Source organism: Dasypus novemcinctus, chromosome 5 (assembly GCF_030445035.2).
Source record: "Dasypus novemcinctus isolate mDasNov1 chromosome 5, mDasNov1.1.hap2, whole genome shotgun sequence".
In the NCBI taxonomy this organism is placed as follows: Eukaryota; Metazoa; Chordata; class Mammalia; order Cingulata; family Dasypodidae; genus Dasypus; species Dasypus novemcinctus.
Window position 1 is genome coordinate 101,128,218 of NC_080677.1, and position 60,948 is coordinate 101,189,165.

Here is a 60,948-nt window from a genome sequence, read left to right on the forward strand (position 1 = left end):
TTGCACTGTCTCTATATTGGCACAGCCCAGCATTCATGGATTGGAAGATTAGGTACTGGCATTTAAACACAAGTGTCTGGAAGCAGCACAGAGCAGAACCTTCATCAGGAAGGAAAACATTGCAGATGGTACTAAGTGTAGCATAACAAGAGCAATTACAGCAAGAGTGATGACAGCCTCAAGGACCAGTGTTTCCATTACTCTGCCACAGTGATTTGGAGCCATTGACACGTGGTGCTTTGGGAGAAAACATAATGTTGGCCCCAGAGAAAGGTGCTCAATAGCCATGAAACATTCTGTCCTCCTCCTAGCAACATCTGTCACCTTTGCTTATGCCCCAAAGTGTTGTTACTGTTGCTTTTTTTTTTTTAGAATGTATTTTAGACTTTCATTTTAGGCAAGACACTATACACACATAGCTCAGGGTTCTGTTGCAGCATTTGCTGAGACATATGGGGAGAGGAGTGAGGAGCAGGATATCATCAGAAAAAGTAAAAAAAAGAGCAGAGCCCAGATTGGGTCTCATCAGTTAAACCACAGTTCACCCAGAACGGAATCCTAGGATCAAGAATGTTGACAAAGATAAGGAATGTTACTTGCTCCTCTAACATAAGACTTTTGAATTGAACTCTGTTCACCTCCTTCCCAGAGCTGTGTTTGAAGATAATATAAAATACAAAATAAAGCACTCATTTCACATGCATTAGCAGTGTCATTCCCAACACCATGCATGATTTGGTTGCCTTTGACAATCAGTAAACTTTCCATGAGTTAATAATTTCTACTCAAAATCCACTGGGCATATCAAATGAATGAATGAATGAATGAATGAATGAATGAATGAATGAATGAATGAATAAATAAATAAAATACCTGGAAAAAAGAAAACTTCGTTCAATTTAACTTGTCATATTCCTGTGTTTGCTTGATTCAGCAAAGCAACTGCAAGATAGTGCCAAAATCCTCTGTGATCATGTGCCAACCATTTAGTCTCCCTTTTGAAATCTGAAAATAATTATTTTGTCAAAAAGTAATTTGTCTTCAGATCTGTCATCTCTACCTCACCAGTGCCACTGATAACAAGAACAGGAGCCTCTGAAGATAAATTGCATTGCAGAGTTGTGGGTGAATAGTGGGGTTTTGTTCCCTAAAAAAAAAATCCTATTTTTTTTCTCTCAGAACTTTACTTGACATGACTAACTTTTGGATCAAGGTCAATGCCTTTCTTTTTGAATGTCCTTTAGCAAAGCTGATCAGCCAGATCTTGCTCTAATAACAATATGGCCTTAATTTTAATATAGTTTCAAATTTTTATCAGCTACTTACGGAATTTATTTCTTTTAATTCCTCCTTTTGGAGGCCTATGACTCAGTTCAAATTAGTTCAAAATTAAGAAAGTTACTTTTATTCTATATAATGAAGCAGGCTAGAAATAAAAAAAAACTTCACTATTTTAAAACTACTGCTTAAAAAAATGCTAGGAAAAATCACAAATACCTTTTTAATGCATAATCTGGCCAGTGAGAAAGCAAAGGCAATTGAAAGTCCCCCAAACCACAACAAAGCACAAATGTAGAGTGTTGAGTACACTTTGAAGCTGCCAGTTTCTCTGAGAACATGTCAGTTCCTCCCTGTCTCTACCATGGCTCTGAGTTGGGAAAACAAAGCAATAATATTCTCCTCTTGGAATGTCTAATCATAGACCTGCTATATGTGAGCCTGAGGTTCAAATGTATGCAATCTGCAATATCATGAAAGGTCTATGCCTCTAGAAGTTTGAATCAAAAAGGCCAACTATTTGACAGAAAAATGAGCAAAAAATGTGAGCAAACAGTTCACAAAAACATACAAATAGTCCTTAAACATAAAATATATTTAACCTTGCTTGTAAAAGAAAGATGTAATTTAAGACCACGTATATATCATTTATCACCTACTAGCAGGCAAAAATCCAGAAGTTTTAACAATCTAATGATAGGCCTGATAGGAAACAGACATTTTAATATATTGCTGCTGAGAGTGCAAAATTGTTCAGAATTTGCCAATATTTAACAAAATTACATTTGTGTAATTGACCCAGCAATCCTACTTTTAAGAATGTATCTCCCAGGATATTTTGACAAAAATATATAATGGCATATAACCAAGGCTACTTATCACAGCATTATTTATAGGAGCAAAAGACTGGAAACAACCTAAAGGGTCATCAGTTAAATAAATTATGGCCCAACCATATGACAGAGTACTATGCTGCAAAAAAAAAAAACAAGGAAGATTTTTATATACTACTATGAAGTGATTTACACAATAATATTAAGTGTTAAAATTAAGGTATAGATGGGTTTGCCTCATGTGCATCTTTGTGTAAAAAAGAGGGAGTAAATATAAACATATAGTTATAGCTATAGATAAGTATACAGCATTGGAAGATTAAACCAAACTAATAAAAATGATTACCTATGTGAGCAGGAAGGGAACAGAGTGAAGGGGTTCAGGGCTGAAAAATTAGAATTATGACTGTATCTTGCTTTATAGTTTTGACTTTGTAATCAACTATGAAAATTAAATCAAAATGGAAAAAAATGAAAATTAAATCAAAATGGAAAAAATTCCTAAAATTGGAAAGAAAAACTCAAATAAATAAAGCTAATTATATTTGTTTTTTTTTTCCTCTCCCCTTACCCCCCACCCCCCAGTTGTCTGCTCTCTGTGTCCATTCGCTCTGTAGTCTTCTGAGACAGCTTCTATCATTATCAGTGGCATCGGGAATCTGTGTTTCTTTTTGTTGCATGATCTTGTTGTGTCAGCTCTCCGTGTGTGTCGCACCATTCCTGGGCAGGCAGCACTTTCTTTTGCGCTGGGCGGCTCTCCTTACGGGGTGCACTCCTTGTGCATGGGACTCCCCTACATGGGGGACACCCCTGCGTGGCACAGCACTCCTTGCGCGCATAAGCACTGCACATGGGCCAGCTCCACAGGGGTCAAGGAGGCCCAGGGTTTGAACCACGGACCTCCCATGTGGTAGGCAGACGCCCTATCCATTGGACCAAGTCCACTTCCCCTAATTATATTTGCTATACCACACAGTCCATGACTATATTTCAAGTGATTTTAAAATGCATTTTTGGAAGATATATCCCTAGGGATATAATATAACCTAAGGACAAAAAAAAGCCCTCAAAGAAATCTAAAACTGTTTTCATTGGTCTTGTTATTAGCGATAATGCTGGTACTGTTATTTTGAACCTAATTAATATATAGTAGAATAAGACAAGTAATTAATCATGTTAATACCTTTAGATTTTTTACTTATAATAGGAATATAAGGTATAAAATCCAAGAAGCAAGACTCTATAATCTTCCATATGAAATACCAGTGAGAACTCAAGACTTTCTCTCTTTCTAAAAATTATGTTTTTCTTAGAACTGCCCACAGAAAAGGCCTAGGAAGTAATGAAATGCATTAGCAACGAACATCCCCACCACCTGGATGTGTTCTCTCAATGCCATTCACACACACAGTTCATAGAGAAACAAGGTTTCTTCAGGGTAATTGCTGGTTCCAAGTCAGGGACAGGAAATGTAAAAGATGATCAAGGGATAGCTTGGCATGTTTGAAATCAAAGACTACTAGGGTCAGGTCAAAAAGATACAGAGGCTGACCAGAAGAGGAGCCCACCTGCCAATAAAGGGAACAGCTGAAGATGAATAATGACGGTAATGATCTAAAGCACATCAGGTATACAAAAACCCATGCATTTATAGTGATATTTTTAAAATTCACTGGACATATTTGGAAGCTTTTAGAATACTAACTTACTATTCAAAAACCTGATAAATAAAAGGAAAAACAGGTCATCACTCTCCTTAGAAAACTGTTGGTTCCTGTTTACAGGGTAAAAGCAAACTCTTGGTGCAATATATAAGTCCCTTCTCAACCATGGTTTTGTTCCGGCCTTATAATCTCCAGTTCCTTTACTTGAATTCATCCCTCCTCCCAAGTACACTATTCATCAGTCCCATCATTCTTGATGCCTTGCCACAGAGGTTTCCTCCGTGTAACATACCGTTTCTTCTTCTGCTTCCCTGACTGGCAAACGCTCTCCCATCCTTCAAAACACAGCCCAATGGCTACCTTTATCACTCTCATTTCCAGTCCCACAGCTTTTGTCCATACATTTAAAGTAGAATTTACCAGTTTGTATTAAAACTGTAAGTAGATATTTTACATCTAAGAGGTAAGATATGTATTTCTGTCTTTTCACCTTTGTATTATATCTCAGTACCTAGCAGAGTGCCTGTTATGGAAGTATTAAAGTATTTCCTGAGTGATTGAGTCTGTATATCCTAAGTCACTGGTCTCCAGATTTCACTGACAGATTCTTTAGTAAGTGAATTGGTCAAGCAAAGATGACACTACGTTAAAATTCATCACCAAAATATTTTTGTGATAGTGTGCATATATAATAGAGTGTATAAAGTATTATTAATTAACAATTTCTAAAAATTAACCCAAAAGAACAAATGGTATAGTGAGGTAAATTTTGAAAACCTATCACTGAGCTTACTTAATGATTGATATATATATGTGGGATGCTTTTACAAAAGCTGGGCATAGGATACCGGAAATTAATATACTAATGATGTAATAAATCAGTACTTCACCTAAGAGAGCCCACGTTGTCAAGCACATCAGAAGCAATGGCTAACATACAAAACATCTTCCCAGCATGCAGTAGTTACATAAATGATGGCAATAAATCAAAATTATAAATCACTGCTGACTATTAACTAGTGAAATTCTCAAAAGAGTGCTTCTTTATTTAGATGCAAATATTATGTTGAAAAAGGACCTCAACTACAGTTTTTAAAAAGTATTCTACAATTAGGATTTTTTATTATTTCAGAAATACCATTCCTTTCCCTTTCCCTTCCTCACCTGAGAAAGTCAATCCCAATTTCTGGTAGTTATAAATTCTTCTACTGTGCAAAATAAATAATTGGCTTTATTAATCATTTTCCTATGACCTAAACAAAGCTTAAAATTAATCCAAAAGTACATTAGAGGGAGTCATTGGCCCTATATAGTGCTCCAAAGGATCTTTCAAGAGATAAAGACATTCTAGCAGAACCCTGCCATGATTTTCACCAAAGGAAAACATTAAGCAACTGCACCCAAAGAGATGAAACATAGGCCACTTTTTCTTGGGGTAATCAGCAATTATTGGATCTAAACAGAATTTAGATCTGCAGTGCTCTATGTCAGTAAAAATATACAGCAAAGGGCCACTAGTTTGGTTATTTGGGATTTTGAATAGCTTTTCACACCAACATCAAAATGTTCCAAGTTTGAATGTCATTTGATCATTACTAGTAACGTCTTCATCTTGAAACTAAACTTTCCACTCATACAAGCCTGCTGTTATCTCTTACTTAGAAATGTAATTTATTAGTGTTAGACTGCTAAGCTTTGAAAATTGTGATACAGACAATTCACACACTAGGAGAAAATCCCTTGGCATTTCAGCAGACTTTTCTGCTCCTTTTAAGTAAATCCACCCTATTGTGCCTTTCTGTAGTTTATAAAATCTATTGTTCTTGCTTTGAATTTTAGCAGGTAAAACCTCCCTGAGACTATGTGCAGTTGAATCCTGAGAGTAAGTGAAGAAGGATGAGCTTGAATAAAGCAGAAAAATCGTGACTAAGCAATCTAATAGCAACTATTCTGTAAGAAAGAATTGTTAAAATTCATTAGAAAATGTGTAAAATAGCAGTGACACTTAGTCCCAGTACTCCTTCCTATCCCTTTACAACTCTATAAATCCCGCATCTTTGAACTCAGTCTTAGGTTCTTAGGTTTGACTCTTTAAGCTCATCTTTTTCTCCTCCCCATAGTTTTCTCCACAACTTCTAGGTCATCAACAAGCATTTTTTAATCTTCTCTCAGTCTGTACCTTATCTATCCCTCCATTTTTATTTAGCACTGCTCTAATCTCATTCTGATGCTATATTCTCATTTCTCCCAAATGTCCCTTAAATTATAGCTGGTTAAAGATGTGAACAAAAGTTTGTGTTGGGAAACGGACTTTGGCCCAGTGGTTAGGGCGTCCGTCTACCATATGGGAGGTCCGCGGTTCAAACCCCGGGCCTCCTTGACCCGTGTGGAGCTGGCCATGCGCAGCGCTGATGTGCACAAGGAGTGCCATGCCACGCAAAGGTGTCCCCCGCGTGGGGGAGCCCCACGCACAAGGAGTGCGCCCGTGAGGAAAGCCGCCCAGCGTGAAAAGAAAGAGCAGCCTGCCCAGGAATGGCGCCGCCCACACTTCCCGAGCCGCTGACGACAACAGAAGCGGACAAAGAAACAAGACGCAGCAAATAGACACCAAGAACAGACAACCAGGGGAGGGGGGGAAATTAAATAAATAAATAAATCTTTTAAAAAAAAAAAAAGTTTGTGTTGATCACTTCTTCCCTCGAATTATATGGTGACTAACATTTGCAAAGTTCACAGTACAAACCCCCCAGAGAAAGATGCAAAGGAAATTGGACATACCAACTTCTTTTGATCTGAAAATCTGGGTTGAATTTGGCACTCCAACTGTTTTTTAAAGTGCCCCCATTTATGGTGTGTGAATTCAATTTTTTATATTTATTCCAAATTACTTAAATTACTTACTGGCAGCTGGTTAGGTCCTCCTGGTGGATATAAATTAACTATTTGGAAAATTTTTAAAATGAAAGAAAATAAAAGAAAGAAAAAAGAAAAAACCCAAAGTGGGCAAAACCCAAGATCAATGAGCCATATTTGAAACCCCCTCCTTTTGCTATATATCTAATGTCCTTTTTCCTATAATATCACGTTCAAATTCCTTTCCAATATCTTCAAGGTTTTCACCATCTAGCTAGCTCTCTCTTAGCCTGGTGTCTTACTACATATTACCGTCTGGGCCTGATGTATGCCTGCCTCACTAACTTATGCTTTATCATTTCCACGGTAATAAGGCAATTAGCTTTCCTGTATTTATAAGGTAATTGAGAATTTCCCAAAAAATTCTAATAGTTTTTGAGTTCTGCAATCCCACCCCACCTGCCCCCAGTGATTTTGTCAGCAGAATTGCACTCATGGAAGGTGGGTCCCTTTATACTTCATGAACATGGAGCTGGCTAACTATTCACTCACCTACTGAAACTGAACAGCTATTTGAATGAAAGAGGGAAAGTTTGCACATCGTTTTGTTTTCTCCCAGAAACAACAGAGAACCCCAAACAGGGAAAGTCAGGGTTACCCCCACTCTTTCATCTTAGGCCCCCATATTTCTGAGCTGATCATGAGGACCTACTTTAGATTACTCAACCTTATTTTATAGCATTGTGGTTTATAGTTTTTTTGCATTTGAATGAAGCTTCAGACAACACTTATTGGACATGTGATTCTAAATAAGTGCTGTGCTGGGCTTTGTGGGGAAACAGAAGTATAATACAGGCTTCTCTGCACATTTGCCATGGCTGCTATAACAAATCACACAAACTGGTTGATGTAAACAAAAGGAATTTATTTTGTCACAGTTCTGGAGGTTAAAAGTCCAAAATCAAGTTGTTGGCAGGGTTATGCTTTCCCTAAAATCTGTAGTGTTCTGGTGGTGGCTTGCCAGCATAACTCAATCTCAACCTCTATCATATGGCCATCTGTCTCATTCAGTCTCTTCTTGTCTTCTATATTCACATTTCCTTGGCTTTCAGGACTTAAGCTCTCTTGGGTTAAGGCCCACCTTCATTCAGTATGGCCTCACTTTAACTAATTAGAGCTTTAAGGATCCTACTTACAAATGGGTTCACATCACAGGGCCTGGGGTTAGGACCTGAACTTGTCTTCATAGGGGTCGTGATTCAATCCATCATAGCCCAATGAGTAAAAAACAGGAAAGAGCAGGATGCTGTTTCACTCTAAAATGCTTAATTTCAAAGGACACTGGACAGAAACATGTACTTAGAAGCTAGAGTAAAGAGAAGCACATAATTTCCAGGTTAAGATTTGGTAAACATTTGAGTACATAAATGCAGTCTGCTCCTTTTCTTATCAGTTAGTATCCAGTTGAGGAAAACAGAAAGTGCTCTAGGTATTTCCAACAGGGAGGGACTTAATCCAGGGAATATATAACAAATGTTTTGGAAAGACTGGCTGAGCAAAAGACTGGAGGGTATTACCCAAAAATCAAGATGCTACTTTCATTCCTGGCCTAGACCCCAGAGCCCAGATTCATCACTAACACTGCTGGATATTCCACTACTTCAGTTGAGAAAGAGCTGCCCAGCTATCTTTATAGGACACCCCTGTGTTAACTTCGGAGCAGCTATTGCTGAGGCTGCTGGATCCAAGACCACCACTGAGGAAGCTGCACCACTGGGGAAGTTGTCTTACACAACCAGAGCCAGACGCAGAAGAGTATCTCCCTTCGTCCTGCCTACTAGTTTTGCTTCAGTGCCTCCCATTCACAGAACCTATCTGGAATCCAACCTTCAAGAGTTTCTAAGAAAGGAGTTTCAGTCTTTCAGCCCCCTGGGAACAGAAGAAAGCATGGAAGAGAGGGGTTGTGGTAGAGTATTAGCAGGCAATGCCTGCACAGATTTCAAGGAGAAAATGATTAGGTTGGAATTATACCACTGCAGCAGTTTGATATGGTTATGATATGGATTATGTTTGTAATCTGGTCTGTACCTGTGCATGGTTAAGTTATGATTATGGCTTTGATTGGGTCACATCATTAGGGCGTTGAGTCCCCACCCCTTGGTGGGTGGGGACTCACAGATAAAAGGCATGGCAAAGGACAGAGTTGAGGGTTTTTGATGTTGGAGTTTTGATGTTGGAGTTTGATGCTGAAACCTTAAGCTGGAGCCCCAGGAAGGAAGCACAGAGAGGAAAGAGAAGCAAGTTCCAGAAAGAGAAGAACCCTGAGCCCATGAAGAAGCAAGCCCTGGTGAAGAGAAGAACCCTGAACCCAGAGAGAAGCAAAACCTTGGAAGAGAGGAACCCAAGAGACCTGAACCCTCACAAACATCAGCAGTCATCTTGCTCCAACATGTGAAAATAGACTTTGATGAGGAAGTAACTTACACTCTATGGCCTGGTATCTGTAAGCTCCTTCCCCAAATAAATATCCTTTATAAAAAACAACCAGTTTCTAGTATTTTGCATCAGCACCTCTTTGGCTGACTAATAGAACCATCAAAATAGGCTTGTACCTCAACAGCTCTAGGTTAATACAAGCAAAACAAAATGCCCATTAAAAGAGTTATACATAATTGGCTTAGAGAAAAATAAAGGTTTTCAGAGAGAATAATACATAATAAATCAGGCTGTTGACTCCAGCTAGATTTTAAACTTTGTTTACTAGAAGAATAAATTAAAGCCAAGTTCCTGTGGTTTACCATTGAGTTGATTCACAGAGATAAAAGGATTTCCTAATATGGAACTTCTCAATGAAACAAGAAACTGAAACAGGGCATCATCATTTACCATTTCAACAGTTTGATAAGCGATGGGTTGTATTCAGTGTTCAAAGTTCTGTGGATACTAGCATGAGGACATCACAACTTTATCTGCAACTTCACAATTGAATGAGAGTTTCTTAACAAATAATTAGGACATGCTACAATGTGGTATAACAGGCATATTTTAAAAAATATGCTGGGAGCACAGCAACTGGGTGGGGTAGGGCATTAAAAAGCAGAAGGAATGGTATGTGTAAAGTCACAGATGCATAAAAAGTTTGGGGGGCTTGGGGACACTATTGAAAAGTGTTTCATAACACCAATCTTGTCTTGTTGCTTGCCTGACTCCAAAACCTTCCTATGGCCTCTCTTTACACCAAAAAGATATTCCACTGTTTTACAAAGCCTTGTGTGATCTGGTCCTGGCTTCCACTTTGACTTCATCTCTTTCCACACTGGCTTTCTCTTCCACTCCCAACTATATATGTGGGTTGTTCCTTTGCTTCAGTTAGTTTGATGTGGGCTATGGGTGGGAGGCTGTTGCCTCTTTGTAGATAACCTAAGCTGTCTGTGTCCTGACTTGTGGGTTTGGAACAGTAAGAGGCTGCAGTCCTGCCCTTGGTGACCGTGGCAACAACTCCAGTCCCAGGAAACAGTTTATCAATGCAAACTCTATAAACTTAAATATTCAGGGAAAATGCAAACCAAATGTGCTAAAAGCTTATCTAGAATGTATAAAGTCCATGCTAAAAGCTTACCTAGGATGTGGAAGATATATGCTAATCAAGCCTATTGAGCACTGAAACAAAAGAACCATTTGGCCCTTCCTCTCTGTATAAAAGGAACTCAAAATTCTTCTTCAGGGCTTGGATTTTGGAATAAGAAGCTCTGAGCCCAGCTGGTCGTAAATAAATCATTTTTCCTTCCCAAAAATTATTCCTGAGTCCTGGCCTTTCTATACACAAATAATTGAACTTCTCTCGACTTCTACAACAAGTTTGCTACCCAAATATTACTCATCAAAGAGGACTTCCTTCACCACAGGAATTAATAAAGACTCTCCTTACTCTGATTTACTTTTCTTAATAATTCCTGTCTCTAGCTCATATTATATACTTATTTGTTCCTTGCTTCTCTATCCCTGTCTGCCCACCAACCACCCTTCCGTCAGGCCCCACCACCACCACCACAGTGTAAGCTCCATGAGAGAAGGACATGGTTTTAGTTACTGCTGGCACCTAGAGCTACCTGTTAATGGCAGGTAAGTGGTTTCAATTGAACAAATAAATGACTTAATGAACAAAGGAACCAATGGGTAGGAGAAAAAAGTGAAGCCTGGATAGGATGAACTGGTGGGAAAATAGAGGGTAGCATGCTTTGGTATTTGACAGGCTGACTCAAATTACTAGCTCTTTTCTCTTTCTGATGTTAATTTTATTAATTTTTCTAATCATCATTCTAATTTTTAGCCTCTCATTTTGTTTTTTAGAACTGATCATTTGCTCACTGTAGTCTTTGGTATTCGGGGTGAGAGAAGTATGAATAGAATGAGGTTACACAAAGGGAAGAGGAAGCCACAATTACTTTTCCAGATTTTGAATGTTGCCTGAAATTGGCCCTTTGCCAACCTTTTTTAAGCCAGAAGAAATGTCTTTTGTTTACTTTTTAGACTTGCAAGGGGGAAACGCAACATAGGTTAGCTTCAGACTTGGGCCTGAAAAAAAATTGGAGACATTTGCTTCTAAATATTGTAGCTAGAATAAATTATGCTGAAGATAGAAATACCACAGATTGCTGGTAGAATGACTAACTTGTGAAATACCCTGCCTCTCTTCCCGTCCCAATCCCCGTCTCCCACAATAACTGCAGGGAAATCTTTTGGCAATACATGTAGTGAACACATTATCAGTTCCCAAAAAGGGGAAGATTAAAATTAGAATCATGATGTGGCAAATAAAATTAATAGCAGAAAGAGAAAAAGCCAAGGATTCAGTGCCGTCGGGCTGGAGGGCTTAGCCTCGCTCAGGCCCAAGAGTCAGGGGGGGGCTCGCTCCTGCTGAACCGCCGGCGGGGGGTACTCCCGAAGGGAGCACCGGTTCTCCAGACGTGGGGGACTCGCGGTTGGGGAAAAAACCACGGAGACCGCTTGAGCGCAAGAACAGGTCTGCTTTATTATGGAAGTGCACTAGGTTATATAGGGTTGAGAGGGAGGAGTAAGATGGAGGGAGGGCTAGCTACGGGGCAGTAGTGGACAGGCTGAAGCTGATGGACAGCCCCAAGGTAAGCAGTTACCGGGGAAGAGGGCAGATTGTACGTTGGCAATATGGGCGGGACTGGCGGGAAAGATAGCGATGGCTGGAAAGGGGAGGAGGGGTGGCGAGAGGCAGCAACAATTGTTCTCTTTTTGTTTTTAAAAGGGAAACAATGAGGAAGGGGAGGGAGATGGGTCGGGGGAAGGCGAAGGGTGAGGGGGTGAGACCGGCTGGCTATGGGCGGACAACATAGCATCTGGCCAGGACGCATGTGTCAGCCCTCAGGGTCGGTGCGCGCCGGCGCTAGGCGCACACCGAGCCTTACCAGCAAAATGGTCTCGCGATGCCCCTGAACCCTCCTAGAGGGGGGGGAATGACAGGAGGCGGCTAGAGGCGTGAGGTACGAAGTAGGTCTCGCGGGCGGAAAGGGCGAGGAGGGCGGCGGGGGGGGACTCAGTGGTGGCGAGACGTTGGTAATGGACTTGTACGAAGGAGCTGAACACTGCGTTGGCTTGATCTTTGGCAAGGCGGACCATCTTTTTGATGGCCCAGGGGCCCACGGTGAGGGCTAAGATGACGATGATGAGTGGGCCTAGGAATGGAAGGAGGTAAGGGAGGAGGGTATGAAAAACAATGGAAAAATAGTTCGCGTTTTCTCGCTCTTTGCGGCGTCTATCTAGTCCCTCTTGGATTTTTTTAGATTGTCCTCGACAAGGCCGGTGGAGTTGGCGTATATGCAGCATTCTTCTCCAAGGGCGGCACATAGACTTCCTTCTTTAAGGAGGAGGAGGTGGAGGCCGCAGCGGTTTTGGAGAACTACTTCGGAGAGAGAGTTAAGAGAGTCTTTTAGGTATTTTACAGCATTACGAAGATAGGTGATGTCCTCGTCAACGGCCTGCCTGAGAGATGAGAGGGCAGAGGACTGTGTGGAGAGGGCGGCGATCCCTGTGCCTGCTCCTGCGATACCCAAAAGGGAAGCAACTGTTAGGACTGCAGTGATTGGCTCCCTCTTTTGTAATTGGAGAGAGGTTTGTTTGGGTAACAAACGGCGGAAGAAATCGGTGTCAGAGTGGTAAAGGACTCGAGGGGCGAGAAGGATAAGCAGACAAGTTTCATTGGTAGCATTGAGGGTGGCGACATTGAGGCAGGGGGTTAATTCGGTGGAGGTACAAAGCTACTGGGAGGTGTTATGGGGGATTAAGAATTTGGCAGAAGTGCTAGGAGAGGAGTAGTTAGCGCAGGCGTACATAAGGGGATGGGAGCCTTGGCGGGGACGAACGCAGCGCCCTGTGGAGGAAACAGATTGGAAGGTTAGGGGAACAGAGGAAGTGTTCCAGTTGCATCCAGTAGGAGAATTTTCGGAGGATTCACTAAAGGTGAGGTTTGTGGCAACAGGTTCGTATAGAGGAAGAGAGGGGGAGAGACAAAGCCAGCAGCTCCGGGTGAGATTGGGGTGAGATGAGTTCAGAGAGGTGTATGAGGCTTTGATTAGGCTGATGAGAGGACTGGGAAGCTGACCAGGGGGTAAGTGAGGCTTGGGGTTGTGGGAGCTGAGAGAGGCAGTGGCGAGGGGGGTGCCGGGCGAAGGAGCGGGCAAGGTGGGGCGAGGTGGAGAAGGAGGCTGTGCCTTTGGAGGATTGAGAACTCGATTTGGGCCGATAGGGGTGGAGCATGAGGGGATTGGCTCCTTTTTTATAGAGAAAGTGCCGCCGTAATCATGACCTACTGCATACAAGCGGGCTCCCCACGTGCGGCCCTGTAACCAGAGGTCGGAGTTGGGGTCTTTAACTGTGAGTGTGATGGTGTTTTATTGAGTAGCATTACGCTGGAGAATAAGGTATGGGTCTCTGTTAGGGGCGCCGGACTATCCGTGAGCGATGGTTTCGCACCCCCAAGAAGGACAGTAGTAATGCGTTGGGTTATGACATTCTTTGGCGGAGGATGGGCACATGTAGAAACCTGTGGCAGAGAGGCTGTTTGGCCCCAAATTGTAAGACGGGATGTTTATGCATCCAGTGAGATTGAGGACATCAGTTGTGAAAGAGGGGGCGGAGGCGGTCACGTTGGAGGCGAGGAGCTGGTTGCCGCCCTGGCAGCTCTCGCAGGTTAAGAGGGTAAGGGTCTAATTGAAGGGCTGATGATTCGGGTTGGCAGCGGCTGGGAGAGCGAAGGAAGCCAGGACGAAGGAGACGGTTACGAGGTTGCATAGAGGCATCATTTGACGGTGCGGCATCTGTGGAGACAAAAGAAAAGAAAATTCCTCGCTCTCCACACGCGGCGAGCGGGCAGCATGAGGGGGGTAAAGAGAGTGGGGTAAGGGTTAGTAACTTTTTATGAGGAGGCGTTTCTAAATGAGGGCTGGTGCTGGATCCAGGTGAACGGGGCGACTTCTGGGCCGTATCCTTTGTCAATGTTATTTCTCACTGAAGGCATAGGGTGCCGATTGTCTACTGGGACTAGAGGGTTGGTGGCAGGCCGGATGCAGTGCCCAGGGATCCAGAGAGGTTGCGGCTCAGAATTTGGAAAGACACAAGCAAAGCCTCTCCCCTGTGCTAGGAGGGGAGCGGGATCTTGCCAACGATTGGTGGCAGGGTTTTTCCAATGGACAAGGAAAACTTGTGAGGGTTGCCACATGGGTTTCCAGTGCTTATGGGTGGGGGAGAGCCCCTGGTTATCAAAGGTTAAGAGATTGTGGTGAATGAGGCAGGCAATTACGACGTCGGCTGGGGCCTTGTGGGGAGAGGAGGTTTTTTCTTTTTGAATGAGTAGCTTGAACTGTTGGTGAGTGCGCTCGACGATTCTTTGCCCCTGTGGATTGTATGGAATGCCAAAGTGATGCGTGATGTGATACATCCGCACAAAGCTGGCGAAGGCAGCACTGCGATATGCTGGTCCGTTATCTGTTTTGAGATCCCATGGGATTTCCATGAACAAAATAGCTTGGCGAAGCGCCTTGATGCAATGTTTGGCGCTTTCCCCCCGCGAGGGGGACTGCATAGCACAGATGTGAAAAGGTGTTAATTGCCACATGAAGATATTTGAGGCGGCCAAAGGTGCTGACATGAGTGACGTCTAATTGCCACCTCGAGTTTGGGCGTAGGCCGCGGGGGTTGACGCCCTGAGGCTGCAAAGGTCCAAGTGGCAGCAAAGGCGCGCAAGTTTGGCACGCACGCACAAGGTGCTTGCAAGTTTTAATAGGGATGTTTGGAAAGAGCTTCTGGATGGACCACGCAGAGAAGTGAAATTGGGAATGTAAAAGCTTGGCTTGGTTGACAAAGTCCCTAAGCCGCGGTCCATCGGTGGAGTCTTAACGAAGAGTGACTGGGTTTATCTGATGGGCGGACACGGAAGCGTCAGCAAGGTTATTTCCCTGAGTCAGAGGTCCTGGTAAGCCAGAATGGCTTCTAATGTGAGCGATGAACCAGGGCTGTTGCTGTTCTTCAAGCAGTCGCTGCACAAAGGCGAGTGCCCGGTCGATGTTTGAGTTACTTGGTAGGAAAGTGGCAAGTGGAAGGCTACGACACACTTGAAGAGTGTATAGGCTGTTAGTAAAGATGTTGAGAGGCTGGTCTGGGTGAATATTGAGGACTGCAGTGACGGCTAGAAGTTCGCCTACTTGAACAGAAAAGTTATTTGCGAACAGCAGTTGCCGCGGCTCAGGATTGTTGGGAGTGTATATGATGGCAGCAAATGTTGTTTTGGAGGCATCTGTGAAGGCAGTGATGGCAGAAGGAATTGGGTTCTGTGCAGGCAATGGACAGAACGGGTTGGAAAACGCTAATTGAGACATTCCTTGCAGCAATCGGTGATGAGGATAGTGGTTGTTAAAGGAGCCACGAAAGAGCTCTACTAAGCTTTGCATTTGCGCATTGCTTATGATGAGGGAGGTAACATCCTTGGCATCTAAAGGCCAGACAATGGTGTGCGGCGGGACGCCATATGTTTGTATGGAGAGAAGTACTAAGTCAGTGGCCAATGCGATTCAGGCTTTTATAAAAGGGCAGATTTTTGGGAGTTTGCTTTTTGACGTATGCAGAAAAAGGAGAGGGCTATCTTGCCACAAGAGGCCTGTGGGAGTGACTGGCATTGGCAGGACTAAAGCTAAAACTGGAAGGTCAGGGGAAAACCGCTCTAGGCGGCATTGCTGTAGAGCGGCACTGACCTGTTGGACGGCTTCTCGGGCAGCGGGGGTGATGGTGATGTTACGAGTAACCGCAGCTGGTGGGCTATCCTTGGTCTGCAAGAGCTTGAAGAGGGGCTGCATTTGCGCTGTTGTGATGGGGAGCGCTGATCGAAGCTAATTGATTTGCCCGCAAAGCCGTTGGAGCTCAGTGAGTGTCATTTTGTGGGAGACGTGAATTTTTGGGCTCGCAGGTTGAATGGACTGGTGAAAATGAAAGCCTAAGAATTGAAAAGGAGGTTGGAGGTTTATTTTGTTAGACTGCACAGTAAGCCTGAGGCTGGAGAGGTTTGTTATTGTTGCCGAGAGCAGATCATTGAGGAGCGCATGGGAGCTTGCTGCCAAAAGGAGGTCGTCCATGTAGTGGAGGATGTATGTGTGCTCCGGATTGAACTTGGAGCGCAGCGGCTCAACGGCATGGTTGACATACAATTGGCATATAGTAGGGCTGTTGCGCATGCCTTGAGGTAATACTTTCCATTGAAATTGCTGTGCTGCACCCTGGTTGTTGATGTGTGGAACTGTGAACGCGAACCTCGGACAGTCTCGGGGATGAAGAGGGATAGAGAAAAAGCAGTCTTTGATGTTGATGGTTGCTGCATGAAAATGTTGGGGGACTGCGGTGGGATGCGGGCATCCTGGCTGAGGTGATCCCATTGGCTTAATATGCTTGTTGATCTTACGGAGGTCGTGGAGAAGGCGGAACTTGCCGGTGTTTTTCTTGTTAATGACAAAGATTGGCGAATTATAGGGACTAGTGGACGGCTCAATATGTCCTGCTTGTAGCTGCTCTTCGACGAGGGCAGAGAGAGCTTGTAGCTTGTGAGCTGGCAAGGGCCACTGCTCGACCCAGATGGGCTCCTCTGTGTCCCATTCCAGAGGGATAGGGTCAGGTTTTGCAACGAGAGCAGTGGCCCCTATAAGGGGGGGGGGGCAGCGTAGCTGAGAAGGCTTCTGTGGTGATTCGGGCTTTTAGCTGGCTGAGGACATCTCTTCCCCATAAGATGGTCTGGACTGAAGAGAGGACGAGTGGGCGAATTTGGCCTTCATGGCCTTCTCTGTTGCTCCAATGCAGAGGCTGGGATGTTTTTCAGGAGGTAGCGGCTCCTGTGGCACAGATGACTTGAGGGCCAGTCTCGAGGGGCCAGTGATTAAATGCAGCGACTTCAAAAGGAACACAGGAGATCTCAGGGCCAGAGTCTAGGAGTCTATCGAGCCATTGCCCATCGATCTTGAGCTCTAATGAGGGTTTCCAGTGACATGAGATAGGCATTGTCCACATTACGGCTTAGGAATTTTTCTGAGGGCCTCTTGAGGGTGGGGCTGAGGCCTGCCTCACTGGGAGTTTAAAGGCTGCTGGAAACTTTGGGCGGCACGGCAGTCGCGGGCCCAGTGATATCCTTTCCCACAACGCGGACATGGCGTAGAAGGGCCCCTTGGTCGTTGCGACGGCGGGTTGGAGCGAGGTGCCGGGCCTAGCTGAGAGCACTCGCGGACAAAATGGCCGGGCTGGCCGCATCGAAAGCAGACGGAAGTGGAGGTAGATGAAACAGCCATGGCAGATGCAAAGGCAGCGGTGAGCGTTTTGACTTGCGGGTCAATGTCATGGTAGGCAAGGACCCACTCATGCAGAGCCTTGTCACGTATAGGGAGGACTACAGCCCGGAATGGCGCAAGGCATCCGTCTATGATAAGCTCTTTGGCCAGTGCAAACTGGGCATCCTCGCTGGAGATTTTTCGTTGGCAAGCTTCTAGAACACGGGCGACGAATGCTGGGAAGGTTTCATTGGGGTCTTGAAGCAATTGCGCGAGCTTGGTGGGCTGCTTGGTGGAAACTAGAGAGAATGATCGCTGGACGAGGACTTTTACCCGGTGCCAAAACCCTGGGTCGATTTCGAGATAAGAGCGAGGGTTTGCATAATTGTTGGTCCCCGTGTATGCGTCGGATGGATCCAGGACGCCGGCTTGGGCATTCTCTATTACCTGCCGGTCAACAGCCGCCTGGTAGTGAGCGTGCCATTCGATAAATTGTCCTGGCATGAGGACGGCACGGGCTAGGGAAATCCAGTCATATGGGAGAACGAGCTGGGTTCCTAGCTCCTCGAGGAGCTGTTGCGCATAAGGGCTGCTGATTCCATCCTTCTTCACAGCTTTGCGGAGGGTTTTAACTTCATCCGCTGTAAAGGGCAGCCAGGTTTGCGGCCGTTGCAGCGTGGGCTGCGGATTCAGCGGATACAGCTGGGGGGTTTGAGAAGGCGTGGCACCGGGGACAGCGGCTTGGGCAGGTGAAGGGCTATTGCCATACGGCGGCGGCAAGGGATAAGCGGAACACAGGTGAGAAAATGGCGGTCTAACAGCTTCCAGGCGACAACAAAATGGCGGCAGGACCCTTTTGGGCGCCGGCCAAGATGGCGAAGCAGCCACATCTGGTTGTGAACAAAATGGCGCGGGGGGCGCTTCCGGTTTAGCGGAAGATGGTGACCATACAGTTTCCGGGGCGGAGCCGGATGCTGACCGGACAGGAAGAGGCGGGTAGAGGCGGGAAGAGGGCATCGGTGAAGAAGAAGCCGGATGTGCGCCATCCTGGGCAAAGGTGGAGGAAGAAGGCGGAAGTTCGCCATCTTGGGGAGCGGCAGGAGCGGTCTCTGTGTGCCGCGGGGAGCTGGGACGGGGGGGCTCACGCTCGAGGGTGGCCGCAAGTTGGTCAGACAGAGAGTTAGTGTCGGCGGACTCATCGGAATCACAGTCTAGAGGCCGCTTGGGAGAAGCCTCACAAATAGTCTCGGATGGGGCGCCAAGGAGACAGGCGCGAATGGCAACGAGAACAGGTAAGAGGCCCGTTGGGAAAGAGCCTCATGCTCCATTGCGGAGGTGACTCGATCTATGAGTCGAGAGTATGTATCTGGGCTCCAGAGTTGGCAGGTGGCGAGCCATGGATTAAAAGGGAGCAAAAGGTCCCAGTATTTTTGGAGCTGCCACAGGGAAACGCGGACTCCATTGGTGTCGAGCAGGGCAGCGAGGGCCTTAACTTGTGGCACCTGACGCGATGATAGAGAGGCGCCCATGTTAAAATAGAGGCGGGACGACGGCGAGGGGTCCCTACCTGGAGAAGAGGATGAGCTGTCCGATTCACAGCAGCAGCAGCAGCAGAGAGGGGCCGGGGGAGGAGCAGCCCCACGTTGGGCGCCAAATGCCGTCGGGCTGGAGGGCTTAGCCTCGCTCAGGCCCAAGAGTCAGGGGGGGGCTCGCTCCTGCTAAACCGCCGGTGGGGGGTACTCCCGAAGGGAGCACCAGTTCTCCAGGCGTAAGGGACGCGCGGTTAGGGAAAAAACCATGGAGACCGCTTGAGCGCAAGAACAGGTCTGCTTTATTATGGAAGTGCACTAGGTTATATAAGGTTGAAAGGGAGGAGTAAGATGGAGGGAGGGCTAGCTACAGGGCAGTAGTGGACAGGCTGAAGCTGATGAACAGCCCCAAGGTAAGCAGTTACCGGGGAAGAGGGCAGATTGTACGTTGGCAATATGGGCGGGACTGGCGGGAAAGATAGTGACGGCTGGAAAGGGGAGGAGGGGTGGCGAGAGGCAGCAACAATTCAGGTCAGCCTGGCAAGCACAAGCTACTGTGCAAGGTAAACACCTTTTACTTCACTATAAATTTGAAGTGGTTGAGATGACTCTATCTTTCTCCTTCTGAAAGAAAGATGACCACCCTTTCTTTTGCCCCTCCCCACTGTTCACCCAAACACACTCTCATTCCCAACCTCTGCCTTCCTGACATTAGAATCAGGTTTGTTGCAAACAAGATGTAAATTCCACATAAATGTGAAACAGAACCCCAAAGCCCATCCTTGACAAAGGACTTTCCTAAAGAGGCAACTTTCCCAGCTGATTAGTTAGCAAGAGCACTAGCACAAAGATTTTAAAAATTTATTCAAAGACATACAACAACACTTCCACAGATGACATGAGGGAATCTAGATAGGAAAGCAGCATACCTTTGGGATCCTGCAGTGGTTTGTAAGTTGATTGGGACATCATACAAACAGCTTGTCTTGCTATAATCATCATAATGACATACATTATTTATATACATAAGCACAGGTAAAAATGAAATTAAAATACCAGTAATGAATTTCACTATGTTCTGTTTAGACTCTTCTGCTGCACTTTATAGCTTTTGAGAATGAAAGAGGAGGGCAAAGAAGTTTATTAAAATAGATGGATGATCTAAATAGGTTTCCTGATTCTAGTGAAAGAAAGTTTTCTCCCTTTCTTTACCTTTTGCCAAACGAATTGGAGCATATAAAAACCAAAGAATCACCCATATAGTGGAATATCCAGATTTAGCAAACAAAAATACAGTAAATAAATATTCACATTGAACAGACTGTTGTGTATTTTATCTTGCAACCCTACTCTGTAGGTTCTGGAGCAAGATTGCTCAGTAACCTTAGTAAATTTCTAACCTCATGAAGCCTCAATATCTTCATCTGTGGAGTGGATCAATGATAAAGCCTACCTCATAGAGCTGTTTTGAGAATTAAATAATTCATGCATATAACACCACTCAGAATGGTACTTGGCATATAGAAAATACTCCATCAACATTTATTATTTAAAGCTATGACTAATTTTTTCATCAATGACTGAAATTACTAGAATATTATTTGGAAATAAAATTCAACTAAATTTCATTTGTTATTATTTTTTAACTTTTGGAATTGCTTTTGAAGATAAAAACGAGGAGCATATAAAATTATTATACAAATATTAAACATATCTACACATCAGTTCTACATTATGGACACCTAGGGAGGATGAAAAAGAAAAAGGAAAGGGGTGGAAAACAAAGATCAGACGAAAGAATGACAGAGATGAGAAGATGTGCTTTATTTGCCCTGCACAGTGTTTAGAATTTTTATAGTTATTTCTAACATTTAAAAACTAGCAGAGTTCACACATACACACACAAGTCTGGCATCTCAGATCTCTGGTCACCATGCCTTGAGCAGCAACTGCCCTCTTTAGATGGAGCATGAGCATTCCAGTACAGCAGGGTGTATACCATCTCCTTGTGCCCAGACACTTGAGGCCTATCATGGAGCACCAAAAGTACCTACCTACTGATATTCTTACACCTGGCTGGTTTCACTCATTTCACCTGTGTGGAGCAACAGTGGGATCTAGGTGTAGTTTAGGGAGATATTATTCCTCCAAATAAGCAAACGACTTAAGTAAAGAAATGGTGAGCTTGGTGAGCTTAAACAACTTTTTGCAAGTCACCTAGGCCAATAGACTTTATATGTTTTGCCAAAGGACCTCCCAAAGCAATTTTGAAAAACTGTTCCTTTTGTACTTTTTTATGTTGAAATTTAAAATTTTTCATTATATGTTTAAATAGTTGATAAAATTTTTAGCATAATGCAAGTACTGAAATTTTAAAATAAGACTCTTACATCATTCCATTAAAGGTCCCTGATGGACTCTAAATATGACTGTATTTTTTAACATTTCATGCTGAAATAATTTTAGATTTACAGAAGAGATGCAAAGATTTTATGGAAAGTTCCCATATGCCCTTCCTCTAGCTTCCCCTAATGTTAACAGCTGACATAACTATGGTTATGTAAGATAATATAATTATCAAAACTAAAAAATTAACATTTCTATAATGTATTAACTAATACTAATAACCATAGACTAATTTGGATTTCCCCTGGTCTTCCCTGAATGGTCTTCCCTGAATGTCATTGTTCAGTTCCAGGGTATCATAGTGCATTTAGTTTATGACTCTTTAGACTCCTCCAATCAGTGACAGTTCCTCAGACTTTCCTTGTCTTTCATAATGTTGGCACTTTTGAGTACTTGTCAGGAATTTCATAGAATGGCCCTCAATTTGGGTTCACATGATGTTTTCTCATGTGTTAGAAAGAAATCTTCTTCTGGAAGAAAATAAGGCTCACCTGATTGTGGAGAAGAAAAGAATTTATTCTCAATCTTGCAAGAAGGGGCGCACAACCAGAAAACATGGCCGGTGCCCTGAACAAAGAAAAATGACTATTTATATCCCTAAGCGTAGCACAAAGCCCTTCCTCTGTTTCTCCATAGATTGGATACTTCAGAAGTTACAGCCTATCTGAGAAGATCTAACTTTCCCGTGCAAAATTTGTGATTAACCGCTTCCCCCATCACATTCCAACCATTTCAGTTTTTACCTGCTCCCCTTTGTCAAATAAGGAATGGAATTTAGTGCTGAATTGATATTGACTTTGCTCTTTCTTGGGCATCTTTTTTATTGCTTATAGGACTGGCTTAAGCTGGTTTCCTTTGTTGCTGTTTAACCCGGGAGTGGGAGACTGAGGCAGTAGGCTGCCAGGTTACATTAATCAATATTTTCTTCCTTTATGTGAAAACTAAATTAATCTTTGTTTCTTGCATCATGATAAGACAGAGGACCATGTATTTTCGGGAAAGAATAATAGAGATGAGTTGCCTTTCTCAGTGTATTATATGATATCAATGTTTTCTTTTTTTTTTGAAAACTAAGTAAAATACATGCTTTATTCACCACTATGTAGTTATCTTGACTTACAACCATTTTTAAAACACAAAACTACATAGTAAACTGTGAAAAGACTATCTTGATTAGTTTTTTTAATCAATTTTATTGATACATATTAATAAAACATACAATTCATCGAGGGTGTACAATCAATGGTATTTGCTATAATCATATAGTTGTGCATTCATCACTTCAATCGGTATTAGAGTATTTTCATTACTTGTTTATAATAATAATAATAAATAAAAAACCAGACAAACAAATAAACAAGAGAATTCCTCACTTCTCAATCTCTCTATGCTTCCCCCAATGTATACAGCTGCTGTTTCTGGCTTTTTATCCAAAGTGTATAATCAATGGCTCTTTTTTTTTAGGTTTTTTATCTTCCTTTTTTTTTCAAAGATGCATAGATCACACAAAATGTTATATTAAAAAACATGAGGTTCCCATAGACCCCATTCCCCAAATCCCCCACTCTTCCCACATCAACAACTTCTTCCTTTAGTGTGGTACATTCATTGCATTTGGTGAAACATTTTGGAGCACTGCTACACAGCATGGATTATAGTTTACATTGTAGTTTACACTCTCCCCCAGTCCATTCAGTGGGTTATGGCAGGATATATAATGTCCTGCATCTGTCCCTGCAATATAATTCAGGACAACTCCAAGTCCCAAAAATGCCACCATATCACATCTCTTTTTCCATCTCCCTGCCTTCAGCAACTCTCGTGTCAATGACTTTTACTATAATCAATATGTTGTACATTCATCATCTTAAACATTTTAGAACAATTTCACTACTCTGAAAAGAAAGACTCCAAATCCCTTAGCATTCCTTCCTCAGACCTACATAACAACTAATCTCCTCTCATCTTTATGAATCAATTTATATTTACATTTTATATAAATGCAATTATACAATATGTAGTACTCTGTTTCTGGTCCCCTTCGCTTAGTATAATGGGATTTTTTTTTGCCTGATATCAACATTGCATAGCATTAACTTACATTTGTTCAGCTTCAAGGAAAAATGGCCTTATAAATGCAATTCTACCCATATTCATATTTCACATAATGTATTCATAGTTCACATAATACATTTAGTTTATAACAGGACAATTGTACAGTATTTTTCCTTTTGTGTCTGTCTTGCTATACTCAATGTAAAGTCCTCCAGGTTCATCCTGTTGTCAAGTTTCACAACTTCCTTTCTTCTTATCACTGCATAATATTCTATTGCGTGTATACTCCACAATTTGTTTATCCATTCTTCAGTTAATGGACACCTGGGTTGTTCCCAACTTTTGGCTATTGTGATGTTATGAACATCAGTATGCAGATATCTATTCACGTCACTGCCCTCAGTTCTTCTGGTGTTACTTCATCCCTTGGTTAAGTTGGGATCTACCAGCTTTCTCCACTCTAAATTAGTTACTAATTTTCCTTTCTAATTGATAAATATGTACTTTGTGGGAGATATTCAAGTGTGGGGAAAAGAGTTTAAATTGTATTTGAACTTTGTATGACCTGTTCCTTATTGAAGATGTTGCAGTTGTTTCCTATTATTGTAGATGATATTGCAGTTCTGATAGCAAAACAGCTGCTTGGTAGTTTCCAACAAATATGATGTGGAAACTAGGATTGAGGCTCTTAGTTCCAGAAGCTGTGAGTCCCCTGGTCCCACCTTTATTTCCTCTCTTATGTGTCTCTCTCTCTGTCTTTTATTTCACAAAGTTCTGTGTCACCTTCCCTTTGAACCAACCTATTGCTGAGCTGATCTCAGGAACTGGCACCCAACGTGGGGCCCAAAGGGAAGCAGCAACTGGTGCCCAATGTGGGGCTCAAAGGGAATAAGGCTCACAGCAACTGGTGCCCAAACAGGAACCTGAAGGGAAGAAGGTTCTTAGCAACTGACACCCAGTGACCCAAAGGGAAGAAGGATCGCCTTGAGTGAAACTAAAGTTTGTGTAACAGCAAAGAGTCCCAAGTGGTTTGGAAAGTCTTTGAAGTCCTCAAGGATTTGCTTGTATTTCCCCAGGAAATGGAGAATGTCCTGTGTGGGTACCAGCTCATTGGATAAAGCCATACCATGAATGCCAAGAGATGGCAAAAGTTCCTGTGGAACCCACAACCTCTGATCATGCAGATGGAGAAACAGATGCTGGAAACTGCATGGCTGAGTCTCATTCCAAAGACTAGAATGGCTTTAGATAAAAGTATTAAAACTACAGAACTTGTTCAAGCATGGCATCATAAAGCAAGTATGGCTTGGGGACAGAAAGATATTAAGAAAAAAATTGAGAGGAGGAAAACTAGAAAAGAAATATTGAATTATAAAAGGAAGCAATGAAGAAATTATAGATTAATAGATTTGGAACTTCTTTTGTGTTTGTTTGTTCAAAGTCAGTGTGTGTTTTGTAATTGTTTCAGTATGTGTGAAAAAGAAAGAGAAAGAAAAAAGGAAGGAAAAAAGAAAAAAAGGGAAGGAAAAAAGAAAAAAGAGAGACAGAAAGAAAAAGGAACAAAGAAAGAAAGAGAGGAAGGAAAAAAGAATGTAAGAGAGAAAAAGGAAAAGAGAGAGAAAGAAAAAGGAAGAAAAAAATAAAGAGAAAGAAAGAAGAAAAAAGAGAAAGAATGAAAAAGGAAGAAATAAAGAGAAAAAATGAAGAGAAAGAAAAAGGAAGGAAAAAAGAGAAAAAAGAAGGAAAAATGAAAGAAAGAAAAGGAAGAAATAAAGAGAGAAAAAGACAGAAAAAGGAAGAAAGAGAAAGAAAGAGAGAGAGAAAGGAAGGAAAAAAAGAAAGAATTGTCAGTGTATATTTTGATACCTCTGGATGGTGATATAATTTGATAAATAAAAGGTTCTGAAAGAGCTCTATTCAAATGATCAAAAAATTAAATAAGCACTTATATTATTGCTTAAGGTTAAAATGTTAATGAGATCTCTATAATAATAAAAATTGTAAAGTTTGATTAATAAGAATTACTATAAGTCTCTTCATAAAAGATAGTTCTTGCTTAAATTGAAATGAATAATTTATTTTTCTTCATAGGATAAAATGAAAGATGTAAAAGTTAAGTGAATATTGAAAAAATTAAAAAGTTTGTGGGAATGCTAACTGAAATTTAATAGGGTGTATTATGTCCTAAAATAAAATGGCTAGTTTTATAAAATCAGAAATGGGGATATGTGGGACAGAACTAGTATGCATATAGGAAGTTGTAAAAGTATTGTGGTAGTACTCAGTGAGATAATGTGTTTTGTAAAGTAAAACAAACCTGAATGAATACAAAAAGTGCAAAAACTGTGTGAAAAGGTCAACAATGGACTTTTGCATCTCTTCCTCAAGGCTTTCTTGCCCTGACCTGAAGGCAATGAATCTGCATAGAAGAAACCTGTGGCAGTGACCCTACCAAAAACATCAGAGACTATGGTATTTTAAGGGCCTGGAATGGGCAAACAATTGGGACAAGCTGTAAGGTCCCTGCTACTCTATCAAATTATTAAATGTTGTTTGGTTGGATTAGACAAAACTATACTCTCTGCTATAAATGATAAAGTACATTGTTTTCTCATGTTAATAGAATCTGTAATATTGTTGGAATATTAAAAATCTTTTATCCCTCACTGAGAGGTTTTAATTAGGAAAGGTCCCTCATGGGAGTAGGAGGACTCCAGCAACCTGCTTTAAAAAATAAAAAAAAGAGGGAGAAGGTGAATATTGACTTAGCCTGTGAATTGGATGTGGCCCCAGGTCCAGTGAAGATGCTAAGAACACTATACAAACTGGGGAAAATGAGATCATTTTTTATCAAGTATTGGCCTATATAGCCTTGCTGGTTGGGAATATTAAACCCATGAGAAATGAATGTCTATTTATTAAATGGCTGCTAGTTGGAAGTCTTATTGTTTGTTGTTACAGTTATGGATTATGTATAAAATACTTGAATACTAATCAGAACTTTAATTATGTAATGCATTGTATACTTAAGTGGTTTGATGAACTGTAAGTGATATATAAATGTATCTTTTTGAATGGATATGTAAATCTCTTGTTTTTTTTTAAAATTATTTATTTATTTTTTAATTACATTATGAAAAATATGAGGTCCCATTCAACCCCACCGCCCCCGCCCCCCACTCCCCCCACAGCAACACTCTCTCCCATCATCATGACACATCCATTGCACCTGGTAAGTTCATCTCTGAGCATCACTGCACCCCATAGTCAATGGTCCACATCATAGCCCAGACTCTCTCACGTTCCATCCAGTGGGCCCTGGGGGGATCTATAATGTCCCGTAATTGTCCGTGAAGCACTATCCAGGACAACTCCATGTCCCGAAAACGCCTCCACATCTCATCTCTTCCTCCCATTCCCCACACCCAGCAGCCACCATGGCTACCGTTCCCACACCCATTCCACATTTTCTCTGTGGACATTGGATTGGTTGTGTCCATTGCACATCTATGTCAAGTGAGGGCTTAGATTCCATATGGGTACTGGATGCACTCCTCCCGCTTCCAGTTGTAGACACTCTAGGCTCCATGTTGTGGTGGTTGACTTTCTTCAACTCCATGTTAGCTGAGTGGAGTAAGTCCAATAAATCAAAGTGTAGGAGCTGAAGTCTGTTGAGGCTCTGGGCCTGGGTGTCATATTATCAGTCCAGAGATTCAAATCCCCTACATATATCTTAAACCCAGCACCGACTACAATTCCAATAAAGTAGCATGCAAGTCTTGTGAAAAGAGATCCCCTCTGAGTCCAATTCCATCACGCAGAAACACCAGCTCCAAAGAAGGGCTATCTGTCATGGCAGTGAACCCCTTATGCCATGACCATAGAACCCGTGGGTCTCTTTATCCCTCAAAAGAACCAATACCTGGGGTTGTATCTACCTTATCTGTCTCTTAGACTCTGTTCAGTTGTACATAGGGGTATTCCTTCTGACAACCTCCAGACTCTTTTTTAGAGACTCACAGCCTTATAATCTCATTTCTCCTTTCCATTTCCCCCTTACATTAGGTCAAACAGCTTCCCGAAGTCATGTCATTATATGTAGACAGGTATATTCTGCTGTTCCGCATTGAATCTTTAATTCAAGGTCATTTTCTAGTTGCTTCTTCAGCTGGTATGTGGTAGTGATCCCTCGGTGCCAGGGAGGCTCATCCCCAGGTGTCATGTCCCACGCTGGGGGGAATGCATCGCATCTACACGCTGAGTTTGGCTGTGAGAGTGGCCACATTTGAGTAACATGCAGGCTGTCAGGAGGAAACCCCCAGGCACAATGCTACTCTAGGCCTTGTTCTTATTGCAGGTGTATAGGCTCAAAAGTGTAACCATTAGTATCACGAGCCCACTGTTGGGCCCTCCTTCCTTCCTGGTTCTTGCCGTTGCACCTGGAGGATTGCCGCTGCTCTCCCAGGGCCCACAACAGTGACCCCCCGGCCAGGAGCCCAGTACCCCCCCAGCTGTTGTTTTTGTTTCCACTATGAGTATATATAGACATTACCATATACCCTGGGCATATGCCCTGTATAACTCCCTGTCAACCATATATATCCTGTCAATAACATCCCATATCAGTATTCCTCCGCTGCCATTATTGAACCACTCTGTGATCCAAAACTTCCCGTAAAGTGAATCCCAACATAATGTCAGCTTCAGAAGAGTCTTAGATCACCGAAATTCATATATACAATATACAGTATTTCCCCAGATCCACCATAAAACCTTTTCCCTTGCACAGCAATAATCTTTTAACTTATTCATATCATATTTCCTGAAACTGATGTACAGATTCCAACACTATAGTTTTCAAACAAGGTGACATTTGTGCTTACTATGTGGTCCATATTTTAGGCTGTACAGTTTTCTAAATTTTTTAGTTATCCTATGTTTTGTCTTATGGTTTTCATTATTAGTCTGTCGTCCCCTATATGTTTTTGGTGTAATATTAGCTGTTTTATATTCATCCTCGTGTACTCTCACATAACTCCTCTTTTGCCCCCTTATTTACCTTTGTTCCATCCATTCCACATCCATTTACCCCTCCCCTTAGGGCCCACAACGCCTGCCAATCTAATACCCTGGGAGCCGTCCTTTCTCACGAGAGATACAGTTCTCTCTATTCAACAGCATTAGTCTTCCCCAGGATATGGGTCCACCCCACCCAATGGTAGAACCCACCTTGGCAAAATGAGCCTTCAGCTATTCCCTCCGGAGTCCGTCACGCATCAGACCATACCCCCTGAGCGTCCTAACCAGGTAACCCTCCTACTTATACTTTGATACGTTTTATTCAACATTTAGTTCTCAATGAACTTCTGACACTCTCCCATATTCGTATGTTGCCCCTCCCTCCCACCTATTTCTTGGACAATATTACCCCTCTTCCCATCCCCAGCCCCCCTCAAACCCAGAAAACCCCACCCGAAGGTAACCCCTTGCCCCCATTTTGTCCCTTCTTTGTGCTCATACTTACCGCCAGGTCATCACAGATTCCACCCCTGCAGACATTAACTCACATCCTTCCTCCACCCCCCGATTTCCTGTAAGCCACTTTTCCAGACTCTAGCTCTCTGAGGCAGTTAACTTATTTCATATCATTGAGGTCATATAGTATTTGTCCTTCAATGCCTGAGTTGCTTCACTCAACATAAGATTCTCAAGGTTCATCCATGTTATCACGTGCGATTGTAGTGTATTGGTTCTTACAGCTGAGTAGTATTCCATTGTGTGTATATACCACATTTTATTGATCAACTCATCTGTTGATGGACATTTGGATTGATTCCAACTTTTGGCGATAGTGAACAATGCTGCTATGAACATTGGTGTACATATATTGGTTTGTGTCCTTGTTTTCAGATCTGATGGGTATATACCCAGCAGTGGTATTGCTGGGTCATATGGCAAATCTATGGATAATTTTTTGAAAAACCGCCAAACTGTCCTCCAGAATGGTTGGATCCTTCTGCATTCCCACCAGCAATGGATGAGTGTTCCCCTTTCTTCACATCCTCTCCAGCATTTGTATTCTACTGTTTTTTTCATGGCTGCCAATCTTATGGGAGTAAGATGGTATCTCATTGTAGTTTTGATTTGCATTTCCCTGATTGCTAGAGATTTGGAGCATTTTTTCATGTGCTTTCTAGCCATTTGTATTTCTTCTTTGGAGAAGTGTCTGTTTAAGTCTTTTTCCCATTTTTTAAATGGGTTGTTTATCTTTTTGTTTTCAAGATATATGAGTTCTTTATATATGCAAGATATAAGTCTCTTATCAGATATATGGTTGCCAAATATTTTCTCCCATTGTGTGGGTTCCCTTTTTACTTTCTTGACAAACTCCTTTGAGGTGCAGAAGGCTTTAATTTTGAGGTAGTCCCATTTATCTATTTGTTCTTTTGCTGCTCGTGCTTTTGGTGTGATATTCATGAAGCCATTTCCTATTACAAGGTCCTGTAGATGTTTCCCTACACTGCTTTCTAAGGTCTTTATGGTCTTGGCTCTTATATTTAGGTCTTTGATCCATCTTGAGTTGATCTTTGTATAAGGTGTGAGATGGTAATCCTCTTTCATTCTTCTACATATGACTATCCAGTTCTCCAGGCACCATTTGTTGAATAGGCCATTCTCTCCCAGTTGAGAGGGTTTGGTGGCTTTATCGAATATTATATGGCTATATACATGAGGTTCTATATCTGAACTTTCAATTCGATTCCATTGGTCTGTGTGTCTCTCCTTATGCCAGTACCATGCTGTTTTCACTACTGTAGCTTTGTAGTATGTTTTGAAGTCAGGAAGTGTGATTCCTCCTATTTCGTTTTTCTTTTTCAATATGTCTTTGGCTATTCGGGGCCTCTTTCTATTCCAAATAAATTTCATAGTTAGTTTTTCTAGTTCCTTAAAGAAGGCTGTGTTGATTTTTATTGGGATTGCATTGAATGTGTAGATCAGTTTTGGTAGGATAGACATATTAATAATATTCAGTCTTCCTATCCATGAACAGGGAATATTCTTCCATTTATTTAGGTCTTCTTTGATTTCCTTGAACAATCTTGTATAGTTCTCGATGTATAAGTTTTTTACCTCTTTAGTTAATTTATTCCTAAGTATTTGATTTTTTTATTTACTATTGTGAATGGTATTTGTTTCTTGATTTCTTCCTGATCTTGCTCATTATTGGTGTATAGAAATGCTACTGATTTTTGCGCATTGATCTTATAACCTGCAACTTTACTAAACTCATTTATGTGTTCTAGGAGCTTTGTTGTAGATCTCTCAGGGTTTTCTATATATAGGATCATGTCATCTGCAAATAATGAAATTTTGACTTCTTCCCTTCCAATATGAATGCCTTTTATATCTGGTTCTTGTCTCAGTGCTCGAGCAAGTACTTCCAAGACAATGTTAAATAGGAGCGGAGACAATGGGCATCCTTGTCTTGTTCCTGAGTTTAGAGGGAAGGATTTCAGGATTTCGCCATTATAAACAATGTTGGCTTTCGGTTTTTCATATATACTCTTTATCATGTTCAAAAAGTTTCCTTGTATTCCGATCTTTTGGAGTGTTTTTATCAGGAAGGGGTGCTGTATTTTGTCAAATGCCTTTTCTGCATCTATAGATATAATCATGTGGTTTTTTTCTCTCAATCTGTTTATATGGTGTATTACATTGATTGATTTTCTTATGTTGAACCATCCTTGCATACCTGGAATAAATCCCACTTGGTCATGGTGTATAATTTGTTTAATGTGTTGTTGAATACGATTAGCAAGTATTTTGTTAAGTATTTTTGCGTCTAGGTTCATTAGAGAAATTGAGAAATTGGTCTGTAATTTTCCTTTCTTGTGGTGTCTTTGTTTGGCTTTGGTACTAGGGTAATGTTGGCATCATAGAAGGAATTAGGCAGTGTTCCTTCTGTTTCGATTTTTTGGAATAGTTTCAACAGGATTGGTGTTAGTTCTTTCTGGAATGTTTTGTAGAATTCACCTGTGAAGCCATCTGGCCCTGGGCTCTTCTTAGTTGGGAGATTTTTAATGACTGATTCTATCTCTTTGCTTGTGATTGGTTTGTTAAGATAATCAATTTCTTCTTTCTTCAGTATGGGCTGCTTATGTGTTTCTAGGAATTTGTCCATTTCCTCTAAATTGTCATTTTTGTTGGAATATAGTTTTTCAAAGTATCCTCTTATGATAGTCTTTATTTCTGTGGGGTCAGTGGTGATATCACCTTTCTCATTTCTTATTTTGTGTATTTGCATCTTTTCTCTTTTTTTCTTTGTTAGTCTCGCTAAAGGTTTGTCAATTTTGTTGATCTTCTCAAAAAACCAGCTCTTGGTCTTGTTTATTTTTTCAAGTGCTTTCTTATTTTCTATTTCATTTAGTTCTGCTCTTATCTTTGTTATTTCCTTCCTTCTTCTTCCTGTTGGGTTACTTTGTTGTTGTTTTTCTAATTCCGTCAAAAGTGCAGTTAGTTCTCCAATTTTTGCTCTTTCTTCTTTTTTGATATATGAATTTATGGCTATAAATTTCCCTCTCAGTACCGCTTTTGCTGCATCCCATAAATTTTGGTATGTTGTGTTATCATTATCATTTGTTTCAAGGTCGTCATTGATTTCTTTTGAGATTTCCTCTTTGACCCACTGTTTTTCTAAGAGTGTGCTGTTTAATTTCCAAATTGTCGTGTGGAGTCTGGGTCTCTGTCCCTTGCAAATTTCCAGCTTCACTCCACTGTGGTCAGAGATATTGTTTTGTATGATTTCGATCTTTCTGAATTCATTAAGCCTTTCTTTGTGGCCTAGCATATGGTCAATCTTGGAGAATGTTCCATGTGTGCTTGAGAAAAATGTATATCCTGCTGTGTTTGGGTGTAATGATCTATATATGTCTATTAGATCCAGCTCTTCTAATATACTGTTCAAATGTTTTGTTTCTTTAGTGATTCTCTTTTGAGATGTTCTGTCCAGAGTTGATAGTGGTGTATTAAAATCCCCCACTATAATTGTAGATGCATCTATTCTTTCACTTAATTTTTCCAGCGTTTGCCTCACATATTTAGAGGCACCCTTGTTAGGTGCGGCTGGGGCGGCTTGCACCCCGACGCTGACGGGGGGGTTTGGAGGGGTCAGCTGGCTGCAAAGGCGTCTGAGGCTGTGGCAGACAGCCTCAGAGGGGCTCTCAGGCGTGGAGGACGCGCGGCGAGGGGAGAAAGAATGCCGCGGAGACTAGGTCTGGTACGCAAGTCCGGTTTATTGCGGAAGGGGACATAGCTTTATAGGGTTAGGGACTGCGTGGAAGGATTTGATAGGTGCGGGCGGGTACTGCTTCCTGATAGGTGATTGTAAGTGGTTGCTAGGCAGAGGGCTGGCGGAGAGGTTTGGAATAGGAGAGGGGAAAGGGGGAGTGAGAGCTGGCCGGATGTTGGGCTAGGCGGGAGATAAAAAGGGGGAGGGCAGCACCGGCCAGCCGTTAGCAGCAAAGGCCTAGTCAGGCATGGTCACCTTATCTAGGCCCAGTGGGCAGAGGCGGTATCACTTCTTGCCGCACCGTTTGCTACTGTGGCAAGCCAGGCGCCCTTCCTCCCACAGTTAGGAGCATAAATATTTATGATTGTTCGATCTTCTTGACAGATTGTCCCTTTCACTAAAATATAGTATCCTTCTTTGTCTCTCACAATTGTTTCGCATTGAAAGTCTATTTTGTCTGATATTAATATAGCTACTCCTGCCTTTTATTGGTTGTTGTTTGCTTGTATGATTGTTTTCCAGCCATTCACTTTCAACCTCCATGAGTCTCTGGGTCTAAGATGTGTCTCTTGTAGACAGCATATAGATGGGTCGTATTTCCTTATCCAGTGTCCCAGTCTGAATCTTTTGATAGGTGAGTTTAGTCCGTTGACATTCAGTGTTATTACGTTTAGAGAGTTATTTATGGTAGCCATATTTTGGTTGGATTTGTGTTTGTTACATTTTGTTTGTATTAGTTTATTTTCCCCTTCTATTTTTGTCTTTCTTGTTGCTTTTACACTCTCCTCCATCTCTGACTGTCCTGTTTTTTCCTTTCTTCCTGCAGAACTCCCTTAAGAATTTCTTGAAGGGGAGGTTTCTTGTTGATATACTCTTTCAGTTTCTGTTTATCTGTGAATATTTTGAACTCTCCATCATTTTTGAATGCTAGTTTAGCTGGATAGAGTATTCTTGGTTGGAAATTTTTTTCCTTTAGTACCTTGACTATATCATACCACTGCCTTCTTGCCTCCATCGTTTCAGATGAGAAATCAGCACTTAATCTTATGGAGTTTCCCTTGTATGTGATGGTTTTCTTTTCTCTTGCTGCTTTTAGAATTTTTTCTTTGTCTTGAGCATTGGATAATTTGACAAGTATATGTCTTGGGGTGGGCCTGTTGGGGTTTATGACCAGTGGAGTGCGCTGTGCTTCTTGGATATGTACATCTGTCTCTTTCAGTAGATTTGGGAAGTTTTCATTCATTATTTCCTGCAACAGTCCTTCTGACCCCTTTCCCTTCTCTTCTCCTTCTGGAATGCCTATAATACGTATGTTTGAGTGTTTTGCGTTATCATTCAGGTCCCTAAGTCCTATCTGGATTTTTTCTACCTTTTTATTGACCACTTCTACTATCTGTTTGATTTCCAATGCACTGTCTTCCATATCACTAATTCTCTGCTCTGCCTCTTCTAGTCTGCTGATATTTGCTGCAAGTGTATTTTTGATTTCTTGAATTGTGGTGTTCATTTCCATCATATCTGTTATTTTTTTGTGCATGTCTGCAATTTCCCCTCCAAGTGTTGTCTTCATGCTGTTAACCTCTTTCATTACTTCATCAAATTTGTCGGTGATAAATGATCTGAGATCTTTCATTGCTTGTGCGAAGTCCTGCCCCCCTTCCTGATTGGATTCAGCCATGTTTTCCTGATTACTGGTTTGGTTTGTAGATTTGTGTTGCTGTCTTGTCAACATTTTTTCTTGACGGGTTTAATCAGTTCCTTAGCTTCTTTGTCTAGTCTTGGAGATTAATTAGCTGTTGTTTTTGCGTAAGTGTTATATCTTCTCTTTGTCACTTTGTTCTTCTTATTCCAATTTCTTATTGCTAGTTAAGCTCACTTTAAAGGGAAGTATTAGTGCTGGGGAAAGGCAATTGTGTAAGGGAGGAAAAAGTGTGAAGTAGTATTGGCGATATATGTTAACAAAGCAACAATATGAGTTCTGGGAGGATGGAGGTTAGATCATGTAAATTGTGTAGAGTTATAGTAGTAGGAAAGTACCTATAATGAGGTAGACGACTGAATATGGGAGGAATGTGGTACGTACTAAGAGGCTATTGTTTCCGTGAGAGAGGGAAAGAGAAAAGAAAGGTAATAGTTTCAGGGACGAATACCAGATGGAAAACTAAACAAAGGTATTAGAAATTAAGAGTTAGACACTTTGCGGATCAAAGAAAGGGAGATGGAATATAGGAGAGATAGCAGATGGTGGAGGATATCAAGTTGTAGGGGAAAGGGGATAGTGTAGATAGGCTAAATCTATTCACAGAAAAATGAGGCAGTGGAGCGTGAGGAAACCCAGCAAATGTGAGGTATTTCCTGTAGGACCTATTGTATTGTTAAGATAAAATAGTATAAGAAGAATATTGGGGACAGGAAAGAGAGGATTAAAAAACAACAACAACAACAACAAAAACAAAAAACAAAAAAAACAAAAAAAACAAAAAAAAAACAAAGAACAGAAACCCCACCGCCAGGCTCGGCTGGGCTCGGCTGGGCCCGGCTGGGCTCCAGTCCCCTGCCCTCCGCGGCTCGGCTGGGCTTGCCTGGGCTTGGCTAGGCTCGGCTGGGCTCAGCTCCCTCGCCCGCCGCGGCTTGGCTGGGCTCAGCCGGGCCCGGCTGGGCTCGGCTTCCCTGCCCGCCACCCTCCGCGGTGCAGCGCAGCTCGGCTCTCCCACCCGCTGCCCGCTACCCACCGCAGCTCGGCTGGGCTCGGCTCCCTTGCCCGCCGCGGCGCAGCGCGGCTCGGCTCTCCCGCCCGCCGCCCGCCGCCCGCCGCAGCTCGGCTGGGCTCGGCTCCCTTGCCCGCCGCCCGCCGCGGCGCAGCGCGGCTCGGCTCTCCCGCCCGCCGCCCACCGCGGCCCAGCTAGGCTGGGCTCGGCTCCCTTGCTTGTCGCCCGCCGCGGCGTAGCGCGGCTCGGCTCTCCCGCCCACCGCCCACCGTGGCGTGGCTCGGATCCCCCGCCCGCTGCCCACCGCGGCCCAGCTAGGCTACCCTGGCCGCCACACACCGGGGCTCGGCGCGGTGCTAGCTGCCTCGGCTCTGCCTACCCAAGGAGGGAATCCTCCACACGTAGCTGGGATCTCCGTGTATATTTCACGGATGGATCCCCTCTGTTACCTTCCCTCCAAATCGATGTCTAAACACCTTGGGACCAGGAAAAATCCCGAAACAGCCCGGTCTCAAGGAGTCTCCGACGCCTCCCAGCCAATTCCCTCCAGGAGCTAGTAACCGGGAAGTTCACTCAGCCGCCATCTTGCCTCCTCCCCAATCTCTTGTTTTAAGTTTGAATAATTCTAGGACTGAAAGTATTGAGAAAAAATTTAATGAGTATTGTTCAAACCTAAAAGTGAAAATATCATGCAGAAAGCTTTGTTAATCAGTGAAACATTATTTGTGTAGACTTAGCAAAAATAAAAAGGGGAAAATGTGGGGAAAAGAGTTTAAATTGTATTTGAACTTTGTATGACCTGTTTCTTATTGTAGATGTTATAGTTGTTCCTTATTGTAGATGTTGCAGTTGTTCCCTATTTTTGTAGATGATGTTGCAGTTCTGATAGCAAAAAGCTGCTCAGTAGTTTCCCATAAACATGATGTGGAAACTAGGGTTGAGAATCTCAGTTCCAGAAGCTGTGAGTCCCCTGGTCCCATTTTTATTTCCTCCCTGGTGTCTCTCTCTCTGTCCTTTAGTTTGTAAAGTTCTGCATCGCCTTCCCTTGGAGTCAACCTATTGCTGAGCTGATCTCAGCACTTGAGACAACGCAAATATCCTCTTTCACCTTAAACTTTCACTCATGGGTGAATCTTGCCCACAACAATTACTCTGGTGCTCTAATGGTGATTTTCCATTTCTCTTTGTCCCTTCTTCATTTAGTACTTGGAATTCTTCTGTAAGGAATAGTTGTCCATTATTCTCAATTTATTTATTCATTAATTACATTTTTATTTATATCAGTATGGAAATTTATTTTATTCTTTGGATTATAATCCAACATGATTGTTATTATTTTTTTTGTTACTCAATTCTAGCTGTAGCCATTAGGAGCACCTTCAAGTTAGCTCCTTAGTTCTTGCTTCTCTCCTTTTGCATTTCTTTACTTTCTAGTAATACAAAATTTTCCAGACTCATCTTATATTTTTCCTGCCCCAACCACAGAATCAACCACTTCTCCATGGAACTCTGGTTGTTGTTGTTGTTGTTGTTTTTTAATATATCTCATTGTTGGTTTTCTCCCCTTTTTATTTATTTTTTATTGTCTTTTTTTTTTTAGAGATACATAGATCACAAAAAAAGTTACATAAAAAATGAGGCTCCCATATACTCCACACCCCATCCACCCCCACTCCTCCCATATAACAACTTCTTACATCATTGTGGCACATTCATTGCATTTGGTGAATACATTTTGGAGCACTGCTGTACTGCATGGATTATAGTTTACATTGTGGTTTACACTCTCCCCCCGTACCTTCAATGGGTTATGGCAGGATATATAATGTCCAGCATCTGTCTCTGCAATATCATTTAGGACAAATCCAAGTCCTGAAAATGCTCCCATATCACATCTCTTCTTCTCTCTCCCTGCCCTCATCAACTACCATGGCTACGGTCTCCACATCAGTGATACAATTGCTTCCATTGCTAGAGTCACAATAGTTTTATAGTAGAATACCAGTAAGTCCACTCTAATCCATATTTTATTCCTCCATCCTGTGGATCCTGGGATGGTGATGTTCAATCCACCTCTAAATTGAGAGGAAGCTTAAATCCCACATGGTTGATGGATGCAATTCTCCTGCTTGTGGTTGAAGGCACTCTCGGTTCCCTGGTTTGGTGGTTGACCATCTTCACCTCCCTGTTAGCTGACCTGGGTAAGTCCAATGAACTGGAGGGTAGGAGTTGCACAACTCTGTTGAGGCTCAGGCCCCAGCTGGTACATGGCCAGTCCAGAGATTGAAGTCTCCTGAGTGTACACCAACCCCAGCACCAACCACATGTTCAGTAAAAGTGACAGAAGCAGCATGTGTAGAAAGGTCACATCTGAGTTCAACTCCATCACACTCAGGAGCACAAATTCCAAAGTAGGGCCCACTGACAACGTACTGAACTCCAGAGCCATTTGCCATGACTATAAACCTGTGTGTCTCCCTAGCCCTCAGGAGGAGCACTGGAACTCTGGTTCTTTTTATGAGACAATGGAAAGATCTGGGCACTAGATATGCTCACTGTTACTGAGGTGTCATAGATATGGGCTCTTTCAGCAGACAAAGCTAAGAAATGTATGTATGTATACCAACCTATACAAACACACACATGCATATTTATTCCTGTATATATCTCTTTGTATATGTATTTTAAAGGATGAGTTTACTTTGATATCTCTGACTTCAATTTAGCCCCCACAGGGTTCATTCTATCCATTCCCCCTTCTTATTTATAACATCTTTTTCTAATAGTGAGGAAACTGGCTTTCATTATAGATAACATATTTACTTATTCACTTAATCCCAGTTTATATATAATGTAGGTCCAGTATTGCTAACCCATGCCCCTCTAGGAAAAAAATTTACCAACTGTGTACAATGTTTATGTACAGTTATTTTTGTCTTTAGTATTACATTACCCAGTCAAAACATTACTTATTAGTTACTTACATCAGCATCTTTCTTCCCACTCCCTTCGGAGGAGTTATGTCATTCATTTGTATTATGTTAAAATTACTTATCACAGTTTGCTTTCCATTACTTCAACTAATGTGGGTTTCCTCATATCCTAATTTTCTTATATCTACACTAAGAAAACTTAACTCTTTATGGCTTATAAATCTGTAAATTTTAACACAAATATACACTACCACAATTTCATCATTCCAAAAGCAGAAGTCATCATCCCCAAATTCCCCTATGCAGCCCCTTTGCAGTAATTATTTTTAAATAAGTAGAGATGCATAGAAAATAGTGAGATACATAATTGGATTTTATAATTGTTAGAATCTTGCAATAATTAACAAGCTGTAGCTCAGTTTCCCCTAATATGCACTGGGGAAACCTCATCCCCGCACAAGCCTACTGTGTCTAAGGGCATAGCACTTCCCCACAGGTTAAACAAAGAAACCACGTAGAGATGGGAGTAAAGGGAAATGGAAACCTTCCCTACCTGCATATGAGAGGGAGATAAAATCCCTACAAATCAAAGAAACATCTGCTCCTGCAGCATGCAAAGAAACCATAACTCCCTAACTCACTATCTTCTAGTCACTAGCAGGGAAAATTTTCACCTCTAGGGCTTCCTATTGGTACCTGCACTTCACTTGGGCCCTCAACCCCCTCTCACCAAGTTCATTTCCCTGCCTAGGAAAGTTCTGTATTCAAGTCCCCCCTTCCAAGAAGGGACTGAAGACTCCCTCTGTTGGGAGAGCATCCCAATAAATTCTTTCTCTGCCTGTGGTCATATCAGTCTCCATGTCCCAGTAAGCACCATTTTTCTCTAACAAAAATGTAAAAAATATTATAACATATGATAGTGTCTGCCAATTGCCTTCCATTATCCATTTGTCCCTTCTCTCGTAGTCTGGAATCCCCAATTTTTGGTAAGGCACTTAATCCTGGGACATGATAGTTGTATTTTTAGCTACTACCTTGCACCATTGAGACAAAGTCCACACACTAAAAAGCCCATGTCCAAGAGGATTTCCTGGAGCTGAAACTACCATTCTAAGCCTAGGGTGCATATCTCTTACATGAAAGAAAAATAAATATCTATCTTATTTAGACTACTATATTTTGTCAGTGTGATTTTTGTGTCTACTAATAATAACTGAATCTAATTCTAATTACTATATCAGTTAATGTTTTAGGTAGCATTAGTTCAAAACATAAGACATTGCCATTTTGGAGGCCACAAATGGTAGATTATTGGTTATTCTATGGAGTTCAACCTAATACAAATTTATAAAGGGTGAGGGAAAAGGAAACCTTGAATACATAAAGAAAGAAATAAAAATTATACTTATAACATTCAGAGATAAATGATTTTAATATTTTACAAATTTGTTAGCATCATGTTTTCTATGGCTAAACATACCAAAATTAATTTTATAATCTTAGTACCACCCTATCTGGGAGATAGTATACAAAAAGAACAAAAAGATTAGTTTCTCTTATCATAGTCATGTTTAGAATTTATCTATTTAATATTCTGTTCCCAGAGGGTTAAATAAGATTGTGCCATAACTTTAAGTTTGGTAGCAGATAATTGGCTTTACGCTTTTGGACTACCATGCATGTTTTCTCCCATGAAACATACTTTTGGCTCTGGTGGGTATTACAATGTATAAATTCATCTTTAAAAATAAACTGAAATAAAAATAAGTGATCTTTCATTATCCCAGTTTATTATGAGATCTCTGAGATCCATATGTTGATTCTAAAGATACTTTTCAAAAGACATTTTCATACATAAATTTACATTGGCAACTTATCTTTCTTCCTGATGTAGTGCTTTAAACATCAAATGCAAAGAGAACACCCTTAAATTATCTTGCCCTACAAGTGGCATCTTCCATTAAGGCCTATATTTACCTTCATCCCATATAGACCCAGTGTTCACAGAATTTGCTGCTCTGAATTTTAATAGCTGGAATAAAGAATAGTGGAATAGAGGTTTGAAAAATTACTTGTGCTGAAAAAACTCAGCCTCACATCAATTTGGACATCCTTTCTGAATATTTAGCTTCTGAGAGGAAGATTTACACAGGAACTTATTGCAGACTTGGATTCAAAAGAAATAGGAAGCACGATATGCTCACAGCACATGGCCTACCTTTGTCACTTGAAAACAAGCATGGCCTTAGGGAAATCTCCCTTGCAGTACCTCCCGTACAATAAAGCTGGAGTTGAAGGAAGTGAGGTAAAAATGTTTTCTGTTGTGTGCCCCCATGTAAGGAAGTTTTGAAAAATTATCATAATTACATTTAAGGAATAAATACCAGGTTTAAAAAAGTGATACATACTAGATGAAAGGCTATTATACAATGAAGGGCAAATAGCTGTGCTCCTTTTTCACTGTGAATGTAACAGAGGGAGAGTTGTGTGATCTATGATATGGGAGAGGAAGATCACAGACTTGGAAATTCTATGCAGGGAGGACTTGTAGAGTGTGGGAGGGGTTAACAAGTGAGGGTGTTGGGGTTCCACAAGTGAAAGTATTTTGGAATTCCATATTCACTCATAAAATAGTTCTTTATTTGTTTTTGTCAGTGAAAAAACAGGAAAATGAAATAGAGCACTAGCCCAGTCCTTACTTCCAATGCTCTTCCAACTAACCATATCACGCCCCAATGAAGAAAGAGGTGAGAAAAGTTCACCTGAATAGACGATGAGAAAAGCAAGAGCCATTATGAAAATAGAAAGCTATGCAGACATAGGTGGCAAATGTTGTGGGACAGGAAACTGAAATGAGAAGAAAAAAATTGTGAGATGATAAGCATTGTTTGGGAATGAGCTGTGGGCTGAAGACAGATCCTGGACATGGTGGCTTAAATGGGGCAGATGGAGGGCTAGAGTATGGTGCCCACTCTTCCAGGATGAGGCTGGAAGTGAGGAGGGGAAGAATCTGCAGGGCTGTGTAGGTCCAGGCAAGTTTGTGAAATGGACAAAATTTGCTAGCAGCAAAATTCACCTCCCAGTTCCCTTCTTCATTTTGGCTGTGCTTGAATACCACTGTGCACCATTCCCTGAGAAGTCAGTACCCCAACATTTTTGACCACCCATGTAAACCTCTCTCTTCTCTAGTCTTCAAAAGCATAATTGCAGGAGGCCTGCTTTTATACAGCTACCTTCTATTCTCTTTCTTAAGTTTGCCCACACAAGTGAGTTCTATTTTTATTTTCTTACTCTTTAACTCCTAGGGATTTTTGCTTCCTCCTTTCTCTGTCATTCTCCTTCAGTGTCCTCACAGCATAGTTCCAGGGAACCCTGAAAATTCCTTATGTCAGTGGATACACAGACAGGGCCCCGAAGGAGACCTGCAGGTGCTGTGCACAGCGTAGGGAAACACATGCCGCTCCTGCCTGAGTACAAAATGGAAAGAGGCAAAGTTAACTTTACAGTGGAGAAACGCTTAGCACCAGTCTAATCACGAGAAGAACATCAAATGAATCCCACTGTACAAAATACCTGTCAAAGACATCAAAAACAAGGAAGGTCTAAGAAACTGCCACACCCCAGAGTGTTGTAGAATTTGAGAGAGGTTCAATTATTTGCATATAGAAAGGCCAGGACTCAGGAATGATTTTGAGAAGGAAAAATGGTTTATTGAAGGCCAGCCGGACTCAGGAGCTTTCTGTTTCAAACCGGAGCCCCCAACAAGATTTTTTATACAGAGAGGAAAGGCCAAATGGTTCTTTTGTTTCAGTGCTCAATAGGCTTGAATTAGCATATGTCTTCCACAACCTAGGTAAGCTTTTAGCATGGACTTCATACATTTTAGATAAGCTTTTAGCACATTTGATTTGCATTTTCCCTGAATATTTAACGTTTACAGAGTTTGCATTGATAAACTGTTTCCTGGGACTGGAGTCATTGCCATGGTCACCAAGGGCAGGACTGCAGCCTCTTACCATCCCACACCCACAAGTCAGGACAGACAGCTTAGGTTAAGGTTATCTCTGAAGAGAAAAAGAGCCTCCCACCCATAGCCCACATCAAGAGGAGGTTAAGGAGACATGACGACTAAATGTAATGTGGTATTCTGAGTGGAATCCTGGAACAGAAAAAGGACAATAGGGAATATCTAAGTCCAAATAAGATGTGGAAGTTTAGTTAATATTAATGTACCAATGCTAGTTCTCGGTTGTGCCCAAAGTGCCATAATATAAGATATTAAGTATAGAGAGAAGATGGACCTGGTATATATGAGAACTTTCTGTACTATCTTTGCAACTATTCTGTAAATCTAAAACTATTCTAAAATTAAAAGTTGATTAGAAAAACAAGTAATTAGTGGCAGAGCCCAGCATCTAACCCAGCCTTCTCACTGCTACTTCTAAGTGGCAGAGATTAACAAATGTGTGTGTTGTTTAGAAGAACCCCTCTTCTCAAGGGCCTGGAATCCTCAGAAATGAACTGTTTGAAAGGGAACATGCACGTTGACATTTTCATGCATTTAGTTTTGTTCTTATAATCTATTTTCACAGCAGAGGGTGAGGAAGAAGATGAAATTGAAATGGAAGTTGAAGACCAGGATAGAAAAGAAGCAAAAAAAAAAAAAACAAATATAAGCTTTGACATCACTCTGCCCACATCATAAATGGTATGTAATTTAGTAACAGATCTAATGTAACAGATATACATTTAACTATAGATAAAGTTCTTAAAATGTGATGTGGAGATGGTGGCCACTGGAGTTACTAAAGGCAGGAGAGGAAAAAGGAGATGTGATATGGAGGCATTTTTAGGTCTTGGAGTTGTCCTGAATGATATTGCAGGGACAGATGCAGGACATATATCCTGCCATAACCTACTGAATGGAGTGGGAGAGACTATAAACTACAATGTAAACTATAATCCATTCTGTGTAGCAGTGTCCCAAAATGTATTCATCAAATGCAAAGAATGTGCCCCACTGATGAAAGGGGTTATTGATGTGAGAGGAGTGGGGGTGGGGGGTGGGGAGTGGGGTATATGGGAACCTCATATTTTTTAATGTAACATTTTGTGTGATTTATGTATCTTTTTTAAAAAAAGATAATAAAAAAATAAAAAAGAGAAGTGATCACTCATTCTAACATTTGCATTGAAATAAAAAACAGCCATTTCAACTAAACACTTAAAATTGCACATATCTCCTATCTTCTTATCATAGTTCATTCATCCTTATTTTGTATACATATATCTTTCTTTCTATAGATAGATATTTGCATATTTTCTTTCTCTTTCCCATTCTTCATCTTTTCTCCTCTTTTTCTTTTTTTCTTTCTCTCCTGCTTCCTCGATCTATATATAATTTTAGCTATGCATATAATGCATTATCTAAAATCAAGGAATGCTTAATAACATAAATTTACTGTTGTTTTTCTAACTTTTCCAAACAGAGACATTATTTACATTAGTTCTTGTATCATTTTAATCTTGAATTGATTGCTTTTAGTAATCTTTTACAAGACATATTCTATAATTTATCTTAGGAATTCATATTCTATTTCTGAAAATTCATATTAACATATTTACGTGAATTGAAAAAGGGATACAGACTTATCTGACAGAAATGAAGTCTGATTTGGCTGATTGTGGTGACTGTGAGGTTTGGCTTTGTTGGTTACTTTGTATGGCAGACACTTTACATAAATTCATACTAAATCCTCTAAGAATATGCCAAGACAGGGTTAGATATGTAGGAGATTATTAGGAAAATAGCCAATGATGAATAAAGGGGAGGCAATAAGACTCATCAGGAGAGCCTTCACCATGTAGTTCTGAGGCCTGTAAAAGGACAGGGGAAAAGAATAGGTAGCAAGATCCTCAGGATGCAGTACAGTTCTGAGAAAGTTTTGGCTACGGCAATGCAGAGTCCCTGAACCAAAGTGGCCAGTGAAAGAAATTTCACACCCACATGAACTAACCAGCACTATTAAACCCACAATTGGTTGGGAGCAGCCAGCAACTGGGAACTATAGGTCAACTATGCTCCCCACAGCAAGAGATTTTGAGGAGTCTTTTCCATAGTTGCCACAAATTGAATGAATTAAATGTATATTCTTAAGTTTTGAAAAAATGTTTAAAATATTTAAGAAGAGAAAAGTGTTTTTTTATCATATTGGTAAAGTCTTTTCAAACAAGCAATATTTTAATTTTCACAATCCTCTGTATATTTTGGTTAAAAAGGTGCTGCTAAGTGACAAATAAATAGCAATACCTAATTCTCATTTGATAAGTCTTATTAATTCTCAAATTTAGGAAAGTAAATAATTATAAGGACTGAATAACAAATCCTTTTGCAGTGCAGGTGATTTCCACTTCTATGCCTTGTATAAAATTGAAGAAGGCTCTAACTATGTTATCAACAGACAAATCAATTAAAATAAGTTTTGAAAATAGAACACAATGTGATTTTTAGCATTCAATTCAGGAGTTTCAGGAATTAAGTGACATAGCCAAAATATTAAAATATCAATTTATATAAATAGTTCTGTTGCAACAAAGTTTAACATGATCAAAAAAGACTTTCAGGCATAAAAATATAGTACATCATTATAATAGCCTGTGAGGGAAGTAAAATGAAAAAAAAATGCATAATGTACTTATGCTATTGGAAAAGTTTTAATATATTTTTAAGTGAGTGATGAAAAGTATCAAATTGCTATTACATGTATTTCAGCTTGGTGATTTAGAGAACTGGAAAGAGCATCACTCTGACTTTTGAAACAAAATAAACTTTGAAAAATATCAAATGAACAAATTCTTTTGAACCAATAAGAGAACTAAGGCATAGGGCAAACAAATAACCTGGTAAATGGGGAGAGACAGGTACCTGCAGGGAGAAACAGAATCCCAGAATTTGCTTATCTAATGCCATCAGACACCATGGAAGCCAGTAAAGAGCCTGTCAACATTGTTGCATGAATTGCAAAGGGATGACTGCAGGTTAGGGTGACAGTGTGAAGGTCCTAGAAGCTGCAAATAAAAAAGGGTTTCCCAACCTCTTTCAGCCTTTTCTTCCACAAATGCTAAAATGCACTCGTAGAAATGATTGTAGAAAATCCAGAGGAGCTTCTCTAATGGTGATATTTGAGAGAGGACGGTAGTAGCCCCTGATGAAACTCCACCCAGACCTATCTCCTCAATGTCCCCTTTGAAACAAACCCATTAATCTGCATGGGGAAGAAAATACACCGGTGTCTTAGGGTCCTGGTCAAAACCCATTGCAGCTAGAGGAAGGGAAGGGAAAAATAAAGTACCACCTCTAGGATAGGGAAAGGAATACCTACTAGGCTCAGCACTACAGCTGCAGAAGTGGCAAGAATATGTGTGAAAGTCACAGCCCTGAGACCCAAGAACACAGAGTCTGCCAGAGACTGAGGCTTAATGCTCTCATCCTGTGATGGTGAAGCTATATGTATGTACCCCAGAAAAACACGTTCTTAAATTTAATCCACTCCTGTGGGTGTGAACCCATTGAAAGTAGGACCTTTTGATGAGGTTAATTCAGTTAAGGTAAGTGTGGCCTACCTCAATCTGGATGGGTCTTAATCCTATTACTGGAGTCCTTTATAAGCATAGTGAAGTTCAGACAGAGAGAGAAGCCATAGTAAGTAAGAGGCTGGACATCAATGGAACCCAGAAGAGAAGGAAAAGATCAGGAGATGCTACCATATTCCTTGCCATATTACAGAGGAGCCAAGGACTGCCAGCTGCCACCCCAGAATTCCATAGTCTTCAGGTAGACAGCATCGCCTCGATAATGTCTTGATTTGAACTTTCTTTTAGCCTCAAAACCATAAGCTAATACATTCCCATTGTTTAAGCCAACTCATTTCTAAGTATTTGCTTCAGCAGTCTAGGTACCTGAAGAATGGTATGCTGCTTTTGCAAATACCAAAAATGTGAATATAGTTTTGGAATTAGGTAATAAGTAGAGGCTGAAAGAATTGTGAGGTGCTTGATAGAAAAGGCCTAGAAAGCTTTGAAGAGACTGTTGGCAGAAATACGGATAGTTTTGATGTTGGATGGGAGGCAGAACTCAAAAGTGAGGAACTTCACTATTTAACTGAGTATATTTCCATGCTAAATGTAGAAGGTAAAGTCTTGTTTTTTCCTCCTTGTAGCTTATAGTAAAATGTGAGAGTAAAGGGATAAGATGAGAACTGAACTCCTGGGCACAAAGAAATCAGAAAATGGATGGTTTGGAAAATGCTGAGTTTCCAGAAAGTGAGGCCAAGATAATAAATAGTGTTCCATGCAAGGGTTTAACTGAATATGAAACCAGTCAGCAATTTCCATGCATACCAGGACTGAAGATGCAATTATTCAGGAAGAATGTTTGGAAAGTACTACTATCTGGTGGTGTAGACACCTGTGAACTACATGCAAAGCCAACAGGTTTTTGCATAATTTGTATGAAGGGAATCACTTCCAGGCTGGACTTAAAGGGACAGAGAAGGGACAAATTGAAGGAAAAATCACTTAAAAGGTAGAACCATGAAAGCTGAGGTCTGGACCATAGACATCTTTTTGAGCCAAAAGAGTAGGCCCATACGTGTGTGGACAGGGTGAGTGTACCTTGGCATTTGGAGAGGGCAGGCCTTCTGCCCCATTATTCAGGAAGAGTGTTGCCACCTCAGTGCTCAGAAAAAGTAGACCCTGTGTCCTGGGGACTGCAGAGTGCCTGGCTGCCATCTCGATGCTTGGAGTAGGTGAAGCCTTCACCCCAGTGTTCAGGGAGAGGATGGTCACTGGACAAGCACTTGAAGGGGTGGGACTGCCACTTCCTCAGGCCCAGAGGACAAAACATAATTCCATGGATGACTCTCAGATATTGAAATCTAATGGAGTATGACATGCAGGGTTTTGGAAAACTGTGACCCAGTTTTCCTTCCAATTTCTCCTTATGGGAAAGAAAATGTTTATCCTATGCCTGTCCTCCACTATATATCAGAAGTAGATAACTTGCTCTCTAGGTTTCACAGGTCCACAGAAAAGGAATTGTGCTCCAGGATAGACCATACATGTAACTGCTTTTGATGAGACTTGGTACTAAGCATTGCTTCTGAAAGGACTTAAGACTTTGGTGATGGAATGAATGCATTTTTCCAACAGAAAGAACATGTCTTTTGGGGATCCAAAGGGTAGAGTTTGATGGTTTGAAGCTGTATGTAGCCCAGAAAAACATGTTCTTAAATTTAATCCATCCTGTGTGTGTAAACCGATTGTAAATAAAGAATTTTGATGAGGTTAAATTTAGTTAGGAAGATGTGGTCCACCTCATTCAGTGTGGGTTTTAGTCCTCTTACTGGAGTCCTCTATAAACAGAATGAATAAAGAGAGACAGAGAGAGAGAGAGCAACAGAAACAAGAAGCTTAAATTAACAAAACCTGGATGAAAAGGGAGAGGGCAGCAGATGCCTCCATGTGCCTTGCCATGTGGCAAAGAGCAAAGAATACTGGCAACCAGTCCTTGGGAAGAAAGCATCACCTTAATGATGCCTTATTTGGACTTCCTTTTAGCCTCAAAACTGTAAGCTATTAATAATAAATTCCCATTGTTTAAGCCAATAGTATATGCTTGAGCAACCTAGGAAAGTAAAACACACCCCCAACCACCAAATAAAAATAATAGTGGAATAAAGCTAGGATAGTTATAAAAGATATTCCCTTACAGTGCAGTGAAAAGGAAAAATGCAAAGCCTAGGGAGAGTATACACTGAGAAAATTACCTCCAGGAAAGCAGCCTGTTACTATTAACACACTGAAGGTAACCATAAAAACAAACAATCCTCAAACCTAGCCCAATTCATGATTAAAATGACAAAACCATCTACACTAAAGGTCTACCAAAAGGAAAGACATCCTCATCCCTAGGCATAAAAATATTTATTTCAGTACCTATATTCCTAAACAAACTTCAAGCTTTCAACAAAAAGTTGAGAAGTAAGTGAAAGGGAATGGAAAACACACTTTCTAGAGAAAAAGCAATCATCAATGACCAGACCAAGATATGACATAGATGTTGGAGCTATCAGACAAGGAATTAAAAAAGAAACAAACACTATGATTAATATGTTAAAGGCTTTAATGGACAAGGTAAGCAATAGGCAGGATTAAGTAAGTAATTTCAAAAAGAGATGGAAGCTTTAAGAAAGAAAGACTTAAAACAGAAATACTAGAACTATATTGCAGAAGCAGAGATAAAGAATGCCTTCAGGTAGCGGACTTGGCCCAGTGGTTAGGGCGTCCGTCTGCTACATGGGAGGTCCATGGTTCAAACCCCGGACCTCCTTGACCCGTGTGGAGCTGGCCCATGTGCAATGCTGATGTGTGCAAGGAGTGCTGTGCCATGCAGGGGTGTCCCCATGTAGGGGAGCCCCACGCGCAAGGAGTGCACCCCGCAAGGAGAGCCGCCTAGCACGAAAGAAAGTGTAGCCTGCCTAGGAATGGTGCTGCACACACGGAGAACTGACACAACAAGATGATGCAACAAAAAGAAACACAGATTCCCGTGTCACTGACAACAACAGAAGTGGACAAAGAAGATGCAGCAAACAGACACAGAGCAGACAACTGGGGTGGAGGAGGAAGGAGAGAGAAATAAATAAATAAATAAATCTTTTAAAAAAAAAAAGAATGCCTTCAACTGGCTCATCAGTGGATTTGACATAGCAAGGAAAGAGTCAGTGAACTGGGAGACAGGTCAGGAGAAACTATCTAAACAGAAAAGCAAAGAAAAAAGAGAGTGGGAAAATAAGAACAAAGCATTCCAGAGATGTGGGATAATATCATATGGTCTAGCATACACATGTAATGCCAGAAAAAGAAAAGAGAATGTCAAAAGAAATATTTGAAGAAATAATGACCATGTATTTTCTAAAATGAATGACAGACCCTAAACCACAAATCCAGAAAGTTCAAAAAACCCAAGCAGGATAAACAAAAATAGAGTAATTAATTTTTAAAAAACAAAACACTTAAGCATATGTTGGGGATTGATGCATGTCCCTCACAAAAGAAGCACTCAGGTCCTAACTTTTGGTTCTGTGGGTGTGAATATAAATGGATAATTAAATGTAATTAATGAAGGTGTGACCAAATTGAATGAGGGTTGGCCTTAATCTAATATGGCTGAAGTCCCTATAAGAAAAAGAAAATTCAGACACAAGTCAGTTAGGAGAAGCCAGGGAAGAAGAGAGAGATTACCATGTGATGGAGGCAGAGATACATCTACAAGCCAAGAAACCCCAAAGATTGTTAGCAATTCAGCATACCAGAACATTACAGACTCTGGAAGAAAGTATGGCCTGCAGATACCTTGATGTTGGACTTCTAGCCTCAAACTGTGCACAAATAAATTTATGTTGCTTAAATCAACCAGGGTGTGGTATTTGTCATAGCAGCCCTAGCAAACTAAGACAGCATATAATATTCAAATTGGTGGAAACCTAAGGAAGATACAATTATCCAATAAAAAGAATCAGGGCTCATTGGAGAATTGGCTGATTCTAGAATTGGTGTAGGGAAAATACAAGACCCTATGACCCAGCAACTCCATTTCTAGGTATTTAGTCAATAGAAATGAAAGTGTATGTGTTCAAAAAAAAGTCTTGAAGATTAGTAGCTGCTTATTTATAATAGCAAAAAAAAAAAAAAAAAAAAGGAAACAATCCAAATAAAATAACACAGCATAAATATGAACAAACTGCTGATACATGAAAGAACATCATTGAATTTTGGAAATATCATATTGAGCAAAAGAAGCCAGGTACAAAAAAGACTTCAATGAAACTTGAGAACTAGTATGGGGAGCCACCAGAAGCTGGAAATCAATGGAATCTAGAAGAGAAAGGAAAAGACACCAGCAAGTACATTGTCATGTAACAGAAAAGCCTAGGATTAAGGAACTCTGGCAGCTGGCCCCAGAAAGCCAAAGTCTTCTAGGAGAAAGCATTGCCTTGCTGAAACCTCAATTTTGGATTTCTCCTAGCCTCAAAATTGTGAGCCAATAAATTTCCATTGTTTACTATATCTAACCTTTAAACTCATCGCTATATTCCATTTTACTATTAAGGGAACCTGGCAATATATTGGGCTTCACTTTTCAGGAAGTTTTGGATCACAGAGGTTCAACAATGGCAGCAGAAGAATACTGGTGTGGGATGTTATTGACAGGGGACACATGGTGGGCAGGGAGTTCTACAGGGCATATATCCAGGGTACATAAAAATGTTTGGATATTTTCATAGTGGATACAATTAAAAACAACAACTGAGGGAGTACTGAGTTCCTAGCCAGGGGAGCTCTGTCACAGTCCCTAAGGGAACAGCAACAATCCCCCAAGTGCAAGGGAAAGGACCAAAAAAGAATGAAGGTCCAACAATGAGCCCTTGACACTAATGAGTATGCTTGTGAGCCTGTACACCTGAAATAAGAACAAGGCCTAGAGCTGCAGGGTGCCTAAGAGTTACCTCCTGAGAGCCTCCGTGTTGCTCAAATGTGGCCAGTCTTGAAGCCAAACTCAGCATGTAAATGCGTTGCCTTCCCCCCAGTGTGGGACATGACTCCTGGGGATGAGCCTCCCTGGTGCCGAGGGATTACTACCAAATACCAGCCGATGATGTAACTAGAAAATGACCTGAATAAAAGGGTCAACTTGGACCAGCAGAATATCTCAGTCTACATATAATACCAGGAGTTAAAAATGCTTTTTGACCCGAATCAAGGGGGAAATGGAAAGGACAAATGCGTTTATATGGCTATGAGTCTCCAAAAAGAGCTGGGAGGTTATCAGAAGTGTTGCCCTTATGCACACCTGAGCAGAGTCCCAGAAACAGATAAAGTAGATACAACCCCAGGTATTGGTTCTTCTGAGGGCTACAGAGACCCACAGGTTCTATGGTCATGGCAGATGGAGTTCAGTGCCATGTCAGTTGACCCTTCTTTGGAGTTTGTGTTTCTGTGTGATGGAGCTGGACTCAGATGTGATCTTTGTTCATAAGCCTCTGCTGTTACTTTTACCAGAACTGTAGTTGGTGCTGGGGTTTTATACCCAGGGGACCTTAATCTCTGGACTGACCATATGATAGCCAGGCCCTGAGCCTCAACAGACTTCAGCTCCTACACTCTGCTTTGTTGGACTTACCCCACTCAGCTAACATGGAGTTGAAGAAGGTCAACCACCACACCATGGAGCCAAGAGTGCCTACAACTGAAAGCAGGAGGGTTGCATTCAGCATCCATGTGGAATCTAAGCCCCCTCTTGATATAGATGTGGAATGGACACAACCATTCCAAGGTCCACAGGATGGAGAAATAGAATATGGATGAGAGTGGACTTACTGATATTCTATTCATTAACTATTGTGATTAGTAATCGAAGAAAATGTGGCATTGGTGTGGAGAAAGTGGCCATGGTGGCTGCTGGGTGTGGAGAATGGGAGGAAAAAGTGAGATGTGGAGGTGTTTTCGGGACTCAGAGTTGTCCTAGGTGATGCTGCAGGGACAGTTACCGGACATTGTATGTCCTCCCATGGCCCACTGGATGGAATGTGGGAGAGTGTGGGCTATGATGTGGACCATTGATCATGATGTGCAGCGGTGCTCTGAGATGTATTCACCAAATCCAATGAATATCTCATGATGATGGAGGAGATTGTTGCTATGGGGGGAGGAGTGGGGTGAAGGGGGTGGGGGGTATATGGGACCTAATATTTTTTTAATGTAATATTAAAAAATAAAGACAAAAAATAAAAAAATAAAAAAATAAATATTTCCATTGTTTAAGCCAACTCATTGCATAGCATTTGTTTTGGCAACTATGGAACTAAAGCGGGATCTATATATTTTCACTGTACACAAATTTTATCTCCACAATGAAAAGATGTAAAAAAATATGCAATTCCTCATTATATTTAAGCCATGGCAAATTAAAATGACAAACTATAGGTATATTGGAAGATGTGGAATCCTTTCTATGAGTGCCTTTTCATAGGTTGCCAAATTCATATCTTAAAAAATCTAGCATTTATTAAAAGAATGACATTTGAGTATTTTGATATTTCTTATGCATGACATCTATACTAATGTGTTAATGTTTCTAAAACAAGGCATTGTTATTTGTTAAATACCCAAGGCTGCTTTCCTTCTCCATTCTTTCATACCTCCTGCAGGGGCCTGCCCAGTATGTGTCATTGGGAGTTACATAACAAAGTTTTTCCCTATGAGCTATTCACAAGGATGTAGAAAAGATGGTTAAGATGGCAAACCAGCTGGGTCAAATAATAATGTAATTAAAAAGCTGTAAAAACAAAGACAATAAATTTGTTCCAAAAATAGTTAATATCTGAAATTTGCTCCAAAGACAATAATAACCCAAAAAAAGGCACTGTTAATATAAAATAGCTGGGGATTTCATTTAGTAAGTAAGAACTATTTATTTTTTCTTCTAATTCAACTTTAAAACTGTTTGTCAACTCAAATACCCGTTCCTGGCTACTTGCTATGCATAATAGAAATTAAACTGTTTTCTAACTTACACTGGGGAGAACAAACTCTAGTTGGTTTTATTTGTATCAACTTAAAAATAGGTAGGGAGAATGTAGTTATCAAAAAGATATGTGTTTGTTTATTCTCATAATTGGTATTTTTTAAACTTTCACATTGCTCCAGAAAATTTGTAAAATAATAGTCTAAAAAGTTTAAGACCACAATATGGTTCTTTGTTTAGATATCAGATCAGTCTCCTGAAGTTTGAGAGAAGTACTGGCTTTACAAATTAGAAAAGAGAATTCAGTGAGTTGTTGTCTTTCTAAGATTGCCCAGCTGCCTCTAATTTAGAAAAGATAAATGCAGGTTCAAAGAACCATTGGAAGCTGCCAAACAGAAGTATTAGCAGCAAGCCAAGTTGAATGGGAGAAGAGATACATTTACAGATAAAGCTCTTGTGAAGTTGGGGGTGTTTTTTTCCCAAAGTGCCATAGAAAGTTCAAAATAACCCCTAACTTGTAAAATTTATAACTGTATAGAGTCTTCTGTACCTGTACTCCTTATACACCTGGAAACTTCACTGCTTAGAAGACAGAGTTCTGTCTCTTTTGAATAGAGTTTTAAAATGCATTAAAAGGTAGCAGTAAGGATAAGGAATGACAATCAGGTCAAATTAATGTTCAGTGGCAGTTGAACAAATTTCCACAGTGCTATGCCACTATTCTATAGTTAATAGCCACAGAGGCTACTAAGAGAATGACCAGTTATTAGAGGGTAAATCAAATTCTGCATGAGTCATATCGCATAAAACATATTGCATAAAGCAATAAAAGAAAATGATGTCTTAAGTTAACTAAACAAGCAGACATTACTCATTCATTCAACAAATATTAAAATGTGTCTCAGACATTTTACACATACACCTATTTTTTAGCAATGTTGCATCTGAAGTACTGCTAATTCTAATTCATTCTAAGCCACAAAAAGATTGCAATTATTTGTCAATCTATGTGTGTTTCTTGAGGGCATAGATACTATTTTCAACATTGTAGCTCTAAGGCATAATGAATAGTACATGTAAAGGTCAATAAATGTGTTGAATAAATGAATAAATAAATGAGTAAAGTACAGTTGGGCTGACCTTAAAAATGCAAAGAGTTGGAAAAAGTAGAACCAAGAGAGTGAATGTAGAAACGAATGCCATGGGCAAAACAGCGAGTAAAAATGCATATTATCTAGGAGGGATGAGTTTATAAGTATAGATGATAATTTGAAGAGTTTTTAGGAAAAAAGAATTCAATCTCCTCCTCCTATCACTTGTTCTTGTATCTAATTCAGTTCTCAAACCCACTACTGACATAAATACCAAAAACTCCAGCAAATTACTTTATTGGAAAGTTGGAAAAATATAGACTTCGGACTTGTACAAAACTTTTAATACTCTGTTCAAGATCTATTTGTTTCTTCATCCCTCAAATTCATCTTCACACCAGGTCACTGGAGTCAGCAATGACTGAACATATTCTGAATTCAGATTTGATATGCTCAATTTCATTTCTGAAACAATGTTAAAATGTCAGCACTCTGAATCAGAACAATCACTCTTCGCATGTATAGATTGGGTCAGTGATTTAATTCTGAGTTGAATTTGGGAATGCCAGAAGAAATTAAAATGCAGTTTATGTTTTACAAATATCTTGTAACTGGAGTCTACAAGATGCTATGAAAAGTAGACATTGATTCAAGAGAGCAATGAAATTATCACAAACTTCATATTTGAGAGCTTCTAAGCTTACAATGTATTTTTCTTTCCTTATCACACAAATGCTTAACAATGGGGATTCGAACAGAAATGTTTGTAACTAAACTATCAAGACTGAAAATTGAGAATAGGTATATGTTTTTAAAATTAGTATTCATTGATAACATTTTAATCTATCTTTTTATGTGTATTAGATGTGTGAAATATAAGAACTTTTCTTTTTAAATCTGTAGTGCATTAAATTTAGGTTGGTAAGAAGATTATACAAATTCTAAGCCAAAAGCATCCATTATGTTATTTCCTTGACTAAAACTTTTTTAGGTCTCCCTTTAAAACAATCTCACTTGGGATCAGGTGTAGCTAGCTCAGTAGTTTGAGTGCCTGCTTCCTGCTTTCCCACATACAAGGTGCCGAGTTCAATCCCTGATACCTCCAAAAACAAACAAACAAAAAAAACCAAAAAACCCAGTCTCCTTTAAAAATACATATATTGCAGTTCTACAAAATATAATGCATGCTAATTTTTGGAGTTTGTAATGTTTTATAACATCCATTATGTAATGATACATTATCCTCCCTATAGGCAGCTCTTGGATCCAGTGAAGAAATATGGTGTATTGGATCTAAAAGAGTACCATAGCATATTACCTGGAGTATCATCTGGGGATGTCATGGAGTTTAACTTGGGGGATCTGATGAGATAAAAAGTAATCTTATGATCAAAAATATGAAAAAAATGCTTTTTCTCAACCAGTTATTAGAGACTTACAACCTGTGGAAAATAGAAATTATTACCTATTCATTTAGGAAGATATTTTGACCAAAAGACCTGTTTTGTGAGTTTCAGAATCCAATTCAGTGGAAATATCCTGGAAGAATTCTTCCCATGGGCACTAAGACCTCCAAATTCATTCGGCATGTCTTGACTAAATTACCTGTCAAGATTAGGGCATGACTCAGATTGAGTCCCTGCCCCTTGGTGGGCTGATATAAACAGACAGTTTTCAAGAAGATGTACGGAAGAGGAAAGAACTTGGTCATTTCAGTCCTGCCATGTGACAGAAGGGAGAAGGCTCACATAGCTAAAGCCACAGGAAGAGAGCTGAGCCATTAGCCTGATAGTTTGCAGCTGAACAGCAGCTAAAGCCTAGAAAGAAATGAGCCCTATGCCAGACTGATACAGGAAGCCCTGAGAGATGAGTTCTGTGCCAACCTATAGCTGAGATAGAAAGAAACTGTACCCATGGATCCTTAAAAGAAAGAAGGAAGCAGAGACCAGATAGAGATCACCTGCCATCTGGGTGGCAACTGATTTTGGTGAGAAAGCAGCCTTGAGTTAGACTCCTTAAGGCCTTGTAATTGTAAGCTTTTACCCCAAATAAATACCCTTTATAAAAGCCAACAGATTTCTGGTACTTTTCATCAGCACCCCTTTGACTAACACTGTGGGTTACATGGTATAATAGTGAATGGAGCCATTCTCAGATTTATCATTTTTTTTCCTAGTCCAGTGCATTCTGGAGATAGGAGAGATGCCAACAGCTATTAGCCAGCTCTGTTCATTGGTGCACAACCTGTGCAACCTGGCTGTGAGGAAAAGAGCACCATAGATTGGCCAATTTTTAAGGCATATAATGTATGCTATAGGATAGCACTCCAAATTCTCAGGATGTTATCACCAAGGTGGTATTATAATCGAGCCTTTTTTTTTTTCAAAATTAATATAGTTCTTTATTTTATTTTTTTAAGATGTTACATTCAAAAAATATAAGAGGTTCCCATATACCCCCATCCCTATAATTGAGTCTTTAGTAAGCCATTCCAGAGTTTAATCAAGTCAGATATTGCTGGGTAAAGGAGAACATAAAAAAACAGTGAATTAAGTGAGCATGAACCTGTTTGTCTCACTTCCTTCTCTGTAAAATAAGTTCCCTAGCAGAAGGCAATATTATATGTGGTACCCTAGTGATGAGTAAGACTCTCTGTAAGTCCATGAATAATTGTGAGGACAGAAATACTGTAAGCAGGGAAGACAAATCTGTATGAATATTAAGTATCTATATTCATAAGGACAAATTACTGGCCACTCCATGATTGAAAGGGTCCAATATAATCAACTAGACATCAGATGGCCAGTTGGGCCCCTTGGGACCCCTTGCTATGATCATTTTGTTTCTTATTTTTGACCTATCCAGCTGGTAGATTGGATGCTCAGCTGTGGTGATAGGCAAATCAGTCCTGGTAATGACATACTCCTTTAGGAGACAACCACTACAGAGTTTCCAACACTGCTGATAATGCCCTCCCCAAGGCATTTCTTAATACCTTAAAATTTCCTACTGGGTATTGTTAGTAGGTGCCTGAGAAAGTTTCACATAATAGATCTGCTCCAACATCTCCATCTTCTTGAATTTTAAAACTCCTTTCTTTACAGTTTGTCATGGAAGTGTTTGGCATCTCAGGCTCATTGTTACTGGCCACTTTTGAATCCAGAGTTCAGTTAACATATCTACCAATTCTAGGGGTCTCAAGCCAACAGGTTAAATCTCAAATTCCAGAAAATAACAAATATTTACTTGATGAAATCTTTAACTTTATCCTCTAGAAATATTCTCTTAAATGTGATCCCCAGGCCACAAGGTCTTGCAACACTTTCAGTGTACAAACTAACTCATACCAGTTTATACCCTGTTCTTCCCCACCAGTATCTTTACCTCAGCATGAGACCAACAAGGGGTGTATATTAAATACAATTCTGCAACCCCTACAGTCAGACTCTCGACTTAATCCTTGGCCACATCTGGCCTGCATACACAGGAGATAAGGAATATCTTTAGAGCTGCCATTAAAGGCTTTCTGAATTTCCAGCTGTGCCTTGAGATGGGCATTCAATGCTTTCAATTTATCTTTTTCTTTATGAACCACTCTAGTTTAAGAAATACCCATTCTATGCCATAAATCTTTGCCATCAAAATGACTAATTTCCTCAGCCATTTGATCTCCTTAAGCTTTGCCCTCCCATTTGCACTCCATCCTATGCCACCATTGGTGGTAATTTCAGTAATCATTTTTATTCACTTTACTATGATTTACAATATTTATTCATTTTTACTGTGATTTATAATTTTATCAAGATAAAGTAACTGTCTGCTTTGCTCTTTTTCTTCTCAATTTCATCTTTGATATTGATAGTACCACCTGTTTTTTTGTATATGATTGGCACAGTTTCGCTAAATTGCTTGGTTTTTAAATTGTGTCATTTTATTTGTGGTATATATCTGTTATATGGTATATAGTTCACTCTTTAGGCACGATATGAGAATATGCTTTAGTAGAGAGTTTTTTTCTATTCTAATTTATTCTGAGAAATATTTATAACCTTATTTTTCTTTTGTATGTACTTTCTTCTGTTAGCCTAAAAATCCTTTATTTTGCAATAGTTCTCAAGGTTGTTGTCATTGTTCTCATTTTCTCTCTAGAAACGTGCAGTTTACAACTCCATTTTCATTCTCTGAACAGTTGCCTTAAATATTTGAATATCTATTTTTCTACCTACATTATCTATTGACCATCCAATCCCCTTATAAAGATTTGGGGCCGCCACCCTGCAGCAGCCCGCGCCCGGGTCCGCCGCCTTCCTAGAACACGTCAGCATAAGCTCTAGCGCCGGCCGCTGCTCACGTGGGCCCCTTCCCCGGGCCCGCAGCCCACCACCGGCAGCGAACTCTACTCTGAGCTGGACCCCTTCCTGGGCCACTCTCCAGGCCCGGCTCGAGTGACCTCAGGCCAAGCAAATGCATCTCTCAGGGCCTCAGATTTCCTTGTCTGCAAATCGAGGATAACAGCTGCTTTGCGAAGTACCTTCCAGGGAGCCAGCGTGGCCTCAGCTTTCTCAACATTTCTCACGACCCAACGCAGGCTCAAATGGAGAGAGAATAAATGAATGAGAATGCCTTCCATTCCCTTAATTACTGGGTATCTGGCGCCTTATAGATACTTCTTTCTAGACATCGTCCAGCACAATCTGAAGCGTAGCAGGTTTAGTGCTTTCAAGTTTATAAACATTTGAAACCTTTGTTAAAAATCACTCACTGCTAAGGCTGCTAATGAATGCTCTTTTATGTTTATCCCTCTTTTTAAAATTAGTTTTAAAAATCGTATAAGTAAATTCACATTCCTGTACAGAAAGGTAAAGTCCCATTCTCTCCCTTTCTTAACTCTTCTTATTCTTACACTTCAGCAATATATGGCTGCTGAAAGGTGAAGATGAAGAAGAGAACAATCTGGAAGTATGAGAAACCAAAATTAAGGATAAAAGTAGGAGATTTTTCACAGTCAAGCTCCCATCTGCTCTTGATCCTGGGACCAAGGTCACAGTCATTGTGAAACAGTCTATACTCATGCTTCAGCTGTACCCAACCCAGATCACTCAGTCATAGAAGCAGTTTGTGGTGTTGGAAGGGAACCATTACTTCTCCTCTCCCTATCCTACAAGGACACAAACCATGCCGGTGAAGCTTGCGTCCTGAAACATGGAGAGCTACACCAAGCTGGGGAACCCCATGACTCTGAGGACCTCCTGGATCATGGGCCTTTCAAAGATATCCCTGCTTATAGTCAGGATAGTTTCAAAGTCCATTATGAAAACAACAGCCTTATTCTGACCATAACTCGCATGAGTCGAGTCATCAAAGTCTCTCACTGGGGTAATATTGCCATAGAAGAAAATGTGGACCTGAAGCACACAGGGGCCATGCTTAAGGGGCATTTTTCATGCTATGATTACCAGAGACAACCAGATAGCGGGATATCTTGTATCTGTTCTTTCAAGACAATCCTCCCTGCTGCTGCCCAGGATGTCTATTACTGGGATGAGATTGGCAATGTTTCCACCAGCCACTCCTCGTTATGGATGACTCTGTGGAGATGGAAATCCCACCTTGCTTCCCTCTCTTTGGTGGCTGGAAAACCCATTACATCATTGGTTACAACCTCCCCAGCTATGAGTACCTCTAAAATTGGGTGACTAGCATGCCCAGAAGATGAGGTTTGTGGACCACGTGTTTGATAAACAAATGGTAGATTCTCTGACTGTGAAGATCATCTTGCCCGAAGGGGCCAAAAACATCCAGGTTGACAGTCCCTACGAGATTGGCCATGCCCCAGATGAGCAGCACTACACCTACCTCAATACATTTGGCCACCCAGTGATTGTTGCCTACAAGAAAAACATGGTGGAGCAGCACATTCAGGACATCGTGGTCCACTGCACATTCAACAAGATCCTCATGCTGCAGGAGCCCCTGTTGGTGGTGGCTGCTTTTTACATCCTATTCTTCACCTTCATCATCTACATCAGGCTGGACTTTTCCATCACAAAGGATCCAGCCACAGAAGCCAGGATGAAGGTAGCCTGCATCACCGAGCAGGTCTTGACCCTGGTCAACAAGAGAATCGGCCTGTACTGTCACTTTGACAAGACCGTCAATAGGTACAAGCAGTCCTGGGATGTCCCTACCCTCAATAGTGGGAAGAAGAGCCTGGAGTCTGAGCACAACGCCCTGACCAGTGAGACTGCACTGCTGCAGTTCAGGCTGAAGACAGAGGGTTCGGACTTCTGTGACAAAGTGAGAGAAATGCAGAAGCTGGATTCTCAGTTCAAGGAGCTAGTGCTGAAGTTGGCAGTGGAAGCAGAGTGGCTGGTGGCAGGCAAGCTCAAGAAAGATACCTAATAATTAGAAGAAAAAAAAAAAAAGGATGTAGACACTGAGTAAGAAATGGAAGAAATTGCCTTGCACTATACATACTGGGCAACACCTTTAGCAGTGATGACATGTAAAATGTCAAAAACAAATCTTTTTCATTTTTTCATTTTTTGATACCCCAATTTATTTTTCCTTTATTTAATTTTTCTAAATTACTATGTATTCTATATTTAACCTTTAAACCCATCACTATATTCCATTTTACTATTAATGGAACCTGGCAATATATAGGGTTTCCTTTTTGAAGAAGTTTGGGACTACAGAGAGGTTCAGCTATGGCAGGGGAGGAGCACTTGTGTGAGGTGTTATTGGTGGAGGCACATGGTTGGGAGGGAGTTCTCCAGTGCATGTACATAGGGTACATAGAAAGGTTTGGATATTTTCATAGTGGTTTCAGTTGGAAACGACAGCTGAGAGAGTGCTGAGTCCTGGCCAGGGAAGCTCTATCACATTCCCCA

The 60,948-nt window shown here is 40.9% G+C and overlaps 1 pseudogene; it reads left to right on the forward strand.

Moving 5' to 3' along the window:
• The first annotated feature begins 19,442 nt into the window (after positions 1–19,442).
• Positions 19,443–60,502, forward strand: LOC101413215 (dolichyl-diphosphooligosaccharide--protein glycosyltransferase subunit 1-like; annotated as a pseudogene).
• The last annotated feature ends 446 nt before the right edge of the window (positions 60,503–60,948 follow it).